The sequence below is a fragment of the Clinocottus analis genome, unplaced genomic scaffold, assembly GCF_023055335.1.
Source record: "Clinocottus analis isolate CAN_PGR_092001 unplaced genomic scaffold, fCliAna1.0.p SCAF_14, whole genome shotgun sequence".
Classification (NCBI taxonomy): Eukaryota; Metazoa; Chordata; class Actinopteri; order Perciformes; family Cottidae; genus Clinocottus; species Clinocottus analis.
The window spans coordinates 5,719,224-5,791,312 of record NW_027175865.1 but is presented as its reverse complement, the minus strand read 5'-3'; the positions used below and the strand labels follow the sequence as shown (position 1 = coordinate 5,791,312).

General features: G+C 45.4%; 1 protein-coding gene across 2 annotated transcripts; it reads left to right on the top strand.

Moving 5' to 3' along the window:
• Positions 1-12,271: 12,271 nt before the first annotated feature.
• On the top strand, positions 12,272-67,845 carry LOC137785165 (ephrin-A3-like). Of its 2 annotated transcripts, none has more exons than XM_068576246.1 (5): positions 12,272-12,951; positions 57,295-57,596; positions 57,849-57,914; positions 59,604-59,681; positions 65,506-67,845. In XM_068576246.1, the coding sequence occupies exons 1-5, from the start codon at positions 12,839-12,841 to the stop codon at positions 65,622-65,624; spliced, it is 678 nt and encodes a 225-aa protein (XP_068432347.1). In that variant the 5' UTR covers positions 12,272-12,838; the 3' UTR covers positions 65,625-67,845. The 2 variants fall into 2 exon arrangements, with proteins under 2 accessions (XP_068432347.1, XP_068432348.1); XM_068576247.1 differs by having other exon boundaries at positions 65,418-65,598.
• The last annotated feature ends 4,244 nt before the right edge of the window (positions 67,846-72,089 follow it).

Genomic DNA, 72,089 nt, shown 5'->3' with positions numbered 1-72,089 from the left:
TTCACATTAGTGTGTGGACCCCGTCATCCACAAGAAGACATCGCCAACAGCTGAGGCACCAGGTGGTGGCAGACAAAAGGTATTTGTCAATAAAAAGTGACTGGTTGGTGTCAGGAAGCAATAACACATGTGTTTGTTTGAATATGTAAACATACCCATATACATAATTATGTTCCAGAGACAATTCCCAGTACAAATGGATTTTTCTATAGATGCATATGGTGCAATCTGTGATGGAAATGTGAACAAAAGCCTAAATGTAAGCATTGCCCCACCAGAGAAATCCAAAAGCTGATCGGTTTCAAATAGTTTGGCAGGTATTTTAAAAGCTTATATAATCATTGGTGAAAAATGGACAATATTTTCATTGATGATCAGTTGACAAAAGCACGAAATGCACTTTTTACGTCATTCAGGAAGCCCATAGACGTCCAAAGAGTATGAAGTTTCCATCTCGTCACAACTTCCAGATCCAAAAATGGGCAAAAAGGAAGTGGTGGAGCTGAGGCGATGATGATGAGCAGAGCAGACTGCGAGTCAGCACTCCAAGCAGCCAAACTATGCTTAGTTTAAAGGCTTAATATAGTTAAAGCGGGTGAGTTATGCATAAAACGAGAGACCAAAACCATTTTTAGTTTCAGCCTGTAAACGTGTTTATTTCTGCTGAAAAGTTGGGCCTTTTAACAAGGGGGTCTTTGGGGATTGACTTCTTCTTTGGAGGAAACCTCAAATGGCCTTTTGATGGCTTCCTTTCTCCGGACAGCGGGTTGTCGCCTGGAACACCTGGTGCCAAATCTTTAGCATTTCTCTCGAACATGAAATATTCATGACTTGAAAAAACAACAAATGAAAGTTAAAGTTCAGAGAAAAACATGTTTTAATGGTTAACAGCTAATCTGCAAACGTGAAAATATCATTGTTTCGATTTTTTGCACACGCCAGTTGAGTGCCTGCACCATTTTCAAACAGATTTACCGGATAACAAACATGCAAAAGGTATACAAACGGTCTAACCGTTACATCTCTATAACAAGCAGATGGGCTGGCAGTGAGGGCAGGCATGCCAAGGTCAACCCCGGGGTACTCTGAGATATCGGCGTCTGTGAGGCAGCACTTTCATCCACAGCCAAGACTCACGCTGCTCCCTGGAGCGCTGCCTCTCCTCCCCATGCCACCCCTCTGTCCCCTCTGGATCTGCCGGCTTAGCCGACTCAACCGTGTAAGCACATCTCCCCCACCGCTGGAAAAAGCCTCCGTCGGGGGGCCCACGCTTGCTTTGCCGCACAGCAACGCAGCAAGCGCGCCGCCGCCAGTTTCACCGGAAGCCAAGACAGACGTTCACGGAGAATTCCCCCACAAGCCACCCTCCCGCGCTCTCAGCCCTTTCCCAACCCAGCACGCTGGTTTTCATCCCCAGAGGTTCAGTGCCAGTCATGTCACAGCCAAGCCCCAAACCGTCTAGGGGTCTTAGTTCTTGCTACCTCATTCCACTGAATCCTCTCTGCCGCTGTTCTGGTTCGGGGGGGGATTGTTCAGCCCAATCAGGATTTTCGGAGCTGTAGTGCTAAATGACCCTCTTAATGTCACTGGGGAGAAAAATGGGCAATCTCTCAATTTGGCATGAGCCGGTCCGTGGCAGCCAGGCAAGAACTTGATAGAGTGTGGAGGTTTTAAGCGGCAGGAAACCTGGTGACCTTTCCCTGTTTTCTGACGCGCTGACTCGATTGCCCTTTTGAAAATGCTAATACCAAATGGTTCTCTACAAGTCCTCCGAGAAGGCCCTCGGCGCGTCGAATGAAAGGGTGGAAGACGACCACAAGCGGTGTGTGTTTAGAGGGCACGGTGTCAGGTTCCGGGGTCAAAGCCCGGTGTGATGTGAAGCTGGCAGCATTCATTATAAAGTGTGTGTGTGTGTTTTTTTTTTTATAGCAGAAGAACTTCTTGGCAGCAACTAAACGTTCAAACGCTTAATTAAGTTCAAGCTTAAAACAGAACTGATCGCTCTCGCAAAATCTCAACGTCTGATGGGTCAATTCGGAAATATTATAAACCTAGTAAATGAAAAGTCTTGTGTCTCCACTGAGAAAGTATTTACTTATTTTCCTTGTTGCACTTGAGCACCCTGGCACATAGCACGTAGCTGCTGAGTTTGTTGAGCTCCGCAGAAAAACACATAAAGAGCAACTTAATTATTTGAGATTTTATTCATTCAACAGGCCACGGAGGTGTGCAAAAGGCAATAGAAAGCATAATTATCTTAATGGAAGACTGAGATGCATGCCCTTTGTAACACAAGCACCTCTTAACAGCCAAATCAATAGCACACTACGGCTGTGCCCTCAGCCCAGGAGTGGATCACCTCCTTCTCCACTATCGAGCGCTGATGATCATAATAAGCTGCTTTGATGTGATTCACATCACCACAAATAATGAGGCATCCTCAATCCGGAGAGCGCTATTATCTTTTCCATCTCTCTCTCTCTCTCTCTCTCTCTCTCTCTCTCTCTCTCTCTCACTCTCTCGTTCAGCATCGTTCAGCGTTAATGTTGCTAAGTAAGGTTCTCTTCGAACCTCTCCGGGGTTTAAATACCCCACTCAATCATTTACCTTCTCGCTATCTCATTTTCCATCTTTCGCAGTTTGAGTGGCATTTTTTCAAAAAAAATTGACATTTGGGAAAATCATGCTGTCGCGAGAAACTCGGTCCGGCAGCGCGATAGAGGGGGGAATAGAACAATGGAATCAGATGACCGCCTCACCTCGTCGACTATCAGCTCATCGGAGGGCGCAGACAAAAGATGGCCTCCGTGCATCTTCATTGGGCTTAACGAAACAGCTGTGGCTCTGCACACCCATGAGGCTTGTGTAACCACATGACTGTATGTGGCCACGTCAGCCGCGTGTCACCGGGCTACGAGTAAGTAACACTGATTGCTCGGTTCATTACTCCTCCTCACTGGACTGCTGACTAACAATACTCCTCTGAGGCGTCGCACTTGGCCTTCGTACAAGTGCTTACAGCAGAGCGGACTGTGCGGCTTGCTGAAATAGCTCTCCGAGCATCAGCTGATCCCCCCCCCCTCCATCCCCCTGTGACTCACACTGACGTTTACAAAAACAAAACAAAAAACAGGGTTTTCGTGGAGAAGCCAGAACAAGGGGATTTAACGATTTTTTTGCGTCGTGACTTTTGGGAAATAACTATCAGGAGCAGAACAAAAGGCGCAAGGCTGCTTGACGGGGACGATGTGTTGGTTGACCCGTAGAGCCGAGGCCCCGCGGGGCCGAATGCCTTCACACTGACGATCGAAGCAGAGGTATTTGGGTTGTTCGCCCCCTGCGATGGTCTCAAAGCACTACTTCATTAGTATATTGGTTATGAGACAGGCTTTGGGAAGAACTATAATGTTAACATACCACTTCTATCCAACATCCAGAGTGTGTTTATGTGAAAGTGCTGTGTGGAACAGCTGGCTAATTAAAGCCAGCAGGGATTACTCGCTACAGCTAATGAGTTAAATCATCAAAAAGCATGATTTCGATGCATCGTAATCCGAGGAAGATCCATGATTTCAGATGATAAAAATGGCATTTCGGGCCAGGCTAACAAAACATGGTATGCAGGGCGGCCCTGAGTTCGCACTTTGCTCGGTCTTTAGCGCTCCCTGGTTGGCTCTAAATGAGAAGGTTTAATAAAGAGAATTATACAAGTGGAGCAAAGGCTTGTGTTTTTTTTTTAAAATTTAGTGTGTTGTTGGAGCTGCTAATTACAATACAGAAGCGGAAAGGCGTCTCCTAAAAGTGGAATACATTTAGTGTGTTTTTTTATGGTGTTTGATGACAGTATTTTCAACATCTAACAGGTTCAACAGCATATCTTGGACGGATTTACTGGCAGATCCGCTCAAAAGGTGAAATTCTTTACTGGCACGTACTTTGCAGTGTTACATGTGTGTTCACAAGTTAGTGACGGCTGTAAAAGGCGGCTTGTCTGCCGTTGCCCTCAGCCTGGATTTAGCAATGAATAAAACACGTACACATCCAAATCAGTCACATGCCAGCCAGTACGGCAATTATTCAAACAGCTAATTAGGTCAGCCGGCTCCTTCGGCCCCGCAGGCGGAGGGTTGTGCAAGATGGTGCGGCCTGACATAGTGACCTCATGACGGCTTGCCTGGGCATCGCAAGCTGGGATTGGTCCACAGCCAAAAGGATGAGCGAACCGAGCGTCAGTTGGACTCATGATTGAAATCCCGAGCATCAAATACGGGCCTTCTGGGCATCCTGCCATGTGTCGCTGTGACGCTCTCCGGTTGTAAGACGACCAGGAGTGACGTCCCTTTGAACAGTTGGACGGGTTTTCTTTTTTTTACACAGTAGACAAACACTTGAATCAACGGTTGATCTGATTTCAGGAGATAAACAGACTTTTCACAGACTAAGTAAATTCCTCCGTGAAAAAAAATTCCATTTCCAATTAGGAGCATTGACTGAACGCTGCATGAAGGGCCTGATGGGGTTTGCAACCTGGCGCAATATGAAGATGACTAAGATGGTAATTCCCCCAAAAAACTGGGTTTTCTTTTAATCTTATACTCTAAGTACATTCAATTACAACCAAAAAAGGTTTCCATCATCCATTTTCTTTTAATCATTTTTCAACATTTTTTCCTTTTTTCTCATCTAATTATTGACCTGGAAACCTGCAGTTGAGTTGACGAACCAATCTCAGCTCAAGGTCCACTTCTTGTTTTGTTCAGCAGCTTGTTACTTTTTCGAGCACAGTTGCCGTGTTTCCCGTCCTGTAAAACTGTAAGGAAGTGCATGTTAGCTACAGAAGCTAACACAGGGGGCTAACTTACGCCTCTGATTACTGGTGAAAAGACAATGTAGGGCGGTGCAGTGTGACAGGATGCTGTTTTAATAATTGTATGAAAAATACGGCTGAGCTACAGTAACTTGTTGCATGCGTGGTGAATACAGCACGAGCATGCTAATGAGTGCCTACAACAGGCTTGTGGACTACAAATGACACGGCATTCTGCGCTCTGCCTGACAACATATAAATAATCAAAGCATTCGTTAAAAGCTTGATGAATATTGAACCCACTGTGTCATCATCCTCCATAATCAGCTCGTCTGCCTCCTCATCTGTGTTAACGGTCCCTAATATGAAGCCATAATCCAGCTGCTGATTTATTTATTTAATTGTCATTCTTTCCAGAAAGCACACACAAGTAATGGTTGATGTCCACGCCCGGCCTTGCTCCGGTAGTGATTGTGACATTTCTCCTTTTCCCCCCAGGGCACTGCTGCCACCCCCCCGATCCTCTCTACACGCCCTCTCATCCAAAAAAATGCTCCAATTCCTCCGGAGCAATATCTCTTGCTCGCGGAGAAAAAGGTCACATGCTCCATTATTTCAAAGTGAACTTTCGACCTAACATTTACAGAGGAGGCAAAAAATAGCTGTCGATGGGAAGACGCGGCGGGTTCAGTCCGCATGTATATCTTTGGATGAAGGACGGATGCGTGAGGTGAGTGGAGGCGGCGCATATGGATTATCGCCGTTTGACAACACAGAGCTAAGTGTCTCGTCCAAGATGCAACGGATACTGAGGCTGAGTGGTCACACATTGATCTCTGGTCCACGCCGCGCGTAATGCACGAGCTGTTATGGCATATTGCGAGTCGCTTCTTCTGCTAATAATATCTGCTCTCCTTGAGCACTGCTGAGCCTGTACATGCAGGATGCAGCCAGCCCCTGAGGCGGCGATGGCAACGACTAACACTGCCTTTTGACTCTGAGTCACTCTCTGCCAGGGCGGTTCCACCTCCATAGCTTCCCATGAGAGCGCTGGGCAAGCACAGTGATGGGATGCAAGAGCCTTTTACCATACAGGGTGTGACATTCCAAGTGTTTGCTGATGACGCCCACCTTCTAGACAATTACTGATTTAAGAGACGCCAATTTTACTTCCACACAGCAGTAAAGAGAGAAATAATCCTTTATGAATACATTCAGACGCACACTTGATTGCTTCCTGAATCGATGCCCGTCCGGTGGTCAGTCCTGGCTGCTGATTCGAGCTGGTTATTGACTCAGCTGCTGTTTGCTTTGTCGGACTAAACCAATACCCGGAGCCTCACTAAGAGCAGACCCAAGTGAGAGAAAAACAACAACTTTTAGCCCGAAAAATAGTGCCTGTTGGTGTAGTTATTGCATAAGGCTTATATAGGTATGTATGTATGCTTTGTGTCGTGAGGGCATCAACTCATTTACAAGACGCAGCCACAGTGAACAAAACACTTTGCTTTTACTCATATTGATTTGGTGTCAATCTCGGAGAAGCAGAGAGATTTTTCTGTCCGTCTCTCGTGTGCTTATACAGCAACAATATCAGTCAGATCGATGTACAGTTAATATATTTTATAGTTAATAACTCACAAGGACATATTAATTAGGCGGGCAGTTTTGTGTATTGAGCAGCCCATTACAGGGGATTTATTTATTACAGATCAATTCAGATTTGTACTGAATTGCACCCGTTTCAATTAAAAATGCATAGTTATGATTCAAATGCCAGCTACACGTTCACTGAGCTTCCTGATTTATTCTGTGAATGAAAGCTCCGCAGTTTAATTCTCCTTTTTGATCATTTGTCTTTCATTCAAGACTCTCTGTTTTGCATAATATTATATTAAATATTATTACATGAAATCAAACTATTTATTTACCGATAATTTAAAAAAAAAGAAGCTAAATGGCGCTTATGTTTTCGATGCGTTGCGTGAATCAATCGTGAACCTTTTTGGATTCTTGAGATTGTTCTCCCCCGTTCGGTTTCAGCCTCCTGACGGTTCTCGCCGATGGAAAACATTCCTCTTCATGTAATAGTCATGCTTATTTACTCCACTTTATGTTTGCTTATTAGACGCATGCTGCTCTGCTCTGGTTTTCTCTCTCCTCAATATTTCATGCCATTGAACATCTTTTGGCTTCCCGACTGATGCAAACAATATCTTATGTCCTTTTTAAAAAAAATAATGATCTGCTGGAAAACCAGAACTTTTGTCCAAAGAAACCATTTCACAATGGATATTCCAACAGCGAACTCCAGTTCTGTGAAAAGGGCACAACAGGGACAGGTGTCGTGTTAACTGGCGACTTTCAGCTAAATGTGTTTGTGGTTGCTCGTAGTAACTTGCATCAGTGGTTGGCGTACATAAGAAACACGGATGAGTATGTAATTATGACTGATTGGAGGCTTTTACAAGGACGCCTCTGTGTTCTGTTGGTGTTTTCAACAGCTGCCGCCTCTACGAGCAACCACGGACTCATTCGGCTGAGAGTCACCGGTTACCGTCGTTAAACCCCGAACGCTGGCCGCGTCTACGACATCGAGCGATTACGCGTGTTGACTTACGCTGGACTGTGAAAAAAAAGGCTGGTGTTTGTAAAGCCCATGTTATAGCTCAATAAACACAACGCTCTGAGTCTATGTCACGGTATTTGACGTTCTGAGCACAGATGGTGTAACGTTACACGCCAGGTGTCTGACTGCTGAATGCTGGGCCACACGCTCGCGTATTCCACTCACTCACCAACAGCAAATGGGTCTTTGTTTAGGTGGCGTTCGGGATATTTGGTTGGTTATTGCTCTTTCATAGCTCAGCCAGTTCTTGCAATCGGCTGTAAAACTGTGTGCTCACACTGACGTACGCCATCAGTTTGCAAACTGTAAAAGGATCGCTCGTTTTGTCAACTTCCTTTTTTTTTTGTACCACTCTGCATTAAATATTGTACAGTGCACTTGGTAATAGACACAAAACTAAGTGAACGGTGAGCCAAGGGGTCTGAGACAAGGTATTGCTTTTTGTTATGTTATAATATGTTGACTTTTTATCCAGTTTTCACAATCAAACATATTTCTTATCCAGCAGCAATTATTCCAGTTGAAATCCGTTCCATCCACACAGGGGCTCCTGGAAGAAAAAGCAGGGTTTATACTCTTATTTTTCTTCACACAATTCCTTCAATCTCCTTTTGTATGGGCAATGTATGCGAGATGGTATGGCTGTTGTGATGGTACATTTCCACAAAGACTTATTCAGACTTACGCTTGTGTGCCTCAATGTATAACAAGACCATGTTTGCTATTTCTGATTAACCTCCATAAGAGAAAAGTACCAGAACGTACAACAAAGACCATACGGGATGTCTGCTATAGCTCCCATAGAAGGAAGCGACTGCATGTACGTGCGGGTGGTTTATAAGCTGCACACACTCTCCTACGCTTTGTTCTTCCTCCTTCAGACTGCATTGCACTATGTGTGATGATTGAACCTTCTCTGCACAGAGAATATACACCCCAAAGACAACATTTCTTTTCTCAGCATTAGTTATTTCGGTATCATTGGTCTCTATTCTAGTCTACTATTAAATAGCTTTGCCGCCACACTGTTCACCTCGTCTCCGAGCGTTGCTGATACTAACCAGCCTAATGTGGCCGGACAACTTGCCTCATGAACAAGTTTGTTTTTTTTGCAAATCAAGTCTTTTAGACCAGTGAAGTTTTTATATAGCCCAATTATACTATAACACACACACGATGGCTTTAAAAGGCCCTGCCTAACAGTTTCAAAAGCAACTTGAGCACAACATCCTGCTGCATTGTGGTTATTATTCTGCTGGTTTTCCAAGCCCTCATTCGCTGACCATATGTGTTTTCTGGAGAAATAATGTGCCCTTAATCTGTGACAATTTACTCCAAACAACATTTTGCTATTTCTTTTCTATCTGTTCCTCTAAACAGATTGTCCTCAAAGTTCATCTCCTCGCTCTTCCGGCCCTCCGTCCTTTACGACCATTTCCCAACACATCGCTCTCTTCCCGGAGGGCTCAGCTCTTCATCCTATAGCATCCATTTCTGGGCGTTCCCTTTGCGCCACTGCCCGGCGCCGAGGAACATTGTTCTTGATGGCTTGGCAGATGCCATTATCCTGGGCTTATATCGTCACAATCACGTTAGCCGTTTGCACAGCTGCGTGCTTCCCGAAGCGAGGCAGGTTAAGCGCCGCACTCGAGGGGGCAAACCGATGGCCGCACACCTGGAGCTTGGGCCAGGACTGTCCTCAGCACCAGGCCATTACCAAAAACACTCTTGGCCTTTCTTCCATTTAGCTAATGCCTCCATGTGTCCCTCTCAAGCTCTCCTCCCTACAGTTTCTCATACACTTTAGTCTTCTTCAACCTTCTCCACCTCTCCCTTGATGCACTGTAATTTCTTCCTTCCTCCAGCCTCCATCTATTCGAGCCCCCAGGCTCTCTCTGTGTCTCTCACACTCTAAAACCTTTACTCTTTGCATCCATCTCTCACTTTGTCACCTGTATGGATGTAGTGGCGTTACGGGAATGCAAAATGCAGATTCACGCCAAATGAAGGAGGCACAGAAAGGAAGATGATGTGAAGCTGACAGGTTGCTAACGCGATGCTGAGCTCGGGCGGCGGGCTAGAGATGCGTCTTTTACACGCTCGTACTCTCACACCGACATGTTTATTTGTCTGGCTCTGCAAGTTGAAAGGGCTGTTGTTATTTTTGTCACAGCCACTTTATATTCACGTTTTGACATTTCACTAGATTAACTGATTAATCAAATAAATTGTTGTTTACTGACACCGCCACTGGACATAAAACTCAATCAAGACAACCCCATTTTAATCCATTAACATTAAAGCTGAGATTAGTCTGAAGTGAGACGTGGGGAGAAGGGGAACAGATGGGTTTAGGAAATTAGAGATCGCACAGATAGAAGCCAGGAGGAAGAATAAAGAAATCCCACTGTGGAAGAAAAAGCAGTAGATTTTCTCCTGGAATATTGCTTACGCCGGGAATGAAGTCAGTTAGGAAATCAATATGAAGTCAACAAGGATATATGAAAGAGTTGTGGCTGATTGATGATAACAAATTATCTGAATAATCAATATGCCCATCGCTGCTATTCATGAATTAATCACAAACAGAGCCAGAGTCGAGGTAACGAGCCACGCTTACTGTTAGTGTCGCGTCGCGAGGTACAAACCGTGCTGCGGCAGGAGCAGCGGGAGGCAATATGCATAAACACTGCATCCCATGGTACAAAGAACAACTGCGTTCAATAACTTATGACACTGGGAAGCCTCATTCAGTCGCATGTTCAAATGCACACAAAGCAAGTCATAAATATGCATGTGTGCCTCTGCTGCTGGAGACGAGGTGCAGAAAACATATTAAATGTCACTCTCTATATTTTCGGCACACTCTCCTTGCCACTGCGTGGTCGGTGCGCGCAACAGGAAGCGAGAGATCATCCGATCATGAAGGAATGGAAGAATACGCTGCTCGTATGCAGCACTTCCCTCCTGAGTGTGAGGTGACAAAAGGATGACAAATGTTAGAGTGGATGGAGGCGAGTGATCCACTGGAGCCTCACAGATAGGTGGTGGGACAGAGAGAGGGAGAGTTTGGGAGGAAGATGGGGAGGGGGAAAAAAAGTGATGGTACTTGCTCTTTCATCCGCGCCTTTACTCCAGTCGCCACGGCAACATGCCTGGAGGGCACTCAAGAGAGGCGTCATCACTGACAAAAACAACAGAGAGGCAAGGAGTGAGTGAGAGCAAATGAGAGAGACTGTGTGTGGTGTGTGTGTGTGGTGTGTGTGTGGGTGTGTGTGTGTGTGAGTGAATGAGAGCCGAGAGAGGAGAAAGTACGGCAGGAGATCCACAGCTGACTCCGGCTGCCTCTCCTCCCTCATGGACGCGTGCGTATGACCTTCAGGGACTCGGCTGAGAAGTGTAATGAACACTCATTCATCACTGGAGGTCATTCAGATTAATGTTGGGATCGCTCGGCTAAAGTTTCACCAACAGAGTCTACGGACACGTTTATGGGTGTGAATATCACTGATATCCCCTCTAAAAAAGGACACTATTATGAGATATGAAATTGGCAGAGTTAATCAAACCGAGGCTAATGCTTAATATTTGGAATTAACTGAGCCATTAATACTGCGGGCTGCCGTTAGGCTAGATAGAGTGGTTAAACCACCACAGGCGAAATTAAACAGGTTAATTAAAGTCTCCAAATGTTCATGCTCTCCCTCGGTCTGTATGTCCCCGTGAGACACACACATATACGTGCGCGCACACAATCACTCACACACATGCGTGTTGTTACTATACTCGTAATGACTTTCCGCTGACTGTATTCATTTTCTAATAGGTTAATCTGTATCCCAGCTCTAACTTTAACCCTTAACCCTCCGCTGAATAGTGAATCAGAAATAATCATTTCTCCAAAATTTCAACAACCTGAAGAATAAACGTTTTCTTAAAAAAACAAAAAAAACATTGCCATGCCAGTGCATTAAACACATGTTGTGGTTTTGCTGGTGGGATTTTACATTGTAAAATGGCGCCAAATTGCTGACATTGTGCTAGCGCTGGCTAACGTCCCTCTCTGCACTAGCATCTGCCCGATCAGCACTGAGCATGTGCAACTCTCCACCTAGAGAAAGAAGCAAGAAGGCTCACTCTTTAGCTACTGCCGTCATAAATTTCTAATGCTGCGTGCACAAGCGTTGCAAATATTCGCAACGCCAACAACCAACCTTAGCTTGTCGTCTTTTACGATTTTAAAGTTGAACCATTATCGGGTTATCGTGTAATCTCATCCCAGAGCTTTCCACCACCATGGGAGTTGGTTTTTCCTTTTATTTGTCAAACCTTTCTACATCAAACAGCTTCCTTTTCCTTCTAGTTGTTGACAAAGATGTGAACAGGGTGCTTGTAATTAACTATGGTAGTGATTAAACACATGATAGTGAGCCAGTTCACAGCTGGTGGGGATTTGAGCCTCTTTAGTTTGTTCCCAGTTTAATCCCAAAGTAAACCCTGAACTTTAGAGATAAAAAAAAAACTTTCTAAATGTTAAATATGCTGTATTATTATAATAACAACATACTTTTAAATCTCACATCAAACAAAACATGACACTACTGTTTCTAATTATTATGTTAATCTTACGACTAAACCCTCACTTTATGAGTCACGATTTATTCAAATGAAGAGGATGCATTTTCTCCGCACAGTTACTGAACTACAAACAAAGGCACGCACATAAACACGCGCACACGCGCACTCTCACGCGGGCTGCATGCGCTGAGGGGGCGGGGCCGCAGCATCGACTGACATGTGAGCGCATCTCGGCCATCAGAGGGCGGTTGTGTAGCGTTGTGAGTGCAGCGTGTGGCTTCTGCTGCTGCTGGTGCTGCTGGTGCTGGTGAGGATGATGGTGATGGTGATGATGATGAGAGGAGAGCGTGGTACACAATCCTTTCAGCGGAGATCCAGCGGCTTTAAAGCTGCGCAAAGAACACTAAAGCCCGAGCTCAGGTGCCAGCTGTGAATGCGTTGTACAGCGTCGCCCGTGTCGCTCCTCTCGGATGAAAAGCAGGAGCGCCAAACAAAAACCAGGAGAGACTTGAAAGTGCGCAGCGGGCTCGAGAAACAAGTCCAGACAAGATTCAAGCGCATTCAAGTGAAGATGCCCAAATGGCCTCTCGTCGCAATGGGATTTGAGTTGAAGAAGTCCTCCCGATTCAACTCGTTCAGGTAACCGGGAACTTTCCAACAAAAAAAAAGGAGAGAAAAAAGCAGCTTTTTCTTCTTTTTTTTTCCTTTCTTTTTCTGGCTTTCTCTCGACCGCTGGGATGTTGTGAGCGACGCGTCGCCGGGGGACAAGAAGGAGCCGGGACGAGAGGGGATCCAGGGCGGCGGACGGAGCACCGGAGGGGATTATGGCTCTCGCAGCGTTTTCTCTCGGCCTCGTCACGCTGCTGGCGCTTACTAACTTACACCCGACGAGCGCCAACGACCGGCACGCGGTGTACTGGAACAGCTCCAACCTCCTGTAAGTGTGTCTCTCTGCGGAGAACGAACTTGTGTCCGCTCTTTGTTCACGCGCACCTGCCGACGACTTGTTTACAGGACGTATACCCCTCTCACGGAAAGGCAATAAGTTATTTCCCTAGCTTTAAAGATGAGACACAACGTCAACCTGGTGGCCGTCATCTGTCTCATTCAATATGTTTCATCTCTATAAATAATTTCGAGCCCTCACATTTCTCTCCTCCGTATAATCAGACGACAGTAAAGCATCTCCAGAGGGGAAGTGTTTTATCTCTGCATCCTGCATGCAGAGTGAATACTGAGTGTGTGTGCGTGTGCGTGCGTGTGTGTGTGTGTGTGTGTGTGTGTGTAGTTTTTTCATCTCACTTCTGCTTCACACCAACACATGTGTCATTGGAGCAGCAGTCACCTTTCCATCTTGCCCTGCTCTCCCTCCAGTGCTGTCCGTCACCTTTCCTGCAGCACAAATACATAATTCACAGGCGCGTGTGTGCCGCTCAAACTTCCACACATCTGTATGTGTGTGTTCACTGTGAACGAGGGCGCCTGCCTGCCTGCCACACACACACACACACACACACACACGGACACACTTCCATGACACAAACACTGCGCCTATATCCTCTCACTCGTACTCCTCCCACAGCAGAGAGGTGGCTCACCTCAGGTAAGCTTCCCCAGGCTCTCCTATATCTCCCTCTACCTGCCTCGCTGTAAAGCCAGCTCGCTGTGGGGGCAGAGAGATCGATGTGGATTCGACTGCCTTTGTCTTCTCATTAGCCACCAGTGAATCCATCTTTCTCACATTCTTTTATCTCCTCTCCTCCTCGGCCCCCCCTCCCTCCCTCCCTCCCTCCCATCTCTATCTGTGTTCCTCCGCTGTCCATTTGTATGCACATCATACACAGGTCTCTCCTATCGCCTCGCTGTATCTCATACTTGCTTATTTTCATCCCTCTCCTATTTTTCTGCTGCGTCTCACCAGCCGGCCTGTCCCCCTCAATCCCCCCCCCCCCCCTCCTGCCTCTCATTACCGCACCCCGCACATCTGCTCCTGGTCCCTCATTCACCTGCCAGGCTCTCCGCTGAAAACACACATATAACGTAGGATCAGAAATTGTATTAGTAATTTGAATGCGCGCGGACGTGGAGGTGATTAACATATTCACAGGTTTCCTCAAGTCAAACAGTCAGAAAATTGCCATTAAAGCTCACGGCGACGGTCAAGGTGCTGCTCCCGGCACGGCCAGTGCCTCATTAACGTTGATGTGCGAATGCCACAGTCACATTCGCTCAACTATTCTCGATTTATAACGGCAACTCATCCCGTTAGTGTGACACGAAAATAGAGGAGTGGCGTATTCCCCGCTACTTGCATTTAAGCTGCGTTAAAGTGGCCAGGTTTTTGAGTGTCACAATCAGTATTAGTCCTATCTATCAATTTTAATTAGTCCTTCGCTGTGTGCTCAGTCTCAAATGAATTTGAACGGCGCCGGATAAGGTGGCTCCGTGTAGTCGTTCATCACAGTGTTAGCACATTCTGTGGCTCTGAATTGACATTTATGTGTTAAAGTGACTAATATGTGCTCATCTTAATGCATTCAGAATGTACTCTGTGTGTGTGTGAGAGAGAGAGAGAGAGAGAGGGAGAGAGAGAGAGAGAAAGAGAGAGAGCAAGAGCGAGAGAGAGGCATTGGGGGATGGGGAACGGAGAAAGAGACAAAGTGCAGGTGTGGGTCGACGTGCCTGCGTGTGCAAAACCTCCCCTTTCTCCACAGCCAGATACACAACTCTAAAATAATAATGCAAAAATTGACCCAGTTTGCCGGCAGCAGACAAATCCTCAGCGGCCGTGGCGAGAATACTGACGGCCGTCAAGATAGAAGGGGCCGCAGGCTCGGGGGGCCCCCGCTTCTCCGGCACTCTGTCCGCACGCGTGGACAACTTCGTCCAGCTCCGGTTCGAGAGACAAACTCAGGAGGGAGCTGTAAGAAATGAAGGCGGCGACAGAGAGCCAGACACTCGAGGCCCTTTAGGGCCAAACTCTGGTCTGGGGCCTTAATGTTTTTCCCTTGAGCGCAGACTTCAGCGCAGATGGTTACGGCACAGCTGCGAGAGATGGCATCGCTTGGAAGCCAAGCTGTTTGTGCCAAGCGCCATGAAAATGGCTTTTTATGTTAATGCGCCGCTAGAAATGTCTTGCTCTGGCGTATTGGGAGTCTAAAGGGGATCGTCACGTCGCCGATACCCAACAACACTGCTGTTTGATTATTTGCGGCTTGTCTGAAGTAAACAACACCCGAGGCTTATTCAAGCTTTTTTTCTCCTCCGCCTCGGACAATTTAAGGCGCGATGTCTCGATTATCATAATGCAAAGTAATAGCTCAGAGTGCTTTAGATTACCTCCCCAGTCCGTCACGACGCCCCACCCTTAGAAAGTGTTGCTCTCAGCCTCCGCTCCCCGCAGTGTGCCCGGCCAACTCGTTACAGATGTCCCCGCTAATGGCTGACTGAGGCAGGGAGAAAAAAAAAAAAAAAACCCCGCACACACGCAGCCCATTAAATCATCTCGCATCTGAGGCCATCTGCCAATTAGAGGGGGGAGATGTGGAACATCTTGAGAGCACGCAGGAGCAGCGGTGCACTGCGGTAGCCTCGCCTACCCACCGGCAGCGCCCTGTGCTCCCGCCACCTCATCCCACCAGGTGTTTGGCCTCGGCGGTTGGACCGGCCGGCATCTCCATAATTGGGAACCCCGTGTCAGCATGATCAAAACAACAGCGCCGCTTCTTCCACGAGTCACCCGGTGCGTCCGCTGGCGCTTACAACTTAGCAGGACACCGGAGTAATAAGCCTCTGCGCGGGCGTGGGAAGGGAGACGGGGCACCGAGTTTGAAAACGTGCCGCACACGGCTTTGCTAAATTGCCGTCGCCTTCCGTGCCCAGCAGGATGAAAGTCTTCTTTCACTGTTTGAGTTACAGATCGGCGTGCTTCGAGCGACACATCACAGCCCCTGATTTAGAGCCGACACGGAGTCTGCCGGGGCCCCGAGACCGCACGAAGGTGAAGAAACAATCCAATCCTCCGCACCTCCCATCGGGTGCGAGAAAATATATCCTCACCTTGACAAATGGCCTCCCTGAGACTTTGAGGTGCGGGGACCAATGATCAATGTTGAGTCAAGGCGCCTTGTTACTCAACAGGCTCATTAACCGGCAGGTCGGTCTGCGTGGGCGTGTGCAGACTCAGCTCGAGTTGGGGGCGGTTCCCTGCAGGCCGGACCAGAACCCTGTGGGGTGTCTACACGGAAGGCTTGTAGATATTTAGTTGCAGTTGAGGGAATTGTTATTGAGAAATGAAGACGAGAGCGAGATGAGCGATGGAGAGGGAGAAGTGAGAAAATAGATGGAGGGAACGAGAAGGATGCGAAGTGTGAAGAATGTTACTGCCGGGGAAGACGTGGGCGTAATGGAGAGACTGGAAGGAGAGCACGCCGGAGAGGTGGAAAGCGGAGCAGTCTTTCAGAGAAAGAACGAGAGGGGAAAAGATTGATTGAGTTGGCCTAAAGTCAGGAGGGGTGACAAGAGAGCGCGGGTTTCACCGGATGTGGAAGTTAAGGTTATTTGGCCGAATGTGTTGCAGCTGCTGTTTTCTGACGAGATAATACCTGCGGGAGTTGATCCGTGCTAATGCGGACACGGGCCGGGTCATTCATGTGGACCGATGCTCTGAGACAATAGCGCCTGCGCGGCGTTCACCTGCCCCGCTGGCCGGCGCCACGCCGCGCGGGCGCGGCGGCACACACAGGCTCCCAAGAGGGACGAGACGGTTTCATACCTGATTACATGCACGTCCAGCCGCTCCGTCTCCGGGCCATTTTTGCATACAAATGCGTTTTAGTCACCGCCATTCAATTAATTCTCTCACATTCATTGTAGAGCATTAGGTAGTGTGTATTATTTATGTATTCTATCTTCTGTGGCTGCATTTGTGTTAAATGAGAATGTGTGAACGCCACTGATGGAAAAGTGAAAATGTATCTTTTTTTTTTTTTTATATGTACGTTTGTTTAATTAGCCACGTCTCTCCATCTGTGATGAAGTATCCCCCCCCCTCTTGAATTATTCAAGTTGTTTGTGGACATTTGAACGCTTTATATTCTTGATCGGCCTCAGACATCCGGGAGATTAGTTTGATGAACAGCGCTTTTAAACGGATAGTTAACTTGACATTATCACCTGGCTTCATTATGCCGAGGTGGCGTCTCGAAGCTGATTGGTCTGCTCAGCGGCGCGCTGGACATTTTTAGCTCACATATAAAAGAGTCTGCTGTGAGTCACGTAAATGGATGGAGAAACACTGAAAGGATTGTTAATGGTTTGTATGGATCCAAGGGTGGGTGAGCGGATCAATACATTTATATGGTATGGAGAGGTGAGTGGACCCCGGCCAAACAAAAACACTACACAGTGGCTTTTTGAGCAGCGATCAATACGAGTGCATCAGGTGATCAATGTCCAAATGTATTTTTAATTGGATTTCGCGGTGTGACAGTAAATTTCCATGAAGTATTCTCATGGAGCTCAGGAAGCCGAGATGAAGTATCGCCTTGGAACAGCATGCTGGAGAATTGATTATCTCGGGCTTGTCAGTCAGTGCTCCGGGGCCTCACGCTCCATGGAGGCCCCGACTGCGTCTACGCTAAGCGAGGTCTCGGTCGTGGAGCGGGTCACCGCTTCAGAGGAGACGACGTTCCAAAAAAAAAAAAAAAAAAAAAAGGATTCGCGAGGCTGAGCGCAGATTAAAGAAAAAGATGTTTTCTTTCATACGTCTCTTAGATTTAAACAAATTGTACGTTATTGCTCCACGAGATAAAAATGGAAGGCTTCCTTTCATCATGACGTACGTTTAGAATCCGCATGCTTCACAGATTCAAAGGAGAGGTGAGAACATCGGTACACAATACATATAAATATAAACACAGCTCACAGCTCACCTGCTTAACACTTTAAAACAAGCCAAGTGAACAGCGCATCAACGCAGACGTGTTGTTCATATTCGAGGTGCATTGTTAAAATATGTCGACGCTTGCAGTCAGACTCAAAGGGCTTTATTTTTATTTGACTCTACAGTGAGCATGGGTTAAATAGGGAACACTTAATCAATCTGGAGTTTAATAGATGTGAACCGGGGAAATAGGGAAAACTTCTGTCACAATAGAATCCTCCATCTTGGGGCTTTCTTGATCTTCTCTTGTCCCAGTGGATCTCAGCCAGGGTTCAGGGAGCCACAGGGGCCCTTGAGGAGGTCCCCAGAAATATGTGGAATCGTATATTTTCACTTTAATTCACCATAGAAGCGACTCCAGTGTGAGTAAGAATCATAAGAGTGACGAATCTCATCTTAGGTTTTTACTTAACTGCCTCAACAGTCTAAATTATTGTCTGAATTTATATTTAATAACTGAAATCTTCAGACTCAGATGGCAGTTCTCGAAGGGAAATTTTATCAATTGAGGATTCGTGAGCGCACGTTAAATCGTGTTTGCCAAATGAATGAATGAATCGTTAGAAATTACACATCCTCTTCTGGAGTAGAGTAGTTTAACTGAGCTCGGCTCAGTTCAACGTAACAATTTGTAAACTGAGGTTTTCTCAGGTTACAAATAGTTGAAGACAGTTGAAGACTTCATTTTTTCCCTCGGATCTCGGATTTCATGGGATTGCATGTTATACAAATTGCGTGGATGTGCAGGGTTTCAGAATGTCGAACACTAACGTCACACTTCTTACTTTAGTTTATTTAAGTCACGCTTCCTAAAAAGTTCTGCTTTCGGAGTATCATATGTGTCTCAAGGGAACCCAGACCTGTTAGATTTAGCAATATGGGAACAGAGTCTGGACAGTAGCATCGCGCGGGACACCGTGGTCGGGTCACCGCAGGCTGATTCATTCCGTGAGCATTTTTGGGCAATCATTCGTTTAGAGAGCCAAACGTGGTGATTCTTCTGAACTTGTCTTACTTGTGTTACGCTCGATTGCGATAACTTTAATTCTAGTCTGTCAAGTTTCATTGACAGGAGTCTGACAGGTCGGTTTATGACATCTGCCTTGTGGGATGGGGGGGGCGTTCACGCCGCAGCGTTTTAGGGCAATACTGCGAAGCTATCGGTGTGATTGTTCAAATGCAATTGGTTATACCGGCTGGCTTGAATGTACCAGCTAGCAGTGGCCGCATAGTGGAAAAGACTCCATCCAGAGCTACTCCAGGTGAAGCAGGTGCCACTTTATTTTGAGGAGTCCAAAAGAAAACATAGTCAAGCCCTTCATACGCCATCAAAAGCGATTAGCATTCCTCGCGCTCCAAGGTTATAAAAACTGCACTTAACTGGCACTGGGAACCCACAGGAGATAGTCCCGATGCCAGCCAGGTAGAACCAATTTCAGACTCAATGATTTGAATGCAAATGCTTTCCACCAAAAAAAGCTTTCCAACTTAGAATGGGAGCTCCACAGTACATTACACTGGGAGTCTTCACTGCAGAGCCCGTTACCCACTGGGAAATTACACTGCCGCTATGATGGAAATGGCTGCCATGTAGGAAAAAGATCAAAGCTGTTGATGGGTGGATGGTCACTGGCTGGAGTTTGATTATTTGGGAAATTGGCCTTGTTATGCTACATGGCCTGGAAAATGATATGGCAGCCACAGCAGTCGGTCAAAATAATTTGTTTTGTTATTGGAGCAGAAGGCCTCTTCTGAGGTGCGGCAATTGAAGTGATATTTTGCACCGACCAGCGCCCTCCGAGTTATCAGTGTCCCTTCATAAAAACGGCGGCGAGTGAGGACACAGGTTTGTGCTCTGTCATATCTTGTTCTCTGTTCATTCCCTTCAGGTCCTGAGCCGTGACAGGTCTTCCCTCTAATGCTCTTGGGTGCTTAACAACAGCGGTGTTACGAGAAGTGGAATCTGTCCTCACAGCTTAGTGGATGATACGGCTCCAGTTTTCCTTTCATGCGAGGGCAATTTGGAATATGGGCAGCGTAATAATTAGGTATTCTGTTATAATTGAGATTTTTCTTTTTGAGGATATAATTATATGAAGGTCTGAGACCCCTTGGCAGGCGTCGTCCCTGTAATGAGAATATTTGAAGAAAATTGAAATCGCTCTCTAGTCCTCTGTGCATCTAGAATGACTACAGGTAATTTGACCCTTCCGCAGCAGCCGCCACCTCCAGTGACTTAATATATCCCTCTTATATTGTTAGAGGGACCATTTAAATCAGTACATCTTCAAGCGAAACTGTTCTATTACAAATATGAGAGCAAAGTCTTTGGAGCTTGAAAGTGTGATGTAAGTCGATTGGGTTGGACGGCGGGCCTGAGCTCTGGCAGCCAAATGAGACTTGTTTTCTTGTGATGAAGCTGGAGGGCTGATCAATTTTTACATTTGCAGATATTTAAAGACTCCTTTCTGGTGCTGTCGCCGCACAAAGCAGAGAGAGCATTTCTGTGGTTGTAAACTATACAGTACGGACTGTCCACACTAGCCATTATGCAGGGTTTGACACTTTTTGACATCTAGCTAGCTGTCGGGCTAACTTTTTAAATATGACAACACTACAGTGCATAGTGGCATTTCACTGAAGCATGTAGTCAACAGGTTCATTTCACAGTTTGCTTTGGCTCTGCCCGTGATTTCATGACGGCCATTTGGGTGCAGGACAGTCGTAGCGTCGGTTCATTTTGTGTTTTAAAGGGAGGCGTTGTGGCAATGACGCGCTCAAACTCTGAATATTAAATACAAAGTCAGAGGATCAGAGTACAGCTCTGTCCGTGGCGCCACACTTCTTTCTTTCCGTCCCTATCTTTACCTCATCATTTAATCAGATCTCGTGTTGGCCTGCATCAAAAATCTATTTGGAATTCATTTGCCGCCTTGATGTGTAAATTCAGTTATGGTTAATACATGAGCTACGGCACATGCATAATCATGTCTCTCTACTCACACACGTGCATTTTTCCTTTTTTTTTCTTTCCCTTCCTGGTGTTCTCACCCATTGATTTAAATGGACAATACGTGACTCATCTCGCACTACTGCCATGCTCCATCAATGGGGAGGTTTCCTCTCCCCTGCCTCCTCTCTCTCTGGAGCGGTGCGTAGTGTTGGAAAGAGAAACAGCCCACCAGGCAGTCTGTTATTTGCATTTCTTACAGCAGAAGGGGCGTATTTGAGGAGCGGTGGGGAGGGTTGGAGGGGGGGGGGGGCGCCCTGCTCGTTATCCCCACATTCTGAATGCTTCACTATTAATGACCAGATGATAGAGGACGTGTATAGCAGAGGCCAGTCGTCCTGTTCACCATACTCCCTTGTGCAACTTCTCCTCTGGCTGTGTACCAATCTGCCGTGTTTGTTAAGGAATTTGTTTGGTTCGCTGTGGGCGACGTACATCTGCGTGAGCTGCTCCCATGGACTTGGTAGCACATTTACAACAGAACATCTCTTTGTGTCGACTTGCGGTGTGTGTCGGAAATCTGCTAACATGGTGGTTTTTATTTTTCCTCCGATGGTAGCAACGTGTGTAATGCTTCGTGGGGACTGTGTCTAGACCGGCGTATAGTTTGTAAAACTAGCAGACACACAGAGACCATCCAGATCCTCACCATGCTGTGTGTGGGTGTATAGAATATCAATGTCCTGCGGAGCGCTCTCACTCTCTCTGTGTGTGTGTGTGTGTGTGTGTGTGGCTGCTATTAAGTGGCACTTACGGTCTGTCTGGGTTATTTGCGTGTGCATGCACACTGTACATGATTGTCTGATTGATTGTTGGTGAAAGCGGAGTGATGCGTCTCGTTGTTTCGGCCCTCCCTCTCATCTCCGTCAGTCGGTCCCTTTCACGCCTGCGTTCCCTCTCCGGTCGCGGCGGTCGCTTGAAGTGTTCCTGCTCAGCCTCCCGTTCCCGCCCGGCTCGCATCTTGCGTGGTGGAGCCGATGGGAAGTCCCCAAAGGCCGCTTCGCTCAACCGCATTGCCGTGCGTGGGAGGAGAGTGGGCACCACCGCCCATTTACCTCCCTTTAATTTATTGCTCTGCTGCCATTGTGCCATTGAGAGAGTGAATCACACACATTGTGTCATTATTTAGAAATCCCTTTTCACCGCGCATGCACTTGTCCTTCTAGTACAGTGGAGGTGCACACGAGAGCGGCTGCGTTTTCCTTTTCCTCTGTGTGTGTTTTTGTGTGTTCAGAGTGCCTTTCAGCCTGGATATATAAAGTGTACATACAGTAGGAGATTGATGGTTATGATAAATAGATTTGCTTTTGCAGCACTTAAAGGGATTCTGTGCCACTTCCCAGGAGGAAGAGAGAGTGATTGAAAAAGTTACGACAAAAAAAAAAAAAAAAATAACCAAAAGGAAGAGGAAGAAAGTAAGGTTGGGGGAGGGAAGTGTAAAAAAAAAAACAGAAGATGGAGGAGGGAGATATAAGGCAGTGCGGAGATGTAAAGGCAGAGAGTGGAGTGGAAGTAGGGATATGGGGGGAGGAGCAGGAAGGGGAGAGGAAGAGCCTGTATGGAGAATATTAATGGTGTGTCAAGTAGTGGAGTATCTTTAAAGACCTCAACCTTTTCTTCTGGTGCTCATGCGTATTGTATGGGAACAAGCAGCTTAGAGGCACTGCTGTAAAACCAGGAAAGAGCGCAGAATACGAAGCCGCATCAATGGCAGAATTTCCCCCTCTTGCACTCAACCGACAATATCACATTTGGCGCATTGTTTTTTTTGTTTTTTTACCCCTTTATTCCAGCATTAGGAGCATGTGTTTGGCTCAATAAAACATGTTCATTAGAGGTGACTTGTTTGTTCTTCCACGCTCGCTGATTTAGCAAACATTTGCTCTAATACATCTATCGACTGTATCTATCCATCCGCTCTCTTCTCTGTCTTCCTCATTCACACTGTATCTCTCCCTTTCTGTATTATATGCACATACTTGAACACACTCGGCAATTTTTTTTTTTCGAGTCGCAGCTGTGTCAGGACTCTGAAATCCCTCCCAACACCTGTCAACGGCGGATCTGTGCGAGAAAGAACCGCAGGTGTGTGTGTGTGTGTGTGTGTGTGTGTGTGTGTGTGTGTGCACATGAGAGGAAAGGAATCAAGAGTAAGGAGAGAGAGAGAGTGAAAGGGGGGCTCATTTGCCACATGATGCAAGAAAGAAACATGGCCGGCCTGCGTGGAAGCCAGTGTCGCAGTTGACAGCCGGTGACAGGGCCAGGAACGGGCCTCTCAGAGCGGCAGGCAGCAAGATGGTATTCCTTTTTAATGGAGAAATGACATCAATGCAAAAGACACACACACACACACACGGTATAGTGGCAGGGAGAGTAACAGCTGAGCACATTGTTAAGAGTTAAATGATGTAGTGGGGGAGAATAACATATACAGCCTGAGGTCGTTGTTTATGACGTGCAAAGCAAGTGTGACACATGGCGACGGGGAAAGATGGATTCCTCCCGTGGAAATTGGTTTAATACCAGGAGGTTTATTCCCTGAGAGCCCCGACTGATGTTCAAAACATTGTTGGTCGGGTCTGAAAAAAAAAGAGAGACTGCAGATAATCAAATTCACATCTCTGGCGGTTACTTTTTCATTTGATCCGGGGTAATGTAAATTGGAACATCAAAGCCCTCTAGTTCTCTTCTCTGTCAACATAAATCCTGTCGGCGGAAAGTTTACTCGGCGCATTGTCACGATTCCCTAATATCTGCAACAGCTTCTGACTTGGCATTTGCAATTCATAAACCAGGTTGTAATCCCTAATTAGCAGGCTTTAATTTCCCTAACGGGAATGAACTTTCGGTCAAATTAGAGGTTCCATTAAGTTTTGATTCTAACCTCCAGCGCCTGCCTTACAGGGCTAAATTAGTGCCAGGGAAACCATATCTCCAGCTAATGTGCATTGCCAGGAAGATAACAGCAGTTTCAAAAATGCCAGCGACATTAGCATTCCTGCACCGTGCTGTGTGTGTGTGTGTGTGCGCGTGTGTGTGTGTGTGTGTGTGTGTGTGCGAGGTCTCACTTTTTAAATCTATAAAAAAAAAAAAAAAATGCTGTTCGTCAGCAAAAAGCCGACTCCCCCTCCTCCTCCGTCCCCCCATCGCCTCCTCTTCATTAGACAGTTCATCAGCAATCTATCATGCTATGTATTATTTATGAGCGCTTCCTTCTAAACACGCAGCACTGGTTTCTTTAGTTTTTGAGTTATATTTTCAAACTCGTGCCAGCCCTATTGTGTGTATACGAGGAGAGGGAGAGAGAGAGAGAGAGAGAGCACTCTTAGCTCCAGAAAATGATGCTCCTCGGCTTAATGAGGACTCGTTCCCTGGCAGCGTCGCCACCCCCACCCAACTCACCCGCGTCAGCTGCTCTGCCAGCCCCTGCTCACTGCCTTGTATGCAAATACCCCTTTTTTTCAATCAACCTTGCGGTTCAGTCTGAGGCGTTCGATATCGGTCCGGCCTTCTTGCGAGGTAATTTACCCAGAATTCTTTTGACCCGCGAGGTCACCCGGTGGAATGACACCGTTAATCACTAACCTCAAGACGGTGTTCACAGCCTCCGAAGAGACGGGCGAGGTCACCGAAAGTAAACGGGCCGTGAGGTTGTTTTTAGAGACGGTGCTGATGGGGGGGTGTGATCGCTCTGACTGGGTGTCAGCCCCACTGAATGCTGGGTAATAATGATACATCATGTGCCAGAGTTCGGGGCTTGCCGAATAGGTTATTCTGCATTGTAATAACGTAAGCCCCGACCTGAAGTTGTTGTTGATTGACTCGCCAGCTTCTCTCCAGAGGCGGCAGAAACTCACCCGGGCGCCATGTCGCCGACAAATAAGTAAGAGCACATATTGTATGATTGGAAACGAGATACTGCCCAGATTGCAGCAGCTCTAATGAGGCAATTACAATCGAACATCATTTAAAGTAAATAATGTAACAACTTTGTATTCTCAACATTAACTTTAACGTTGTCTTGACTCTTGTTTTGCATTATTGTTATTTAGTTATTGCATCATTACATTCACACCATCAGGTCTCTGGTGTGAGATGAGGAACTCAAGGGAAAATCCTTTTATTCAGAAGAGCCAGTGAAGCAACGTGAAGCACTTTAAACATCAGCTGCTTATTTTGCTCTTGAAAAAATATAAAACTGAACTAAAATCTTTGTTTTATTCTGACTATTGCGCTCTTCTCAGCTGGATTTTTGTACAGCTCCTTCTCAAACTTGACAGCATAAACGTTCTAAATGAACACCTTTGTATTTCCTGTCACAAAGTTGGTCAATGCAGAAGTTGCCAGAAAGTGAACTTGGACCAACTCTGTTGCCAATAGCAACACAAATGGCAGGGAAATCCTTTTTAACCTCGAAACATTAATGAATTTTTATAAAGAAAAAAAAAAAGAACCGTTAAAAATAAAACGACCTTATAAGAAAAACTTAATGACTTCAAGTTAATAATTGGTACTCGTGCAAGAAATCCTAAAAATGATTCCCTTTTATTTGAACATGCACACAGGCATGTCTAAATAAATTTGAAGATGTGTGTGTGTGTGTGTGTGTGTGTGTGTGTGTGTGTGTGTGTGTGTGTATAAATATGTAATTATTTGCCTTAATTCAAGTCCATATTTGACCATTCCCCATCTCATGATTCATGCCTAATACCTGCTTTCAGTGCCAAAACAGGAAGTAATGTCCCGTCACAACAGACATGCAATGAATGGTAACGGTATTAATAATTTTATTGCTGGGTAAATTGTGGTATAATTCTAACAATATCGTAACTATAGTTTAGTTGCCATGAGCATAATCTTTACCATCGTCTATCATGTACTTGCCATTTGCAGATGTTGCAGAAGTGACGCCGCGGGGTTAAAATATCTGGTTTTACACTCCACCCTGTTTCAACACTTGCTGTCAAGTTGCCCCTGAGCAAGGCAATAAACATTTCATTCTTCAAGTAATGCTGTCTAACGGCCAGTGGTACAGGACTGATTTTACTCTGTGTGTGTGTGTGTGTGTGTGTGTGTGTGTGTGTAACCCCTCCACCTCTGTGACATTAAATGGCGGTCTGCGTAAACAAACGTGGTGTGAGTCAGCAGGGTGTGCGCGGCCCACACATGCAAGACATGATATGACTCAGAGGTTGGAGATCGGTTGCACAAAGACTGACGCTGAATCTCACCTCCAGCCACCTCACACTTTCTCTCACAAACTCAAATGCCAGATCTCCCGCTTTCCTGCCCTAAACCCTGCGATATGTACCAAGATGTGCCGTAAATCCACCGGGACATTCTTTACATCCTCCGTGCCAGCCAACAGACGCGGTGCGGATGGACTCGCCAGAAGACTCCTAATCGAGGAGTAATTGTGAAATTGTATTGAGTATTGAGAAATTATGCAAATGGTCTTGTTCCACCCTTTTCCGCAAGATGCATGTCGCGTAATCATGACAAACTGATTAAAGTTTTGATTGGGGAAGAGTTTGTCGCTGAGTTATTAGTGATGTGCTTTTATAAAACAGCTAATCAACTGAAAAAGTCATTGTACGACCTGAATAATATAATGTCTCCCTAATCAAGGAAGATGAGGCGACGCGCACACACCGGCTCAGGCGCCAAAGCCGGTAACTCTGATTCCTCGCCGTAAAGCCCTGCAGGTGTGGTCCACTCCTCCTGCGCTGGCTATTAGCACAGCCTATCATTGGTATTCATTTCCCGCTCCTAATTCCCCCACAGTATTTTTTCCCGATCTCACTTGACAGAGGACCGTGGGTTAAACGCCGGGGGGAGCGCTCCATCACGACTAGATCTGATCCAATTAAATACAGATTTAATCAGCCCCGCAGTCGGCGAGTGAATACGCAATGTGATCAGGCCGGCGGTAACTGGAGGCCCAGCAGCGTGGGAGCTGGCTTCCATCCACGGGATGGAGGATTGGCTTAGCGGCGGGGGGGGCGGGAGGGCGGGAGGAGACACCTCGATCCAATCTGCCCTGTCGATTGAGCACACCCACGTATATCCGCGGACAGGCGTGTGTGGAAACGCTGCTCCTGCAGTGGCCGCGAGCCTTTCGCTCCGCTGACCCCTTGACCCGCTGATTTAGAGTTGTGAGACGCTGAGCAGGCGGGGCGACAGAGGCCCCCCCCCCCCCCGTGGAAGATCTGCAAGATGTACTGTTGATGCAAACACACAATTAATGCATGATTTAGGGACTGGATTGTATCTGTGTCAGGTGGGAGCAACCTGGAGGAGGTTCATCTTTGGCTGACTATACCAGAGGCTGCGGAGAGAGCAAGAAGAAAGCCCCCCCCCCCCCCCCCCCCCCCAACCTGCCAGAAAAAGGAAGATTTTCCCTCCTTCCTCCCAAATGGCTGCAGGTGCTGATGGTTGAAACCTTTTACTCTGCAGAGGAAGCAGTCCTGTGATATGAAGTACAGCTCCCCAGTGCCCCATCAAAGTCCACTGTAACTGCTGTGTCACCTTCAGAGTTCCAAGGGAGGATTGTACATGTGGAGCTGCTGCAGCGCCTGCTAATGAGAAGTCATTGGGAAATGGGTTGCTTTTTAACATAACCCGATGTCCGGGGTCGTTTCCGTTACGACCCGAGACTTAATTACACGTCCTGCTGTTTGGTGGATGGTGGCGCTTGCCAAGTCTGCGACGAGATATTGAGGAAAAGAAGGAGTCTGGCTGTCATTCAACTGTGTCGCTGTAAATAAGTAATGCCTGCCTCAGTTAAGCTGGTCCAACACAATGCAAACACAACGCAGCACTGCATTAAGCGCCCTGTTTAGTGTCTGAACCCAATCCAACCTGGCGAGTAGATCACTGTGCCCGGTGAATCTAACAAGCACGCCAGTCATTTATGTTAATGCGAACAAGCTCCTCTCGTTCGCTGTCTCTTTAATGTTTACAGCGATGAATTATGTGCTATCAGATCGTAGCCTCGCATCCCGAGCGCTATTGGCATTCAAAGCACTCCTGCAACCTTTATTGAAAAACCCACAGAAGACAGGTGCCTTGAATTTCAGAAAAGCTTATCTCAGTCCATTGTGTGAAGGGAAAAAAACCCGCAATTAATACAGCATTGACTTGAGGAGATCTCATAGTGCTTCCCAATGAAAGGTCTAAAGAGGTGTATTTGTTAATTACACCGTGAAATTATTCAAATTCTTAGTGGAAGCATTTCAGCCACACTCGGCCCCTGGGACGAGCGTCTCTCGCTCCTCTGCCGCCTCAGATCAGCAGGCTTTAATTGCCTCTTGTGTTTGGAGGAAGACCCGCCTCACTTGTTATTTGCAGGTGTAAATGAGTTAAGGAGAGAAAGGTTACTCTCAGCCCCACAAGACCGCGCAGTCCTTCAGGGTGGTCCTTTCTCACCCCTGGCGTAGTCTGATATCTCAAACAGAGCTGTGTTTGAAGTGCTTGGTTGGGTGCCTCCGCTTTCTGCACCGCGAGAGCCACCGCGCTGCTTGTTCAACTCCGGCAGCCCCTCTGTAAGTTCCCTTCCTTTGTATTTGCATACCGAACAAACAGGAAATTGTGTTCATTTGTATGCAAATGTGTTTGTCCCCAAGGCCGGGATTTTGAATTAAAAGTTTTACCGTCCCATTAATTCCAAATTACACACAGGCACCGACATGGGCTCCTCTGCCCCGACAGGGGGGCATCCGACTTGCCATCCAAACGCATCTCTGTCAGTTTGGGCTGTTTAGTTTGCCATCTGCGATAAGGAGTCGGGAATTTGGGTTTAATCTGGTCCGCTGATTTGCAGATTGATCGTTTGCGCCACGTTGCAATCTCCTCTTAATTATCCCACGGAAATATGCAGAGATTTTGGATGTGATTGATATTCGAGGATACTACGAGAGACAGACGCGAGGAGGCCTTGGAGTGGTTGACTGACGGGTTGCGAGCAACATGGTGAATGAGGGGGAGTGGTGAAGGCCGTCCACTGTGCCGATGCAGCACACCTCATCAGCCCTGCTCATTAAAATACATGTACAACCTTATGAAAAATGCATGACCCCATCAATGACGTGTGGCATGTATGGCCTGATGCTGACAGTCAAGGTAATATGAAAAATCAGCAGCTACACACGGGGCTTCTGGAAAGAGACTTTGCATAAAGGCTCTTGTCACAGTTTTGCAGATCAAGCACTGACATTGTTTTAATTCTGCTGTAAATCCTGGTTGTCATATTGAGTCTATGATAGATAGAACTCTACCTCTATGTTTGTTTGAAACAATAAAATAAAAGGTTGCAGTTGACTTTGCAGCCCGTGCAGCTCGGGACACTCTAAATGATGAATGAAAAGAAAAGGGCCAAAAAAACATAACCAAGAAGCGATATTGGGCCGTTCTTAAATGGTAGTGTTTTCTTTTCTTCTTATGTTCTTTAGTTTTACTGCAGTGGTCGTCAATTATTCATTATGATTTTCCCACATAATTCAATATTTGTACTTTTAAGCGTGTGCTTCTTCACTAGTACAAGTTTGGATAAAAAAAAAATTAAAAAAAAGGTTTTTCACACAGGTGTGGCAGCTGCTGGATGAAATTCACCATCTTTGAATGTGTAAAAACACACACACACACACACACACAGCACTGTTCACCTATTAATAATGCATTGAGCACATCTTGTACACATGCAGAGTTTTGGCAGACATCTGATGTCTCCGTGTGATGAGCCAAGGGGGACACATCATTTCTGACTCTCCAGTCAGAGAGCGATGGTGGCAACGTGTGGATGCCAGGTTTGCTAATGAAAGGGGGATTTTTTTTGGCTGTGTTGTTCCAATGACTTTAAAATGGCTTATGTTTTTTTGGAGGTGGTACAGAACGTAAGCTGGAAGGAGCCGCCGCGAGAACAATGAGTCTGACAAAGAGCCAGACTTACATTCAGTAATGTCAGCTCAAAGGGGAATTAAACTGTTTGCTACAAACACTTCAACAAATCAAATGTTATGGCTTAGACGAGTGGTCTTAAGAAACATCCCGAGATTGGAAAAAATGTCATTAGTTATTTTTAGCGGCCTTAATCTATCCCTTAAATTTGGTTTATTGCTTTTGTTGTGTTGAAGGTAGCAGAACGGAGACAATGTGAGAACCTTTCATTCTGTCAGAATAAACATATTTCAGTAAAAAGTAAAGAGAAAAGGAAGAATATACCTTTTCAAAAAAGATACAGTATATAATAATGTATCGCATATTGAATGAAACACAATTGACTTTCAGCTTTCATTCTGTGTCTAACAATCTCTAATCTTGAGTGCTGCTATTTCAAAATATAATTATTGTGGCAATACTTTATCTCAATCATGAAACAATATTCAGAACATCTATTCAAAGGAATTGGTTTGCACACTGATGCAGTTGTTTTGTTTGATTTATTACCAGGAAAATCAATGTGAGATTTATCAACAGATGGAATCACGCTTGTTTTTGCACCTGAACGAAAATCATTTTTCAACACTCGGAGAAAACGCCAGGCAGCTTTCGCTTTTCATTAGCAGAACTGGCAACCGCCCTCTCCCACCGCTCAGCTCGCCTCACATCACTCTGATTGCAAAAAGGATGTAAAATCCCTTGCCGTTGGTTGTTGTCATGTCAGACACCCTCCGAAAAGCTGCGTGTGTAAAATAAAAAAGTCAATTTAAATATGAACTGCTTTTAGTTGCTGCTTTTTCTTTGCGAACAAAAAAGTGTTCATCATTTTCACACGTGACTGAAAACGCACTTTGGGTTTCATACCCAACAAAAGTCGCAGAACAAAAGGTCCTAAAACTTTCCTGGTTGCGGTTCATTTTGTAACAGCTGCTGGTCTGGAATAGATATGCAGCGGATTTGCATTCAGGTAATTGGAGCAAATATTGAACGTAGATGTGATTGCTTAGTCATGTTTCACCCTGCGCCATCCTTTTTGGACTTTTTCAGAGGGCCCGCAGCCTTTGTACCGTGTGTGATGGAACATATTCCTTTGTAATGAGAGCCGTCTGTATGTTTCTGCAGCAATGCCACAAAGACATATTAGTGTGTGTGTACTATTTCTAATATATAATACATGTTCTGAGTATCACTGATGTTGGCACACATTCAAGCAAATGCATCCATGAAATAAAAAGACAGAGCAAGTGACAGCTGATTCATACTCAACTGCGCCTCAAAAGTCAACGCAGTATTAATAGCAAACTTCATTGGCAGCCATTGAGTCCGTTGACTACTCATGTGCCTCCCCGCTGTTTTACTACCCTCCCGATTGTTCTGTTCCCAAATGAGCTGCCACCGAGAACAATGCAGTCAGCAGCAATGTACATTTCGTGAGACGGAGACGGTAGTCGCAATGGCCACGCGTCATTACGAGTCATCCTCGCGTGAGAGTTGGAAAGAAAAGCGGTGACTTGGACTGGAGGAGATCTGCAGGAGGAGTCTGAAGGAAAATAGTTGGTGAACGAGGGACTCAAGGTTAAAGAAGGTGGCAGAAGAACGTGGCACGAAGTGTTCGAGCTCCATTATGGAGGCCTCCAACTTGGACACCCTATCCACCGGTTATTAGCGCGGAATTGGGGGAATTGAATTAGACTGACTTGTCTTTAAAGGCTCCTAGAATCCAGCTGCCAAACCCCTTTCTGCCTTTTTGCCCGAGAGCCAGCGCGAGCCAGCGAGGGTCAGCGGGGGCGCCTGATTGGGCAACGACCGCCAGTCACAGCCACTCAGAGACGCCCTGGGGGCGCGGGGAGGGAGGAGGAGAGAGCCGACCACAGCTTGGCAGCTCCACTGGAGTCTGATAAGCTTTAATGGCACCGCCACAATGATTCACACCATGTGAGACACACGCACACTCACACACACACACACAGAAATACAGAACCACACGCTAACACCTCTAGCAGGCTTGTGGGGAATGATTTCTGGACCCTGGATGAATTTGCAGTAGCAGGGAGTCTCTATTTACCAGTAATTGCATTTCTCTGCCCTCTTTCAGCCCTGTCTTCAAAATGTTCTGTGCCTCAGGAAGTTGAATGTGTCGGCGTGGGGGGAGGGGGAGAGAGGTGGGCGCAACAGAACATGTTGTCGGCCTCACGCGCGCCCTGCCTCAAGTTGACAGCTTATAGGCCAATCTGCACCTACATGAATACAAGCCGTGTACGGTACACAGCCTGTCAGACAGGCCGGTCGCATCATCTGCATTTCCCCCGAATAGCCCGCTCAACCGAAACCGAATGCATTTAAACCGCAGCGCACGCGAGTCTTTTCGCCATACAATGACTTAATTGATTCATTTACTCTCCATCAGCAGAGCTTCGTCCCAGCAAACGGAGATGTTCAAACACAACATCTGTATTCAACGCTGCTGTCTGTTGGTGTAAATTATGATTAACGGTTTTGGGTGTTTGGTTAATTTTTCATGATGGGAGGGGTTCAAGTCAGACAGTGAGGCTGATATAATAAAGCAGCCCGGTGTCCCAGGGAGTTGTGCTTGTATTGGACTATTCTGCCGCACAATGTATATCTGATGCCAACGTTCAGTGCCAGTGCAGGACGGATGGATAAGAGACGGACGTAAGGGGGTGTGTGTAGTGCTTCTAACTTTCATACTTTACGTCCTGTCACAGACCAACAATCGATACCCACAATCGGTCTCTAACCTTGAAAGGGTATTCCAGTGATATAGTGGTTGAGGAACATAAATAATAAACGCCGCAGAAGTAAAAACACTCCATCCTACATGTCGGGCCCCACCTTTTTTTTTTTTTTAGCTATGACAATTTTATATAAAGCAAGTTTTGAGAAGTGCTGCTAAATTGCGTCATGCATACATGAATGTAGCTTCATGAGAGCAATCTCAATTTACTGAGGTAATAAATCAAGTGAGAAGAAGGGTCTTTTTCATAGACTTCTGTACAATCAGACTTTGTACTGCAACCGGAAGAGTCGCCTCCTGATTGGCCCTTAGAAGCAATTTCACGGCGCTTCCTCGTTCACTTTTTTAGACCTGGAGGTTACCGCTTGTACAAAACATGGGCGTGAATGCGCTTTGAGTGGGCGTAACACGAGAAAAACGCTACGCAACCACAAGTCCATTTATCATTTACCATTTTCATCCCCAGCTCCTCCTGTTTATATGTTGGATTGCCTCCAATGTGTGTATCGAGAAAAAACTAAATCTTTTTTTAAAAGCATCCAATTGGAGTGTAAAATAAATCGATAATTTAATTATTTGACAGTGAATGCAATCTGGCATTTTGCAGAGTCGTCTTATTATTAATGTTCTGTCAGGCAATACACTTGAATTAACAACGACGGGGATAGCAATGCACCAGCACGCACACACATATCTGTGTCTCTTGGCTGATCAAAAGGATTAGGGTGGGAACTGGAGGATGTGTGTGTGTGTGTGTGTGTGTGTGGATGTTTGGGTACGAAGATGTCTGCTCCTGCTGCAGATGAGTGATGCAGTGGACTACCAGCCCAAAGTAGTGCCTCCACTTAATCTACACCCGGCTAAGTTGGAGACACGCAGGGAAACACCACATGGACAAAAACAGAATCAATACTCTGAAACAGTTCCTTAAAAATCCCAGACTCTGCCCCGCTTACCGCAGTTTCTGAAGCTTCGGCCTCCTTCAGATGAAGAAAATGATCTGCTCCTTATTAGTAGGAAGTCACTACAATGCAATAATGTATTTGGCAGCTTTGGCTGCAGAGAGTGATTGTCGGGCAGACTGCTACCAAATGGAACAGATTGCAGCATTGCATTTGACTCAAAATGTCCCATCTGCCCCCATTAAGTGTGCAGTGTCTCTTTTTTTTGTGCTGCTTTCAGCATTATGCTGTAAGTGTGCTCACACACACACGTCTCTGCCTCTGGGAGTTCAGTTGATTTATTTATTCATTCTTTTTAACATGCAGGGGGAGGTACTTAAACACACACACTCGCGGACCGCCTCGGTACAACAGGTAATTATTTGAAAAGAATGGAGCGAGTGCGTGGGGGGCAAATTGCGTTGTGGGATGGCTCCGCGGGACTGAAAGATGTCAATTGTAGAGGCCGCCATTTTTCTGCACACCTCGTACATTGTTCCCGGTGTTGAATTGCGGGGGGCAGCGGCACTGTATTCACATGCGCCGCTAAGAGCGTGGGTGTATTTGTTTGTCTCTGTCAGAGAGGATGATTTGCCCCTCGCTGGAGAACACTAGCTGTGCACAAACAGCCGGTAAATGGAAACATGAGTTTAGCGATAATTTCGAACCCCTCTCGAGAGCGCCGCCGAGGTGTGCGGCAAGCCTGTCGCCACCTGTCATAACCCTCAAAACAGCAGGTCGGGCAGAAGAAAACCACCTGCCTGTCAGAACTCTCTCCTCTCTAATTGTTCCATGCACATTCATAGGATTGCTGGTTCAATTCAGCTTCTTTTTTGTTTTTTATAATCACTGCTCATTGTTCCCGCCTATTGTTTCCTTGCTCAATTTGTTTGTTTGTGTTCACACTTTGGCAACACAAATGTTCTTTTGTCATGCCAACCAAGCGATTGGCGTGCAAGGCAATTGAATGTGATTTAAGTTAAGTGGAGAGGAGGAGCAGGAGAAAGGGATGGGGAAATGAAGGAACACCTGCAGGTGTAAACGGGTTCAGCAAAGAAAACAATTGTTTCAGTAATTATTTTAAGATACATGGACACTGTTTTAACTGACATACCTTACAGCAAATGAGGGATTATTCGTTAAGTGGTGGGTCGGTTTGTAACTCATGAATCAGGCTGCTGTACGGGGTGCCCGTTTGTCTGGAGGCGCAATACTGTAAGAACAAAGCAGCCCTAACACCTGTGGCTGCCCAGGCTTCTGCGTCTAGAGATGTGTTTGATAATTGCAGGTCGATGCGACGCTCTTATCCGTTGAGATCAGGCTTCAGGATCCAGTAATCCTTGATAGGATCTCCAATTCATTACAGCTGCTATACGCCGAAGATGATGTTACAGTATTTTCCAGTTGCAAACAGAAGATACATGACTTATTCTTTTCTGCCAAAAACATTTAATTACTTCATATACTACAGTGAGGAAAAGAAATTGCATTTTCAACTGCATTATTTATAAAATATATAACTTAGGGATGAAAGGATAAGACTGCTGCTTTTAAAGAATATCACTACTATGAGAGCTATTTCTGCTGCGGTAAGCGTACACGATGCAGGTTGATAAAACACTTCTACTTTAATTTTCAGTAATAGTCCAGTTTTACAGTTCAGGTCATGGCCCGCTGTTTGACCGGTTTAGCTGAGATCGGTCAGGGTTTTCTGAAGTGTGACGCTCCACCGACTGGAACATGTCCAGCTTGCTCTCGGCTGTGGAGCTGGGTGGTTCAAAGCCCTTCGCCCAGCACGTAGTTGCACCCAGGGACAGCAAGAGAGGAGACTGATCGAATTGGTTTTACACTGGGGTTGTCAGAGGTCTCCTAACTTCCTCACAAATCAATACGGGTCTTAAACTGCAGCCAACCGGCTGAAACCGGCTGCCGTTCCTTCCCAACTCGAGATGTGTCCACGTTTCTCATCAGTAATGACTGAGTAGTTTGAATTGAGCCCCTGTGGGCCAAAAGACAGTGACTCATGTTGTTCGCACACATTAATAATGCATTATTGCATGTAACACAGGATAATTAACTCAGCCGCTAATTACGAGCTCAGGCCAAAGTGCCATTCTTCCAGGAAGCAGTTTGCCCAGAGAGAGAAAGTGTAGGAGGACGATGACGAGCCTTCCATCTTTGTTGTGAATGATTATTGGCGTTAACAAAAGAATTCAGGGGGGTGGGCGGGCTTCATTCATGTTTCATCATTTTGCCAACAAGAAGTGCTACAATTATATGGATATTAATCAATTGCAGGGTTACAATGCGTGTGCATTATATTACAGCTCCTCCTCTATAAGGGTTGGCTAGCATTGACATTGTTTGGCTATAGGTGCTTTAGTAACAAAATGATGATCTTTCAACGTGAAAGAATTGTTGAAAGAATTGCATCATTAGTAAATTGACAGTAGTCATCTGAAAATATGTGTTCTATATTTGATGAGTAATAATTATCGAATCAAAAAATCTAGGTAATCTTTGGTTCGAGCTCCTAAACTGCAGATTTTCTGAGCTGAGAGTAAACAGAATATGTTTTGGTTTTTTGGTTGGTTGGACAAAACAAGCCATGTGTGGATGTCACCTTGGGTTTGCGGCATTAGTTTGATAAGAAGCATCTGCATCTTACAGTCTTTCCAAAAACACATCTTCTGAGGAAGACTGTGAGATGTGGTTGAAAGCTTTGAAAAGCTAGTGCACCTTGAGTGGAGATTTGAATGTAGTTAGTAAACATGCTGTTTTCATCGTCTTAACTTAGTGTTTTTCCTGAAAAAAACACACACACACAAAGGTTTTAATACAAGAAACCATCCAAGAATTTAAGCTGGATGAAATACAAAGTTAACGAACGTCTGTTTAATCTATAAATAAGTAATACTGGGAGTGCTATCAACCTTTAAATGCTAGCTTTTATTACCTGACCTGTTTTTGATTCTACGGACACATCTCGGTCGACCCCTTAAAAGATTTGGGTTTGATGCACAGCACTATACCTCCAAACACGCAGTGTGCCTTTTCCCCAGCACACAGGATGACTCAGCTGTTTGTGCTTCTGTACTTCGCAGCTCGTTAAAGTGTAGTTTCCTTGTACTGAACGTGAAACTCCGTCTCTTTCATTATCTCCTGCTGCTTTAGTTAAGACAACTGCACCTTACATTGGCTGCACATTACAAATAGACTGATTCTGTCTATGATTTGCATTCTGCCAGCTCTAATCCAACCAATGTAACAATCTAGTTGATCACTTAAGTGTAATTGGAATCATTTGAAGCTTTATGCTCCAATCCATGTTAGCCATGCTTCAGTCCCCCTAACACTGGTTTTTTTTTTTCTCTCTTTCCCTTCTCGCTCCCTGTCTCCACCCCAGTGGTTCCGGTCCATCGCCCTCCCTCCATCTCCCTTGCTCTTTATTGACTGTAGAGCGTAAGGCGGTGTTAAACCAGCATCGACGTAATCGCACATTACCCCTTTGAACTGCCCTTAATTTGACTGTAATAAAGCCACATTTATTTCAGTGTCAAAGTTTCTCTCTTTTCCACACACGCACACATGCATATTTGTGGATCGGTATATCTAAAGCGTGCGAGGGAGAACGACACATGAACGGCCATTGCTATGGGGATAGCGTACCCAGTGCAAAGCCTGTCAAAAACCATTCTGGGGCGCCTCGCTACTCGCCTTTAATTGGAATGTAATTGGAGAAGCACCATTGATCATGAATCACTTGCAGCTCTGTCTCCCTTCTCCCTGAACTATAAGGCCTACTCCGTTTTCCACTGACTGACTCTGGTGCTCTCTCGCTCTCTCTCTCTCCCTCTCTTTCTCTCTCTACCTCTCCTCCTGTACACCACCTCCCTCCCGTAAGGACGTCAGTCATGTGCAGTGGAGCGACGCACAGGAACAAGGCCTCCTACTGGGTGCAGAGCGTGTGGGTCAATGTGTGTCTGGGGCACAAACGGCAAGAATCAGGAAAAGGCGAGGGGAGGGAGGGGATGCCGGAGAACAGAGAGGAGATTAAGAGAGAAACAGAGAGGGCGGGAGCGACGAGATGGAGCGCACGGGTGGAATCATTTGTAATAGCCTGCGCGCTCTGTTGCGCCATTTCATCCAGCATTTAGTTAAGCAAGATTTGTTTTGTTTTGCCTTTGTTGCGCGGAAGGCTCGGAGAAGTCAATTTGTTGGCTCATTTGTCAAACGCTGGACTGCGTCAGTGGCATCTCGGCGGTGTCGTGGAGCGAAGAAAAGCTCTCTCACTCAGTAGATGGGACTCCGGCCTGCGCAGATTGCCTGTGTACCATTTTAAATGTGGACCGAAAACAATGAAAACCAAGGCCACCGGCAGAGCACCTCTGCCCCGCATTGATTGTTAAGTGGAATAGGGCAGCATGAGCGAAGAGGTGGGAGGCAGGTAAAGAGAGAAAAAGATTGCAAGATACTGTAGTTAGGGAGCACAGCTGGGCCCCTAATAGTTCTTAAAGTGCAATTCTAGGCAGTGTTTTTAGATTCAAAATATAACCTCACATAAATAACGGTTTCTTAACAAGCTGGAGGCAGTGAAAGTCTCACTTGGCAGCCATTAACTCTCCAAACAATAACAAAAACAACAACTTATTCAGCTGCAGCTAATTGACGTCAATTGGCCGACCAGCCGCCATCTCAATGTTGTGCTCCATGAACACTCACGTCCAAAGGAAGAAACACCACTCTGTTTCAGTTTGATGTCGGGGGGGAAAAGTATAGAGTTGTCAACTTCCTTAAAGTAAACAATTTCACTGATCACCCCGTGTCATTTTCAGACAGGTAGCTATAGCAGTTAGTCATCGGGTGTAAGCGACGGACAGCTAGCGCACAGTTATGGAAACTCAAACGTTTTTGTCTTCTTTTTTTTAAACTCTAGACATTTTGACATGTCACTGAAGAAAATGCACAGGTGTGAATAGTGAAATGACTGATTCCATTGAGCTGACTGTCAGGGTTGTGTGCATGCTGGTTTACTGTTTGGCTCAATGGGACATTGAATGCAGCGGAGCCCTCGTTAATGTCATTAGCAACACCTGTGCTGTTCCTGCTATGACAGTCAACATCCGAGCTAATGAGCAGATCTAATGGGAGACAAAATACATCTTGTCCAGTCAGTTCAAAGATAATAAGGCATTCAAACTCAGATTTTACATTTTTGGTGCCAAGGTGAGACGTTTTTGTATTTATTTCTGAAATTTAGGAGGCATCCATGCAATATGTTGAATTCAATTATCCAATGCGATGTCTGGAGTTATTTTTAATCATCTCAGCAGTTATTGTCAGTGGTTCATTAAAAGCATATCATATTTTAAGCTGACCTCCAGAATTCAGGACCGTGAAACCATGGAGCTCATGCTGTCACATCTGAAGCCAACATTAAGTCAAGCAGCGACAGCAGAGCTGTCAAACCTACTATTATGGGATGTCAGTCAGACACGGTATCTAAACATGACTGGCCAACTTTGTATAAATAATGAATATGCTATATCTTTATAAATGTGGGCTAAATTGGTCATGTGACTTCTTTCTCAGTAATTGCTTTGAAATTAAGGGCGGACACGAGCAACAACAAACACACTATCATACGTTATTTATGTTTGATACAAACAAGATGCACTGACTATTCATGATACAAGTGCATCATCTTTATCATATTCATTCTACATGAATATGTGCAACGTAATCTGAATAAAAATTTAAATATAGCTCCTGTTTGCATTGAAGTTAGGTATTCTTCTTCAGCTCTGGTAAGGAGTGAGGAAGGCAAAGAGAGACAGGGACTGTGCTAGAAACTAGAGCAGGGTCAGAGATCCTTCTTCGGTATTTATGAGACATAAAGGGTGACATGAAAAAGTGATCAAACGGATGAGACCGAGTGAGAGATGAGTGTTTGATAGAGCAACGAACGATTACAGATGAGGGGCTGGGAACCGCAGCGAGAACAAGAGCAAACAACAAACCAACACAGAGCAATCAAACAGACAAACAGGAAAAGGCCGTGAATAAAGAGCTGCAAATGAAAATGAATGGGGAATGTGGAAATTAAGTGTGTGGGTGGGTGGGTGGGAGGGAGGGAGGGTGGGGCTTGAGATGTGAGGAGACGAGGAGAGGGGCCATGAGGGAGGTTGAGATGGAAGGAAGGAAGGAAGGACGGAGAGGGGAGCGTAAAAAGGAGAGCAAGCGAAAGGGGGGAGGTTGTTGTTTTAAGATCAGTACGGATGAGTGCGCTCCTCCTCTCTGGGGAGGGGGACCTTCGTCTCTCTATGCCTGTCACTCCACTCGTGTGTGACTCGCTGCGAGGGAAAGGTAAAGGGCGCTTAGGTGCGGTGTGTGTTCGTGTGTGTGCGCTTGAGGTGCCTTGTGTGAGAATGGGGGCAATTTGGAAAAAAGGACTGTAATGCTCTTTTCATCCCTGAATGAGTCATCCCTCCTTTCATTAGGTTGTTTTTCTTCCCTACACCACCACCCTTTTTTCTCCTCACCGTCTCTTCTGTCCTGTCTTGTTCTTCTCTTACAAATACAGGATGTGCTGCTCTTCCTACTTGTGTAGTTGCGAACTGTACGCTTAAAAACATGAAGTAGACAAAGGCTTTGAGGTTTGGATGACCACTGTTTTGTATCATTTTAATAATCTATTAGGCTGTTGATTTTAATTTATGTCTATAAACGCTTATAACTGTTTCCCAGAGTCTTTTAATTAACTTTTTTTAGGGCCAAAAACAATCTAAAACAAAATATTACATTTAAATAACATTTTTAAATACTATTTTTTTCATTTAAAACAGAAAAAAGAATCAAATTAACACATTTGAGGAGCTGGAGCCAGTAAAACGTTTACTGCTTTCTGCTTCAAGCCTTGTGCTTGATAAATGACGACTTTGATTATCACAATTGTTTTCAATTAATTTTTCGTAAACTAATCAATTAATCAACATTTGTTTCAGCACCATTTTGGTTGCCGTCTGAGGATTCTGCACAGAAAACTAAATGGCTCATGTGACACTTAATGATGTCAATGCCATTGCACTTTTAGTATTTTCAATCTAAAAGTAGATTTGAAGTGACTCATTTTAATTGAATCGGTTGATAGACAATATTTGTGCTGAAAGTTAGCTGTCTCATTCATTCATGTGCGATGCCATTTCAGTGACCTTAACCACCTAGTCTTCAACTCCACACTGAAGGTGGAAAGAGTCCAAAAAGCTTTTCCATAAGTGAAGGTACAATCATTGCTTTGTTTCACAAAGTGAATTTGCTGCAGTGATGATGGTAATTGCAATACTCAGTTTCCACCCCTGCTGCGTAAAACTTAAAATATCAGCTAATGAACATGATTTCGAACTGGCAGGACTCTGGATGTTCGTTCAGGAGCATGGAAAAGTCTGCGGTACATACTGCTTTTAAATAAAGAATGAATTCACAAAAAATATATTTAACAACCACAAGAAATGAATAAAAAGTGAAAATAAAATAAATGTCATTGCTGGTTTTACGATCGTTTTTTAGTATCCATGGAGGGACGAGGCCCCATTATTTAATTTTACAACACAGACTGGCTGACATCTGATTTTTAATTAAAGGCCAGTATCAGTCAAAATATATTAACCAGACGATTTCTCCGTCTAACGCGAGATATAGGTAATATCCACCCCGTCGTAAAATTAACACTAAAATGCGGCTCTGTTTCAACGTGATAACGCTCATTTGGCTGAAATTACAACGTGTCAAATGTTCCATTTTTGGTGCTAATAATTGTATCAGTATTGTAACGAGCTGGCAGCAGCCTCCAAAGCCCCCCAGACAAAGTTATCATTGTTTTTGCAGGTAGGCAGACCTGTCACCCTGAGTGTGTGTTTAGCCCAGTTGCCATGAAGGTTATCAGACCAGCGCACAAACTCGACGGGGAGGGGAGGCAGGCTCCCCACAGGTTAGGAGGCATAAGTATGCAGCGCCAGTTAGGTGCTCATTTTAACCTGTGTGTATGTATGTGTGTGTCTTTACAGAGCTGTCTGTCTATGTGTCTGTTTATCCGCCCGCCTATCGTGTGGCGTGTGTGTGTGTGTTGTGTGTTGTGTGTGTGCGCGCACGCAGAACCTCCCAGCAGGAGCAGCCAAAGTGCGTTCTTCTAATGTCATCCTGTGGCCGTCCTCCAGCTAAAAGCCAGCGGCTTGCTCCCCTCCACTCTCCTCCCCCAATGTCACCTTTCCTCCCTCCACTTTTTACTTTCTCCTCCTCAAACGCCTCCTCCTCCTCCTCTCCCTTCATCCCTGTGTGTCTCTCTCTCTCTCTCTCTCTCTCTCTCTCTCTCTCTCTCTCTCTCTCTGTCTCTCTCTCTGTTTGTCATTTTTCATCATCTGTCCGTGTTTGCTAATCTCCGTCCTTTCTCTGCTCTCCGTCTCAATTCATCATTTCTACTTGGGTTTTGTGCTGAAGGTTACCGAGTCGCTGATGGAGAGAAGACGCCGAATAGACGATCATAAAGACTGACAGGGAGAGCGGGAGGGAGAGGGGGTTATCCTCTTATCTCTCGCTCTTTTTCCCTCCATCTCTCTTTCTCTGGGTTTTCTTCCCCCCTCTGCATCCCTCTCTTTATTTACCTCTTCCCCTCTCTGTACCACCTTTCCTGATCTCTGCCTCCTCCATCTGCTCCGTCCTGTCATCTCTACCCCGACAACGCTCACCTCTGCCTCTCCTCCTCCCTCTGATCCCTGCCTCTTGACAGCTGTCAATTTCAGACAGACGGACACACTTCAGGGAAGCAGCATGTGAAGTGTGTGTCAGTTGTCTGTTTGCGCTTAATATGATGTGAAGCCTGTTAGTGTGACCCTTGCACCGGGGTCAACACTTAACCTGTGTGTTTGCTTTGCCTCTCGGAGCAGCACGTTTTTAGGGATGCGCGTGTTAAATATGGTCGGATGTCATGCTTCAGCGAAATACAAATGCAAAGCTATGCACACACATCTCAATACATTAGCCTGTTAATAGTATTCTATCTTTACACACATATGGTCACATTCAGAGCTCCTGTATGCCTCGCTTCACAGGCCGGCTGCATTCGGACCAGGAATCACGAGCGGCCTGCCGGTCTCTATCTGAAATTCTAATCGCCACGCGCAGACATTACTATTCAGTCTCCGCTCCCGCCGGCTGCCTGCACAGCGGCTTAGCTTTGCACAGAAGTTTTGGTTAAACCGTGAAGGCCAAAGCCCATTTCATAACACCCACATTTGTATTACATATTGATAAAACACAATCTGTGTGTTACTTCCTGCCCCCAATCTGCCGTCTCCCAGCCGGACTCCCCTCACCTTGGCTTTCACCGGTCCAACTTCAAGACAAGGTCTTTGTTCCCCCCCCCAACATTCACGGCTCATTCTGTGGCTCCATTCCCTTTGTCACAAGCTATTTATGCATTTCACATCTTTTCTTAATAATCTCTCCTCTCATCTTTCAATTTTCCCTCCTTTGCCGCCCTCCGTCTCTGCATCCTTTTCTTCTGCCTCGCTTAAAGCGTTTCACCTCTCCGCTATCTTTATGCCTGGGCTACACTACCCCCCTCCCTCCCCCAACCATTCGAATGAATTCTTATCTTCACCTCTATATTCCTTCATCTCTTCTTTTCCTATCCTTTTTCTCTATCTTTCTGCCCAGCCACCGCTCGCATCCCCACTTCCCTGTGCCCTCTCTCCCCTCCCTCTCCGTCCTCCTGGCCCGTCCATGTCTCCCACCGAGGCCCAGCCACACAGACCCAAGAAACAGACCTTGAAAAAAAAAGATAAAGTACATCAAAACTGCAATGGGTTCAGCGCTCCATGGGCAGTGTATATTTTTGGATACCATTTCACATTTTTGCACTCAACTCCCCGAACCTGCCCCATCCAGTCTGTCTGTTTCTCTTCCTCTATCTGTTTTCCTCCGTCTCTTCCTCCCTTCCCTTCCTTCTCAGACAGACATTGTCGCAGTCTTGACAGTGAGGCGAGTCTGCAGTGATTAACATTGATTAAAGTGGCTAACGAGTCTTCTTTTCATTCTGTCGGTGTGATGCTGCGTATGTGTCTGAGAGTATGCCTTTTAACGTGTGTATGTGTGTGTGTGTGTGTGTGTGTGTGTGTGTGTTTTTGCGTTCAGAGCGTGTCCATAAAGCTGTCAATCATCTGGGCTGGGTGTGTGAGGAAAGAGAAGTCCAGCTGTGACTGCTTAGCAGTTGAGGTGTCTGTGTGTTTAATGGGATTGTACACAGGCAAATATGTGTGTTCATCTCTGTGTATGCGTGTGTGTATACAGCGCACATGAAACACACTCACCGACTGAGCTGCCTGTTTAGCAGAGACTCTCATCCTTTGTTTTCCTGCATGGACCATTTTCCCCACAGATCCGCACGGCGAGAACCAAACGGCCGTCAGCTTAATTCAGCTTCCAATCAAGTGACCCATCGAATCTACTTTGAGAACCCACTAAGTGTGAATACGTGTGACTTTTTTTCATCTGCATGGATGTATTGTTCACTTTATGGTACTGTTTGGTTTAGACGGTTTGGTACAAACCTGTCTAAATGTATCCATTTGGTACAAAATAAAGACGGGGATTGTTTTTGGTTTTATGCATCGCAACTTTAATCTTTTGTTCAGTCTCACCAGTCTAATTAGCAATGTTTCCAGTGGCATCTGTTTTCTGGAAAAAAGACTGGGGATTGACACAACAATCTCCAGACTACACGGAAGACAACATTTGTAACACTGAGCATTTAGCAGCAAGTGAAGAAAGAGCCAGATATTTCTGTCAGGAGATGGTGGAGACACAACGAGAGTAAATATGCAACCGGCTAGATTGCCAGAAACTTCAAATGATTTGTATTTAATATAAAAGCCATTGTTGGCTAAGCCCTTCGCCATGAATATGTATATGGTGATAACAAATGTCTGTGTTTTTAAAGATATTTAAGTGGCCAAAAACTCAATGAATGTAGGTTTAATAAATATTTATCCCATTCTATATCACAATATGGTGATTTCACATAAATCCCATATAAAGTATGGTGAGGTTCAAGCATTCAGCTCTTAACATGTGATAAATACAAATTGCACTCATATTTTAAGGGATTTTTTAAATTACAACCTGTGCAATGAAAAACTCACACATTTGTAGACCAATGAGATGATACAATGAAAGGATTGTTTTTTTTTGCCCAGTCCGATTGTCAGCTGCATTTAAGCAAAGCAAATTCACTTTTTGCCAAAAAAAAAGATGGTCTATCTGGAGAGTTAAACAAAAGCAGAGCATTTGCATATGCTGTGTGCTATAAGACCCTGGCGTGATTGAGCGTGTTGATTTAGTGTTGTATGGTACCTGAGCACAGCTCGAGCTGTAACCCTCCCGGCTGAGGCGGCGTAGGCTGGGTGAGCCTTTGAGGCACACAGATTCACATCCGACATGGCTGCCTGAGCCATAAGAACAACTCCATGAATTATGAAAGGGCACAAGCCCATCGCTGGGCTGCTCTGAGAGGGGAAGAGATGGAGGGAGAGATAACTACACGTTGTAGATGGATAGAAAGATATCGTAGAGTGAAGCAAAGTGAGGGGGGGGGGGGGGAGGAAGGAGAGAAAGATGCACTGGCACACAAGAGAGGGAGATCAAGCGTGCATGTGTAGTGGAGTGAGAGGGTGTTTGTTTTGGAGGGAGGAAAGAAGTGTGTGTGCTCGTCTTTGTGTGAATTTTTGCCTTGTCTGTGTATGTCAGTAAGATTGACACTGCATTGTTCCTAAATCTAACCAGCTGCATAACTATGCCATTGGATTTAGGCTCATCACTGGGTCCACAAAGGCAACATTTTCACACAGACATAACATACACCACACAGGCTTTGTTCCAGCCCCTTCAAACAGTTTTCACTGTGGAGGTGTGACAGCACGCCAGGCGGGGATCTGCTGCCCACCAATTCCAAAATCTCGGCAGAAAACCTCGGAGAGACGGAGACGAGGGATTTATTCATCTTTTTCTTTTACACCAATTATCTAATGTGTGATCTGGGGGCCTCGCTGCCTGTCATGCGCAGCATCTGGTTTATTCTGTCTTTTAATCTTTCTAGTAATCTTTTCGCCACTGCTGAGCCGGTGTCACAGCAGTGAACTGCAAGACGAGGCAATTCCATTAGGAGGTGGCATGAGGCGGCATTCATTACCGGCCCCGGCCAAAGGCTGCGCCGCATAACGAACAGGGGCAGGTGGGGTTTTGAATTTAATCTGACTCCTCGGGATAATGTATTGTGCCATATCAAAAAGTTGTTCCAGAAAGGGGGTTTTCCATGTTCAGGAGGAGGCATTGTGGCTACAGAGAGAGGATTGTACCCATGTACCCATTGTGTGGTGAAATAACCTCCATCCCATCGATCTCTGTTCCAGGCCTTTCTCATCAGAGAAAGTGTCCAATGCCCTCAACTGTCCACTCACATCTTCTCTCAATCTATCGGAGGAGCCTAAACAGAAAACAGTAAAAACGTGAAGCCTTTGAGCATCCAGTTGTTCCTAAAACATAAACAACCTGAAAGATGCCTCGCCTCTGCAGGGATGTCTCTCATCGAACGCTTTCAGAACGCTCCCCCCTCTTTATCTCCTCGCTTACATAAGTGCCTATATGTACCGGCAACCTTCACAATTCAGAGCCTTGGGAGACGGAGAGTGATGGAAGGTTGAGGAAAGATAAAGCGGGAGACGAAGGAAGTATGAGAGAAAACACAAAAGACAGAGCGATGGGAAGTTAAGAGGGGGGGGGGGGGGGAGAACAAAAGAAGGAGAGAAACTTGGCCGGTTGACGCGGAGGATATAGACGGAAGCGAGCAAACGTGGGCTGCGGTCAGTCAATTATTCAGATAGAAAGGTTCGTCGTACCGAGGGAGCAGCTTTGAACATGTCGGCCTCGCATCACCTGCTAATGGGCCACAGATTGACATGCTACCTGAGCAGCCCCCCAGTAGCTCTTTCTCTCCCCGTGTACAGGCTCTTATCAGTGCTCTCTGGTGGAACGTGTAAATAATTACTCCGTGACCACTCCGCTGCGCGAGCTGGAGGGTTATTTGCACAAAGAAAAGAGGATATATTTTAAAAGGGCGATGGGTTATTTTAAGAAAGCGGGTGAATTATTTATGGCGACCTGCTCCGAAGTGTTTGCGCATTTGCGCTTCTGGATGTTCGGTGTGTTCGGGGAGAGCGCGAGCTGGGAAGTGACGTAGCGCGACAGTTGTTTATTTGTTAAACCCAGTGTGCAAGCTGATCGTTGTTTTGGCCTCGGCCAAAGGAGGAGTGCGTTCCTTTTGCTCTGACGTTTCTCAAAGCCAGTGTGTTTGGTGGTCTTTAAGGGGCTGCGTGCCTCCATGAAGCCCTGCAGTTGCCGTGGCTTGGAGATAAAAGAACAGATTATTCTACTTGGCGCTCCACATTAGGTTGGCGCTGCCTGAATGTCGTCCAGTCTAAATCTGACCCAGAACTACTTCCCTTCATCTTTCTCTCTTCCTTTCCACCTCTCCCCTTATCCTTCCCTCCTGTCTTTGTTCTCTTTCCTCTCTCCCTTCAGTCAGACTGAGAGAGGGGTATGTGTGCCAACCCTGGTCCAGGGGCTTACACACTGAGGGTTTTTTTTAAATTTTTTTAAAGTTAACACCCTACTGTGGTTGACTTCCTGTGAGAGCAGACTTTTTTTTTAAAAAAAACTTCAAAGCTTGCATACTTTAAGGAGATAATAGTGGCTGAGTTTTCACAAGCATCTCTGCGGAGTTATGTTTGTGTTATTTTCTGTTTGCTTGAGATACTGAATGTGGCCATTTATTCTTTAGCTCCATGAATATACTGGTCTGATGTGTGTTTGTGAACCTGTGAGCCCTCCTTGTGGCCAGACAGTAGGAGATGGCCGAGATAAGCACTTTGTTTTTGGACATGGCCACGGCGAGCCAGCGGGAGAGCCTGGCACCCTCGCCGAGGACGTGTGTTGTGGCAGATTCATCTCCACGAGAGCTTCTTTTGTGTGTCACAGCTCCCCTGCTATCTCGCTTTCTGTCTCGCTGCCTGTGTGTCTGACGCTGTCTCTCTCTGTGGCCGGCGCCTGCTATATTTAAGCAGCAGCGGCAGCACGATGCAGACAAAATAGAGCCTGCTGTGTTCTCACAGGTGATGTGTCCGGTCTGTGACAAAGAGGAGGCAGCATTTGGCTTTGATTGCCGCAATGTGTCCACACCTCCGGTCAGAATCAATTCTGAGTGAAAAGATATTGATTGGTAGTGTTGATTGTCCAGCTTCAGTGTCATTGCAGCCACTCTAAGAATGTATTGGAGCAGATTAATTAGATAACGTGTGAGCAGGCTGTGTCCTTGATTAAGGTTGTGAAGATGTTTTTAATTATTCACTTGTTGACACTTTTACACTATTATATATAGTCTAATTTGCACATGATTCATCACTTTCTGGAGTTATGCTTCTACTGTTTTCCACTCCTTGCTGCAGCAGGCACCATAAGGACATGAGGTCCACCAGGAGAAGGTATTTCTCAGATGTTTAGCAGAGTAGCAAACACTAATGTACGGAAAGAATAGAAGGGAAAAAAATCAATTCATGTGTTTGGATTCTTATCTTTTAAGATTCTGAATTCATCCCAACTACCAAGTCAAAGTTGCGCTATTGATCAATTTGTTGAAATTTACCACAAAAAAAATTATTTGTGTTATTTCGAGTGCAATTTATTTTTCTAAATTTTTGAGAAAAAAAGGCAGCTACCCAAAGCCTACACATTGTATATTTATGCAGCATTTCTATTTTGAAGAGAGGGATAAGAAAACATTAACACGTTCTGGTAAAAAATCATCTCCATCCTGTTTGATTTAAGGAAGCCCTCTTCAGTACACGCCAAATTCAATCTAATGTGGAGTATACTGGGTTGGTGCGGTCCATTATCCATGTCTGAATGCTGGACCTTTTTAAGGGAACAGGCCGTGTTGAATGAAGGAAAATGAGTTGTTTTATATGATCTCAGGAAGCTGGATAAATAGAGAGGAGGCTGCATGTGAGGCAGTAAATGAGCAGTGAGCTCACACATAAAGCAGATGTGGGCGATGGAGCCTTTAATAGCAAAGTACAATTAGAGCCTCACCTTGAGAGAGGTGGAACCTTGTCACAGGATATCGCCTAATCCAGTGTGTGTGTGTGTGTGTGTGTGTGTGTGTGTGTGTGTGTGTGTGTGTGTGTGTGTGTGTGTGCGATCCTGTTTTTTGTACCTCAGATTTCTACATAACTATATTTTTGAGCATTGTATATATATGTTTCAGCCACTCATAAACCCAGTTGCATTAAAGTGAACCGTAGCCATGTAAGTATGAAGTTTAATTGCTGGATTCGAGTGCTGAGTAAAGTGTGAGCCGTATTGCTGCCAGTCAGAGTAGCCACAGCAATGCAAAGCCCAGAGACCAGGGGCCAACTGCAACCAATAAAGTATTCCCGAGTGCTCCTTGGAAACGATTCACTGTAATAAAGGGAAGGGGGAAAAAAGCCACTATTACATTTATTTAATGCAGAGTCTAGTTGGAGGAAAGCCAGGATTTAATATTCACATTGTCATCCATATTTCTGTTTGATATTTAAACTTCCTCTGTGGATGTCTAGAAAGTAAAGAGCGGTTTAAGCCACATAGATTAATCAATGGAATTTATGCCAGATCATATTTCCCCTGAACGGCTTGGCAGCAACCCATAATGCTTTGCAAGTGATTTAATCAGAGGTTGGCGCTGTGGCGATGGTGTGATTATGGTGATCATGATCAGTTTTGTTTCCCTCACTGCAACAATTCAAATAAGGATGCCCATTGAGCCAATGAGCAAACACAAAGTGCTCTTTGCGTCGGGCCGATGTCTCCAGACTCCTTTAAACAGATCTACGTCTCTAAAACGTTGCATACGAGAGCGATTCGACCGCATATTGTTTTGTTTCAAGGGCTTGTCGCACACTCTCCAGTATTTCCACAAGAAAGATGAAGAAAGATGCATTTTAGCATACACGTGTAACATATATAACTTTGTATCACATAGTAGAGCAACAATTGTATCAATTCATGTGTTTTTAGGTTTCACTGCCGGTCAGACAAAGCAATTTGAAGGAGATATGTGAAACATTGTGATCAGGATTTCACAATTCTGGTGAATTCTAGAGACAAAAGGATGCGTTGACTAGCAGAACAAAAATAACGGCCACATGAAGCCCTTCTGTCAGGGTTTTGAGTTCTGAGTCGCTATCTTGTTCCTCGCCTTGTGACCCTTGTGGAGGGCTGTAAACCCAGCAGATTGGCGACGTTGTGTGTATTTGTGGCCAATGGAGATTTAACCACCAGCTGAGTGAGGAGTCCTGACTCATCTCTGCATCATCTCCCCCCACCAGCTTAGACTATAAATCCTGGGGTGCTGCCAGAAATGCTGTGTTCCTTAATATGTGACACAGCATGCCCCCTCTCATGCATTTGCCTCAGATAAGTTGGCTAATACTTTACATTTCTGAACGGGTTCCTCCAGCTCCTACCCACCCACTTCACTAAAGGCGCGCCCGGAGCGAGGCTGGGGGAGACGGAGACACCGAGCAACTGAACTGCAGTGTGGAATAGTGAGCAGGTAGTCCGTTCTTTAACCGAAAGATCCATTTTTCAGCAACTGCGTCGGCAGGAATCAGCCCCTGCTGCTGTTCTTTAGCTGAGGCTGCACTGTGACCTCCCACCGAGAGCGGAAAGTAAAGAGAATTCGCTTATAGGAGATCAATAAAATATCTCTTTTCAAGCGGAAATCCATAACTTTCTGCACGTCCACACAACAGGAACGATTGAGCCTTTTAAACGCCGCAACACACAAAGTGATTTCCCCGCGCTGTTGTTGGCGTGCAGCGTAAATGTCACGACATCAACACCAATGTGTTAGTGACTGAGGTGATTCATTCATTTGAAAACGTTGGCGTTTGAGCAGCGAGCATTTCTCAGAGCAGAGAGCCGTGGCACTGATCGCAAATGAGATTCACTTTTTAACAATCGTCCTTTTACACTCTCAGATTTTGTGCACTCGGCCCGCTGGAAAGGTGACCGCCTTGAAAAAGGTAATTGCCGTCAAGGTGTCCTTGAGCGAGACGTGTAATTTCTGCAGCGGAACTATATGCTGCAGGTGACGTAGATGTACGGGATAGCTCCCAAGGTGCGTGTGTCTGTAAATGTAGAAAAAACAAAAACCTTATGCGAAGCTTCCCTGAATTAAATAAAGGCCAGGAAAGGAATCTGGCAGAGCTTCTGGAACGAGGGCAGCAAAAAGGTGCGTGGCCGTGGAACGAGCCGTGGGGAGGTTTATACAGGAATGGGTAAATATAAAAAAGGTAATGTTCCTCAATTTCTCTGAGGTTAGAGTGGACAGAGGTTGCCGAGGGAACTGCTGGATGACTCCCAGCGGTCTAATAGTAAAAGAAAGAGTTGCAGCGTTGGCCTCTTCCCGCGGACTGGCTCAGCACTTGTTTCCCCTTCAATCCTCCATTTTGGATCGAAACACTGTAAAGCGGGCCGTTAATTGCGGCGTTAACTCAATCAGCGACGACTCACAGGAGATGTTGTGATTGGGTGTGTGCGCGCGTGTGCGTTCGCGTGCATGTCCGATGGTTGTCTGTGTCCTTTTGTGCGCATGGTGTGCGTGCGCAAGTAATGAGTTTAGGTGCTGAGGTACAGAGAAAAACAGCCGAGCCCAGCTCGTCCCTGCCGGGGAACTCCGTTGTAAACAGACGGTTGGTGAGTGGCGTTTGAGTCACACCATTTTGCGCATCGGTAGTTTATCCTCCTGACGAGGCCGGTGTTGATTACCCCGGAGAGCGTGTGTTTTAAGGTCATCAATGATGATGCTGCGCTGACCTCGTCTGTAGCGAGAGCAGCGTCCACATCTCTGGCAACATCACCATAGCGACGCTGTGGCGGTGCACAGCAGTCGCTTCATCTGACATGACTGCATTAATATAAAGTTTAATGAACACATTTTTCATGGCAGCCTTCTTGGAAAACGGTAATGGCGGACAATGCAGACTTCAAAAAACACCTTGTGCTGTTAATCAGACGCCGGTTGTGTTAGTTTGTGCAGCGACGAGATTGCCAAAGTCGATTCTTTAAATTGAACGGTGACTCCATGGGGTCTTTGGTACAGAAAAGTACATAAAGAAAGTTGGAGGACACGTCTTTTATATCTTTTGGAAGGAAATCTGGCCAAATAAAGGTTTTGAAAAGTGTGGGAGGTAATAAAACCGCTTTTCAACAGTTATCTGCCTTTCATTTCCCAGTAGGCTGCTATGATGTTGTTCGATAAAAGCGAGCCTCTAAAAGTCGCTGATCTGTGCATTTGCAAAAGAAACTGCTGGAGTCATTTTATTATGTACAGTAGATGTACAGCACCGATCGCTAAAACCTGACTATTTAAAACACTTTGGCGCAAACACACAGGACGAGTCAGGACGCCTGCTGCTTCTACACAGATGTTTTGGCGCTTTGCTGTTAAACGTGTTCCCACTTGCTTCAATTCATCCAGACTTATGGGAGGAAAACTAAATATTCTTCAACAATTCAATGTAACTGGAGGCGAGTTGTAGATCTACAGAATCCTCTTTTTTGGGGTGAAGTATTCCTTTTAATACCTGAAGAGTTGAAACCAGTGTTTGTTTTTTCTTCAGTCAGAAGTCATTACTGTCTTTTCTACCGCGAGGTTGGACGATGTTTGTCAAAAGCAACAACTTGTCTCTTCCAGCTGTTTTTAATGGATTTTTTGAAAACAGTTGGAGCCTCTGGCAGTAATGTAGGGCGAAGCTGCGGCAGAACAAACAGCACTACCTTCAGACTGTGAAGAATACCTTGGTGGGTTGAGACTTTTCATATCCATTCACGTGTGAGGAAAAAAAGAAAAAAAAAAACAATTCCACTGCTATTATATTCCTTGAAAGTCAGTGGGGCTTATTCTTCTGCTTTGATGCTATCTAGCAAAATTATTATTCAGGAAAATGACATGGTTTAGTTTTTGTATAAGCCCAGTGAAGCAAAACAAAAATAAATGAGGGAAATATTTCCTCATAATGCCTCACGTTTGTTATTTACAAAAGATTCTTTATGGTTGTGTTTTTTTTACAACAGGAATTATAGATTTCCTGTAGCTGTACCTCTGTTTCTGTCCACTGTATGTCTTTAAGTGTCTTTAGCTGTAGCGCTAACTCACCATTGTTATTTATTGATATTGCCGTTATTCTCCGAAGAGCTCTTTTTAGCGCAGATGTGAAAGGTGCAGTGGTGCTATCTTTGTCTCCTCCTCTCTCCTCCCCCCCACCCCTCTCCCCCTTCCTCTCCATCTATCTGCCTCCCCTGGCAGTCCTCACCAGCTTGTGCAGCCTTTACTAACTAGCTGTGCACTCCCACTCGTAGGAAAATGATGATGAGACAGCAAAACCGGCGCAGAGACAATGCACAGCGGAAAGAGAGTTGGAGGGAGGGGGAGCGGGGCTGCAGTAAACCGAGAGAATGAGAGCCATCGCTCTTTCTTTTTTCTTTTTTTTTTTTCATGCGCTTCTACCACATATATGTTTGTCCCCAGGGAGCACTGTGTCTCTGTCATGGCCTCTGCCTCCCTTGCTGCACCTCTCTCTTTGTTGTCGTCATCCAACGCATTTTCCTTCCTCCACCACCACCGTAAGTTATTAGATCTCCCCTCACCCTCTTCCACTGTTTCTGCTCTCCCTCCCTCTCTACCCCTCTGCCCTGCAACCTTTCTGTCTTGTGCCACTAAGTGGACTGCTTATATAACGGCGCCCACCTAGAGGGACTCCTCTCACCCCGCCAGCTCCTTCTTCTCGCTACACCCTTTTAGTCTCCTGCTTTCTCTCTCTGCCTCTCTCTCTCTCTCTTCTGCGCCACCTTACCTTCTTTTCTTCCTCCAGAGTCATTTTTTTCCTCGTCCTCCTCTCCCTTTTTACGCCTGCTTCTTCTATGGCTGTCTTTACGATTGGAAGGCATGCTCCTCCCGCTGTGTCTACTTCTGCTGAGGCGAAGTGATAACCAAAACAAGAAGGAACAGGGTGACATCTTTTATAGGGTAGAAACAATTGGTTTCAACAATATTGATGATCGATACTGGTTATTATTGAAGTAATTTAACAAGCAAAAAGTATTAAACAAATCCCAAGAGGGATGCTCAAATGTTTCGTCTTTACACTAAGAAATTAATATCTTTGGGTTTTGGATTGTAATTGGACACAACAAACAATTTCAAGAGGTCACTATTGGCTCTGTGAGATAGTGTTTGTCTTTTTTTTTTTAACTACTTCCTGACATTTTAAAGAGTGCAAAACGATCAATAGATTCATAAAAAAAAAGATATATTGATAAAGAAACTAATCATCATCCCCACCTCGGACACTCAAGCCACATGAATGCACCAAATAAATTGTCCATTTCAGTAGCCTCTCATGGACATCTAAAACACATCGCTGTGGATTAACAGCGTTTTCTGTCTCGGTAGCTCTCTGCAGCTCTTTACCCATAAATAGTATCGAGTGCTCAAACATCTCCTGCTCGTGCTTCCGTGCACGCGGCTCCTCTCGCTTGCCGACGTCCTCTCACCTATTTCTCAATGACTGCATCACTCTCCGACTTTTTACACGCCACTCGCAACCAGGCTTCTCCTCACGGCATGTTTTCATATTCAACACAGCTTCTTTCTCACACTTTCATCTTCGCTCTATCTGCTTACTATTCCCTCTATCCCGCACCCATTGTAGCGCTTTATCTCTGCCCCCCCATCCCCTCTTTCTCAAACTTCCTCCCCTCCTCCACCACCAACCCCCCTCTCTAAATATAGTCCCTTTGAAGCATAGCTGTGTTGTCTCTTCCCGCAACACTGCAAGACAAAAGTCTGTCATCTCACATCTGAGCAGCGGGGATAGAAAGCACAGATAAGATTGATGGCCCCAAAAAGAACAGTGGTTAAGAAAACTGATATCCATCTGCCTGTGTAAACGAAGGGAAGGGGTGAGGATGGGAGGAGGATGGGAGGAGGATGGGAGCGGAGGAGAGGATCCACGAAAACAAAGAAACGGTTGCAATGCCACAGCCAGAAAGATGGCGAGATGGAAAAAGAGAGCAAGAAAGAAAGAGAGCGGTGTTATGACATTTCTGATCCACATTTTGTAATTGAATGATAATCTCTCTGGAGGCCTGACCTATAAGGTGTGTGAGTGTGTGTGTGTGTGTGTGTGTGTGTGCACACATGTGTGTGTGTGACAGAAAATGTGTAAGGAAGGAGACAAATACGGGAGGAAGAAAGTGTAGCGACGGTTTGCTTTTCAAACACGAGACAGCACGATACCTCCACCTAGTGGCGAGCATGAGTCATTACAGCGGCAGTTGACACGTTACACATCACTGCAGCCAAGGACAATTCCCATCTCATCAGCTCACCTGCAGGAGCCCTTCTAATGACTTCTACTTTGTCTAATTACAGATTGTGTAATTTACATAATAAGTGTATACTTAGTATTACAAACAGTGAAGATCACAGCGTGGCAGACGGCTGCGAAATCCTATCGCATCATCATCTCAGTTGTTCAGTGTGGAGTCTTGAATCAGGGTTACTGTACTGTAGTGTACATCACACACACACACACACACACACAATCCCACACTCAACCTCAGCGTGGCCTTCCTCACCATCGTACTCGTCCATCAGCGACGCTTGAGCCATCGTACGTACCGCGCGCAGGCCGGTTCCCCTGCGGCCCGAGCATACATCGCCACTGACAGGATCTGCTTCCGCCTCATTGACCCGGCTAGTGGCCGGCTCAGGGGGAGAGACAGGAGTGCAGATTATCATCTCAGCACCGGACTCGGCACTCGCCACGAGGCGTTTAGTGAGGAAAAGCCGGTTGTGTTGCAGAGGAGGAGGGGCTGTTGCTCTCTGGCCTCTTTGTGTTGCTTCGATGCTGGTAATCAGCTGCTTTTCTCTTTTTATTGATCACATTTCTGGGTTTTGGACTGACATCATCGTGGGCTCTAGAAACAGGGTTTTCACTATTTTCCGGCCTGAAGAAGTGTGTAGGATGTGAGGGGATTCATTGGCCACCATTGAATGTATTATTCATAATGTTATTCATAGCGTTAGTGTATAATCACCTGAAACTAAGAATTGTTGTGTTTTTGTAACCAGAATGAGCCGTTTATCTCCCAAAGGCATTGAAAGGGAGGGGTTGGCGTGGGATATTCAGTTGGATGCAATCTGAAACCAAAATGATTTGATGCCTCTATAAATCTTAAAATCCCTAATCCTGCTCCTCTTTTAATTGTACAGATCAATGATTAATAATTAAAAGAATAGTTTCACATTTTGGGAAATTATCTTATATGCTTTTGCTGAGTTATATGCGAGGATCAACATCCTTATCTGCCCGCTTGATATGAAGCTACAGCCCGATTCTGTTTTATTTTACTGGGAGACAAAGGGTCTTTATGGAGACATAGCAGGTCAGCAATGTGATGTATAGAAGTGGTGTGCGTCACCTGAAAGCTGAGAACTGAAAGGTTTTGTTTGAAATGCAGCTCAGCAGTGAGTCAAGTTGTTCTAGTTATGAATCAAAAATTAACAATAAACAATTAAAAGTGTGCAGGTTCTTAGACCATTATGATAGTGTATAGTGACCAACCATGTGTTATTATATCTTAAAGGTTGTTGCAACAATCTTTTGGTTAATATTTGTGACAGATTTAGTGGGATTTGGGGTTTTAAATACTCAAGTTGATAAAAAAAAATCCTCTAAAATCTCTTTTGGAGACATTTGTAAGAATTGCCTTTTGCAGCGATTGGCTGGTGAGCACTTCTGTTTTGTAATCTGCTCAGAAACCCTCATATTGTCAATATAACTATATCCGATCTGCCAAAGTCTGTAGTTTGTGGTGGTAATGTTTCACAAGGCTGCGATTATCCTGGAGGTCACAACAGGTTATTTTATGCAGTGACGTGACTTTTTAAAAAATGGCCTCACGATGTGAAATGGCTACTATGGTGACTAACATCATCATGCATGAATACAAATGGGCTCATTGGAGCCACACAGGTCTCAGCTCTCCAGTCAACTCTGATTTATGCAATTCCAAGACTGTTTAGGGACCCCAGTATGCAGAAATATTCAAATATCCTATTCCTAGAAAAGGTGTAAATAATACATTTATAGACTTTGAAAATCACCTGCATTTTGCCTCGGTTTGGAGCCCCTTCTCGACAAGCAAGCATGACCTATTTGGTATCAATGGATTCATCAGGTTGTCTAGTTTCCGATGATAACAGGATGTTCACTCCATCTCTGAGGCAGCTACAACGTGCGATACCTTGCAGGTCCACAACAAGTTGCAGTTTTACGAGGTGTTCTGTGTGGGACTATTTCTTGGTTGGGTGGAGCCATTTTCTAGTCTCTGCTTGCCGGCCAGCCTCAGGCTGGTGATAAAGCTGCAAACTTGTTTTTGTTTTACCAGATCCTGAAAACAGTTTATTATTTGAGGGCCATAGTTACTTCTCACCATGTCTGTCTTTCCCTCCTCCTTCTCTCCTTCTCGTCATTCAGACTACGGAGGGAAGGATACACGGTGCAGGTCAGCGTCAACGACTACCTGGACATCTACTGCCCGCACTACAACACCAGCCAGCGGGGGACGTTGGAGCGCACCGTGGCCGAGCAGTACATCCTCTACATGGTCAGCTACCGCGGCTACCGCACCTGCGACCCCCAGCTGGGCTTCAAGCGCTGGGAATGCAACCGGCCCCACGCGCCTCACGCCCCCATCAAGTTCTCTGAGAAGTTCCAGCGGTACAGCGCCTTCTCGCTGGGCTACGAGTTCAACGTGGGCCAGGAGTACTACTACATCTGTGAGTCGGGCCAGGAGACGGAAATGTCTGAGAGTGCAGAGCACCAGGATTATAATATCGTCTCCTCAGCTGCTGTCACCCACTTGTATTGATGGCATGTGGGTGTTGCTAATAGATTCTGGGCAGTTCAGCTGAGGACAGGCGGGTTGCTCAGCTGCAGAGCTTCAGTTTGCACAGCTGATTGTCGAGGGCGGCGTTGCCTGCAGAGGGCACAAGGTTGACATGTGTGTGTTTGCTCTCTCTCTGTTTTAGCCACGCCCACTCACCACCACGGCCACAGCTGCCTGAGACTGAGGGTCTACGTCTGCTGCTCCACCGGTGAGACGAAACCGCCCGGTCTTACCTTGTGTCAAACCACTTCCTCTCTCCCTGCAACACTTCATCTCCGCTTTCTTTTCCCGCTCGTATCTCTCTGTATCGCCCAAGCACACAGAGAGACAGAAGAACTAAGATCTGACAGTCTGGTCTGGAAAGGCTTTTACTGCCGCGCGCTGTCTTGCCGTGGTTTTGATGATGGCGTCTTTTCCCTCGGAGCGGCGCTCGGAGAGTGATGGCTTAATGTTATTCTCTGTCTCAGTGCTATTACAATAATGCTCTATCTCTCTCTGTGAACGACATGCTCTCATGAAGCCGTACAAAGGATGGAAAGGAGGGAAACAGATTTGGCTGCTAGATTCAGCTCTCTATACTCTCCTTCTCTCTCTCTCTCTCTCTCTCTCTCTCTCTCTCTCTCTCTCTCTCTCTCTCTCTCTCTCTCTCTCTCTCTCTCTCTCTCTCTCTCTCTCACTGACCACCCCTCTCTCCTCTTGCTCTCTTGACCACTCCCCTCCTCTCCTTCCTCCTCTCCCCCCACTGTCTTTCTCCTCTTCTCTCTTTCTGGCTCTCTGATGCCTGCTGCCCTGTGTAGTGTGTGTGTGTGTGTGTGTGTGTGTGTGTGTGTGTGTTATTTTTACCCTGGTAGCCTGCTCTCTCCCCTGCAGGCCTTTGATCAGGAAGCCCGGTGCCGAAAGCCTCCCCCTCTCCTCTAACCTTGTCAGCACTAATACATCCCACACTCCGGCCAGTGTCAGCCCTGTGTACACATCACCTTAACACCCACCCTCCCCATCCCGGTGTCACGGCTAATCTATTGATGTGTCCACCACGCCTCCGTTTGCTTCTGTGCGCGTTTGTGTGCATCGCCGCCAGTTTGAGCGAGTGTGTGTGTGTGTGTGTGTGTGTGTCTGCATATGGTAGTTTGCCAGCCGTAAATCTTTTTATTGTGTGTGTGTGTGCATGAATGGCGATGTGTGCATTGGTGCATTTAGTCAGTTTACAATCCACAACCTTTACTCAGCAAGGTCATTTTAACAGCTTGCTATCAAGAAGCTGTTGGTTTCAGCCGCCTCCAGACCGTTTTCATGTATTCTCTGCGTGTCTCCCACCTTAACCCTTCCAACACTTTCAGATAAGAAAGAGATGTGAGAATTCATGACATATGCTCCACATCTGCAACTTGATTGCCACCAGCTTTCTATGTAAATTCTCTGCGAATGCTTTTTCATCCTCCTAACTGTACATCCGAATCACTGACTTACAAAAACGCACATATTTAGTAGAATAAAAATAGAAAAACAAAATGCGTACACATCGACAAACCCACACATCTTTCATTCATGGGTAATTTGGCAATGCGGTCTGAATATAATTCTATGTCTAGACGAACGGCGAATGTGAAAATGTTTTCTGCCCATTGGTTCCAAATGCTTTTAATCTTCAGATGGAAGTCTGGATCCTCAGTCCAGGATTTCTTCATGCTTTCTCCGTGACAGGGGCACAACTGCTCCACGTCCTGATGTATCCGTATACAATTTAGTGGCGTCTGAAAATGCACATTTCACCCGGTCTTGTCATTTTAATGACGTGTTTTCTCTCCCTGTCTCTTCCCTCCTCTCCATCCTCCGCTTTGTGTTTCTCCCTTTGCTGTCTTTTCTGTCTTTGTGTGTGTATGTGGTGTGTGCGTCTCAGTTTCCCAGGCAGATGATGACTCCAGTCAGACCTCTACCGACTACACAGTCAGGCCGAACATCAAAATACACAACATCGGTGAGTGACTGAGTTGCTGAAAATGCAACAGCAGCCAATTGCCAGATTGGGATCAATATTTGTCTGTGGCTGCAACGCTTGATTTGTGTCCCAATTATTGTGGAAAGGGACCAACCATTTCTTTAGTTTTTTAAACGTATTTTACTTTTAGCAAAATAATATCCTCTGGCCGTATAGCTGGTTGATGAGTTAACCCTTTATTTTCTGTGTAAGAACACACACATGGAAACAAATGAAGGCATTTAACCCGACAGCAGACCCATGATCTACTATCCAAGATTACAGGGTGACTCCAGTTTGTTACAAATTGGGTTTTATTTTCATACTCTATTGGTTATGATAAGATAATAATCACCAAAGTAAAACGGACGCACCAAACCAGTATGTTGAACCGGCACTAACCTTATTATGCAGTTCATTTGTCACTGTTGTTTTACAATCTGCATTTCCGATGTTACATAAATGTAGTCATGACAGGACGATTACTCAGTTCTTAGTCCCAAAACAACTAACAGCTTCACTTTGCCTCACATGACAAATATGTTCATGAGTTGCACTTTGGGGAGAACGAGAAAAGCGTCAGTATAGGAGTGATTTAATACTCTGCATAGCATTTACACAAAGTTAAGTTATCTTCCATATATCTTACAATTCACCACTCTCTCACACACACACAAACACACACACACACACAGCAAAACCTCCACAAGGTCAGAAGATGTCTCGTGAGGAACAAAGGGTCCATGTTCACCTAAAGAGAAAGCATGTCAGCGAGCAAGTCAATTGTGCAGCTGAGTGGTTACATAAACCCTCCATTTGTCTTTCCCACAAAGGCCTCTTGCCGGGGATCATTTAGTGCGCTTGTTTCTGGGAGCTGTGTGCAGTCTGTGACGAGGGCTAAGAGAGTGTGACCTGCTTGAGATGGAAACTGAGACCAGCGGAGACGGAGCGAACGGCGCTCTTGAGCCACCGGCCTCGAGTTCCTCCAGAGAGAGAGACAGAGAGAGAGTGAGAGGGCAGGAAAGTTAGACAGGCGGAGGGAGAGACGGTGAGACAGAGAAAGTCAGTGGGATGAAAGACAGGAAGGAGACAGAGAAATGCGGCAGGAGAAAGCCTGACAGAAAGAGGGACAGATAAAGCAGTGGGGGGGGAGAGAGAAACAGGCAGAAAAAGAGATAAAAAGCAGAGTGGGGGCAGAGAACGGGGTGAGGAAGAAAGAAGAGCTCAGTGGTGGGCGAATTGCTCAGCAGTAACTCAGGCTCAAGCTTACGTAGAATTTAATATGAAAAAGAAACACACACACACACACACACAGGCAGGGAATCATAAAAAATCATCGCCTCTAGCATTATGATGCATTTTAGCTGAATACATTTGGAGGAATAACAAAAATCAGGACACATAGATTTATGCACACGCACACACACTCAGAAAGAAGCCGTACCCCTGATGGCCCCGCTGACCGCTGGACACCCACTCTCTGACTCACCCTCAGGACCAGACCAGCCCACAGACTGGCTTAGTTAGCATCAACAGATCTCTCTCTCTCTGTCTCTCTCTCTCTCTGTCTCTCTCTCTCTCTGTCTCTCTCTCTCTCTCTCTCTCTCTCTCTCTCTCTCTCTCTCTCTCTCTCTCTCTCTCTCTCTCTCTCTCTCTCTCTCTCTCTCTCTCTCTCCACATATGTTTGGACTTGCTGTCAGCCTCCTTACTTTATTATTAGCTTTGCTTCTACGTCACATGTTCCTTATTTAACAGGGTGTTTTGAGGATAATCCTTGTCTATTACAACTTCGGTCTTTGTTTTTTGTAGTTTTGGCCATTGTTACTATGGGCTGTTGAAGCTACTGTCGGGAACTTTTACCTGGTAATGAAACTCTCAGTTTTATGATGATGCCTCTATATGACCTACATAAGTAAATAAGACCACTGGAAAGAAGATTTGCTACTTTGATGATGTCGTTCTTAATGCTTGTATTCGATGCCACCGGGTCTGCTTCTCAAGAAATAACAGTAATTGTCCACAGGGACCGCCAAAATCAACACAACATTAAAGTTCCTCTTAATAGCCTTAAGTTTGTTGCTGAGATCTGGGAGCACGGTGACATTGCTAATGTCCGACAGAGCAGGAAACATTAACGGTAAGATGGTTTACTTAGAAGTAAAGTCGAGGCCAACAATATAAATATTGCTGCTGTAATCATCATAGTTTATCATTTGTGAAACGAGACGCTGCCACCATTGGCAATCTGTGTGCCAGCAGTGCTTGTGAATCACTTTTGTGAAATGAGACGCTGTCGGCTTGTTTACAACCTGCCCGATCGTCTGACTGGCTCGTCTTTGTTGTCCCATTAGAAAGTGTTTCCATATCTCAGCAATTACTTTGGTGAGCCCACCCTGTAACATAAACTACAAAAACAAGACCCAGGTTGTAATAAACCAGAATCCTCTTTTTAAATGTGGATTGAGTTGATTTATCTCCTTTTATGATTTTAATTCTCTGAAGCCTTTGAAACACACATCTGTTCTATATCGCAGAGTAGCAGAGATGTGCTATAGTCGAGCGTCTCATAACGAACGGCGTGTGACCACAAATGTGCTACAAGAGTTCAGCATCAGCCTGGCTGCTTGCTGCTTGAATTAATCATAACCTTATAGTTTCCTGCAGCAAAGCCTAATATACTCTGTGCATTCTTCCAACTGTGACGTGCCCTTAAACACTGTCCTCATATATATAAAGTGTCTGCAGCAGCAGAAGGGCTAAAGCCTGCAATATAAATAAGCTAGTGGACCGGAAAATGCAACAACAACAAAGATCATCTTAAGATGCATCAATGTGTACCGGCACCCAAGACTCATCTGTTCTGAGTGGCTTGCTATGTGCAGACTTTCTGAAAACCAGTCATAAGATATACTTGAGATGCACGATGCAAAGCAAAACATTTCCTCCGACATATGCGTATGTACACCGTGGCGAATTCACAGAGAATGGATTGTGCCCGCTGATAGCACCATGGATTGCACATCACCAAATTGCACAATATTCCTGTGCAATTTTCTCTTTTTCTGCATTTGATAGCAATTGCCTTTGCACCAAGAACACAGTTGGCAGAAGAATGGCAGAGACAAAAACAAAAATGAAATATTCAGACGACGAGTTGCAGAGGCATCCCTCAAACCTTCAGGCAAACAATTACAACGTGACTGAGAGAAATCATTTGTCAATTTGTCAGTGCTGCAATATAATAATTAGAATGATTCTTATTCACAGAGCACCTTTCATGCCATAAGCACAATGCTTTCCAAGGTGAGGAAATTCAAAACCACAAGTAGGGACCATTGCAAGAGGTAAATTAACTATTAAAAGAACACTGTTTATAAATGTGCTTCACATTGTTAGCAGCAGCTCTCTGAAGAAGCTAATCATTTCACGTTAGCTGCATGTGTCTATTAGCTCTGATCCCTGTTGATGACAACTGTTTTTTTTCATTGTGGAAGTATGCATATGACCTCATTTTCATGCGCGGAAATAGCACAGGAGCCCCGAGACGTTATTTGCTTGCCGGGTGCTCTTTGAGAATTAATTTTCTATTTGTCTCATTTGTGCAAGGCTAGCAGCTGTGAAAGCCGCTCAAAATCACTGCTTCAAAATACATGCTGGAACACCTTTTGGTGCAGCGTCCAAGCCATTTTGGTTTCGGGGTGGGAGGTTTTTTCATGGGGCTTTTGTTGCAAACAATCGGTGAGGAGTGATGTTGGTATTGTGACGTTGATCTTGGTATTTCAGTTGACAAGAAAGCTATCGTAGCAGCTGACAGGTGCGATTCAGTTTTGTGTTTTCACTCAAATACATTTTCATAGTAAAGAGTTGTTAACTCCGTTTTTATGGGAGTAGCTCCAGGCAGCTGTGAGGGGAAGATGGCATGAAGGCATGTGTTAGCCAGTTGCACAATATCACACCTCCACACTGACCTGTAGAGCTGTAACCAAACATGATGGCTCCATCGCCTCATGCAGTTCACGCATCACCGTCGTGGAGAAGTTGGCGCGAGGACTTATCAGACCAGACAGCCTTCCTCCACTCATCGAGCGTCTCGAGCCGATGTTTCTTATCTCACTGTAAATGCCTTGGGCGCTTCACCGTGGACGGGAGAGCTGCTGTTGTACCCCATACAGACGAGACTGCACAAGATTGCGCGCTCGGAAATTGATTGCTGTATCCCACAATTGTGCTGTGATGTTAGGACCTTTGATAACTTGTTATGGCTCGAGGCGCCCGACGTCCCCCACATTCATCTTCCAAGGGCAGCCTCCTTAAATAGCGAGGATGCTGAAGAGGTGCAGCTTCCTGATTGTCAAAGCTCAAATGCAGACTGCGCCAACACACGAATTGAATTCGCTCACAACGGACTCGACGCAGCTGTGGAAAGGGAGCTGTACTCGTTTATGTGAAAATAAGTGAGAGTAAATTCATTTTGCATCTCTTCTTCTGGTCATTTAGTTTACATTTCAATCTCTCTGGTGAAATGCGTTTGGAGAGACAGACCGGGTGCCGTGCACGCCGCACACTGACCTGCCGCTCCACCTGAGGCGAGGCGGCGTTATACTTCCCTCTTTCCTTCACTGGCTGCGTTCCGTTTGAGTTCACCCCGGTGCGCCGCGGTGTGAATGTCAGTGTTGTGTGTCACCGCCACAGACGGATGCCTCGTGTTCCTTAAGAACACCTCTGACGCGGGTGCAGTGTCGCACACGTCCAGGACAAACCAGAGCGGTCGGATGGTTTCCTCTCAGACGACAGACAGCAACAACAACATTCCGTACATTCATCAAACATCGAGCTGTCATGTGATCGTTGTCTCCATCGGTTATCTCCTATCGCATCCCGTGTTTTCCACTTGTAGCCAATTACTGTCTCCATTATATTTCACAAACCCCAGGCAAGGCTTTAACGTCACAGCGAAACAGCTTTTTGAAGACGCCGTGCCTCCTCAATTTGATGTATTTCCTGTTGAAAGCCAGCTTGATTGGTTGGAAAACGATCTGCCGGCTGCAACTTGTACACACCGGGACATTATGATGACAACATAATAAAGTAAAAGTAATGCGGTTTTGATAGACAAACACAAGATCGTTTGCAGTGTTTGGGCACAATTTGTCAAAGTGCAGCTTTCTTCTGCACTTACTTGGATTACTTTATTGGAAAAAAAACATGCAGCCAGCACTGGTTGTTCCTAGAGTTGTGTTAGCAGCAGCGCTCTATTTGGTTCCCTTTGCTATATTTTGGCATGTAATAACCCTTTGGATATAATGGGAAACATTATATTGAGACAGAGCATAATGACTCCGTTTAATCCACTTTTTACCGAATATTACAAAATGTGTTCTCCCAGCTCTTTCTCCGTTTTCCCCCTCCAGCTAATGTTCTGTTGTGTCTAATCAATGGCAAGGCCATAGTAATTTGGTTTGATTGAAATCCCACGAGGATAAAAACATCATTAGTGTGAAAGGAAGAGTACGTGACGAAAAAAAGCCAGATCAGAAATAAAAGTGTTTTTAATTTCTCATCCCACGGGGGAAATGGCCACATGTAGCAGCGCTGATGGTAATTGGTGGTTTGTTAATTGCATCATGTCTTTTTCTCTGCATATGTTAAAGCACAATTAGCATGCATCACACATTGCCTTTAGATTGATGAATTAATAATGTAGTAATGGTTCGTTTCCCTCTGTCTGGCTCACAGGATCTCTCTCGCTCTTTCACACTCACGTTCCTCTCTTTTCTCACTTTCTCGTTTTCTCTTTCTGTGACTTTCTTTTCTTTCTCTGCAGACGAATTTAACCCCGAAGTTCCCAAACTGGAGAAAAGCGTCAGTGGCAGCAGCCCCTCACGGGACCGCCTTCTTCTCACCGTGGCCATGCTGCTCGTGTCGTCCGTCCTTTTGTCCTAGCGACTTGTCACCCCGAGTGACACTTCATGCAAAGCTGGGACCGCCTTGTCCAAAGGGCTTTGTGTCCACCACGTTGTTGTTGTGAGAGTTTGAAGAAACACAGACGGAGATAAAGTAGAGGCGCAAACTGAACCACAATCAAAAGGACACAGAACGAAGAAAAAAAACCTTGAACTTCACTTCACAAGACTTTTAAAAAGGAGAGGCCTTTTTGCTGTCATATTTACACCAGTGCATTTTTGACACTCCATGCGTTGTTGGACGTCATCGTCACATGAATACCACGGCATTTCATGCAAGGTGCGTTTGCTGCGACATGGAGCCCACAACCAATCATCAGAAATCAGACTTCTGTGCTGCTGTCACGCCTGTCAGCCAACAGGCGGTTGAGAAAGTGGACTTAAATGAGTTGGATGTAGACTACACACTCTTATTGTAGCATGGATGTAAAACACACTTGAGGAACATAAGCCGCACTGTCTTTTGACCATACGCATCGAAGAAATGTGGACTCTGCAGTGGATTTTTAGGCCTCGGACCATGGAAGTATGCTGATGGATAGAACTCAATGTAGATGTAGTGAAGAGCAAGCTGGTCTCTGGAACTGTGCTGATCCTACCTGTGCTGTACAGGATATGTATGAAATCAGTGAGTGATGAGAACTGCTGCCATTATCCTGGACATTGAAGAATGTTTTCACGCCGTCTCGTTGGAGCTGCAGCTTGTAAGAGCCCAATGTGTTCCTCAAGAAAAAGGAAAGACTTTGTGAGGATATCCACGGGCCTTTCAAGAATCCATTTTCAGCAGACATCAAAAACATCCCTGGCTTTTGTGAGCCACCGATGCAAAGCCTGCGTTTCTTAGAGGACAGCGAGTGCCCTCTTAGAACTAGTCCTTTGTCTGCATTTCCTGCCTTCACACTGTAACAACCTAGAAAAATACAGACCTCGGACTAGTAATTTGACGGCACTTAGACGTGGTAGATGTGTGGGGTTTTTTTCCAATGCGTTTACCTTCAGCTCTTGCTGGAGAGAATATCCGGATGTCAAACCTTTCTCCTCGCAGCAATCAGCAGTCATTCAGAATACCATTAATTTACAATTCTTAAAAACCTTTCTCCAGCAAGTTCCCATTTATTCCCAGAGAACGCCATCAATTCCTTTTCCACTTCAGCGGTTCCCAGCCAATCAGTGCTGATGGCCATTACAGCAGTCCCGGTCACCATGGAAACGACCCTAAACAAGCCGCCAGAGTGCGGCAGGTGCCTGAGGAGAAATTGTGCTTTGAGTCTCAAAGTAACGCTGCCGCCATTTTGTTTAAAAGAGAAAAAAATAAATAAAAACACGTGTGAATGTGCAAATAAAGAGAAGTTCACTTTTTTATATTGTAATACAGGACAACGTAGGATGGCATTAATCAGATTACAATGTTGTGCTTTTTGAATTGATTTACTTTTCAAATGTATTTATTTTAACATTAAAGTATATTATTTATCTATCTAATTTATTAATGTGCATTTGTAGGCCTTTGCTCAATAAGCTATTGTGCCATTTTTGTATTCTTTTTTTTAAACAGTGGAATTTTTACTGCAGCATTTTGCTTGTATAGATAGATAGGCAGATGTAACTCAGCCTGACTAAAAGAGAGGGTTATTGGTTATGACTGATCAGTAGGGACATACACTCAGTAACCCTACTCCAATGTAACAGACACTGCTAACCAGATTATGTTGCTGAAGCGCTCGTCATGAACAGACTGCACAGACGGAGTTGATGGAAGGGCAGCATTCCTCCCTTGTGAAAACAAAGGAGTCTGCATTGTAATGTATATTTATAATACATGCCGGTTATTGAATGTGTGTGTGTCTGTGTGAGCATGTGTGTGTGTGTGTGTGTGTGTGTGTGTGTGGGCAAGAGGAGAAAAAAAAAAAACGTGTGCACATTTGTGTGCGTATGTATGTAGAATGTGTTTGTCCGCGCTTCTCGAGTATGTTGCATTTAGAAATTCCGTACCCGTTAAGGAGTCGTTTGTAGGATCTGAATATGCAAGTGTGTATGAGAGAATGTGCTCTTCTGTAATGTTGGTTTACGTTACGGGGTTTGGGAAGCGGGGAGAAAAGCATTTACCGGTGTTAAAGACAACCACAAGTAATGTGTTTACCTTTGACAAGAATGAATTTAAAAAAAAACAACCTGTAAATTGATCCAAGAATGATTAAAACAATGCCTATTAAAATCTTTTTGCAAATTTACCGGTGCGTATTCATTTCGAACTGTTTTCCTGCACAGAGATAACATGCAGCCTTCTCCTTCGCCTCTGCCCTTTCCTTATCTCAACAGTGACTCCTTCACCTTCACTCTTGCTGCACTCACCACTGTTTGTTTTTCTCGAGCGCCGCTTCAGAGCAGAGCCCTCCCTCTCTCCTTCCCTCCATCCCTCCCTCCCTCAGTCTCCGCTTGTAGAAATGTCGGTATGTGAGCAGACACGCAGTCTTGGTGTAGAATTATCACCCTTTCTCACATGGCTCATCCGTGCAGCACCTCGCTTCGGTTCTGCAAACACTTCTTCTGCCATAAAACATAATGACAGCGTGAGGACGGGGGGAGTCACGACTCCACATCTCCCACTCTATCCATCTTTCTCTCTCCCTTTCTCTCTCTCTCTCTCTCTCTCTCTCTCTCTCAGGAAAAAAAGAGAAAAAGAAACACCTGCAAGCCATTCACGTCTCCACAAATCTGTCTCCCGCCGTCTCTCCACGTCGCTCTCCTTTCCCTCCGCTCCTGTCACCTTCTTTCTACTCTTTGTCCACAGAGCAGAAAGAAGCTGACAATGGGGAGGGACACTTCTCCCAAATGCAGTAATGTCCATGTCAAAAGGGACAAAGAATTGTTGTCTTTGATGTTACACATCAGGCCTAAAATCACATGAGAGAGCAAGAAGTAGAGCACGTCCGGCTCTCGGCTGTCAACTTATCACCTCCAGTCCCGGGTCAAAGATTATATGCAAGAGTGAGTGTGTATGTGCATAGGGCTCCTGCCAGCAAACTATCTGCATTCATTTGATACTCTTTATGTGATGGACAATTTACTTGACAAAATGTGAATTACACTTAACCAAGCAGGTTACCACGAAGTGATGGCACGTATTAATAAGTGTTTCACAGCTGCTTGACTCTCCTGTGACGAAGCAGCTTCTGATTGGGCCTGACGTTTGTGCGTTTGGCTGACAGACTGATAATTGTTGAATATTACTGTGGGATTTGGCTTACAGTCCCTCGCCTACTTATAGGTTTGGACTTGCACATAAGTGTTTCAGTGTTTAGACACTGGAAGATGAGGCGAAGGGTTTTTAGCTCATGCTCCAGGCCCCAAGTTGACAACTTAAACTATCATTTTTTTTGCAGGAAATCGACCTGCTTAGTTTTTTGGCAGCAAGGCTGTCTCTGGTTAGCTATGTAAGGGAATTATTGCTGTCATATTTACACCTTAAATTCCTGCCTGGAAGGGCTTATGTTTTGCTTGTCCCTGAATTAAACATTAATTGATGCGCTTACTATTTAAATGAGAGAATCAGGCGAGTGAATAAAAAATGTCCACCTTTCCCGGAGCATCTTGACAGAAATAGAGATTTAAAAAGTGTCCTGTCCAGACTGTAACCGCGGAAGACGTTCCATTAGCAAAAGGACACGACCTCGTCTCCGTTTGGAGGCATGTTATCGTTTTCTGAATCATTTGCTGTGAGATAAGCCATCTGTAGTACGGGCAGGCCCGTCGACAAGAATTCCCCCGACAAGCTGCACCGTCTGGCTATGGGTGCCTCCTCCTCAGAGAACCTGTTACAGCTCAGGACATCAATTGGACAATCACTGGGACCGGTGCTGCCTTCAAGTGCTTTTTGGAACCGTCTGTTTTGAAAGTTGGGAGTCGTAAAAAAAAAAAATAAAGAGTTGTGTTTCGTTCAGATGCCTTTGGCCCAAAAAATGATGTCACTGACATAATGAAGGTTTTATTTTTGGAATCAAGCAGCACAAGAAAGAAATTTGGCAAATGCTTTTGCCCAACACATTTTCCTCATCCAACGCACATGTAAGGGCGTTGCTAAAGGAGGCAGGAATCAAACACCAACTCTACAACGTATGACCAGTCTGAGCAACCAGCAGTGAATGTATGCGATGCATAACGCTCGTAGGCATAATAATCAATTTAACATGGTTTGCAGCTATACACTAATCAGAGTGCACATGGAAACGTGTCATTGCCAGCTATTTACTCACTTCAGAGTCAAGTTTCTTTGGTGCTCGGCTTGTATATGAATGATACTCACATCTCAGAAAGAGGCAAAACATTTCCAGTTAAAGTAAATATCATTCAGTACATTCACTCACTGGCACATTTGAGAAGCCTTTTTTTTTCTTCTTCCCCCTGTTCGTTTGTGGAGTCCTGATTCTTGACAGCACTGTGAGTTGGCACAGGCAAAGTATACTGCATGTGCACCCATGCGTTTATTGTATATAACAAGTCAGGTTCAGTTTCATGTGCTCGCTTGTGTCAGTCGCACAGGTTTTACAGCTACACTTTCAAGACAAACAGTATGATGACAAGACAAACATCTCAAACAGGTATCTTGTTGCCAGACTGCAGACTCCATGAGAAACCTCGACTTGATGTAACCGCCTCATCTACTTTCCACCTACAGGTGTCGCTAAAGCTTTCTTTTAGTCTGTGTCTCTGCTGGAGAGATGGACATCTGCAACAGATTTACAGTAAGTATGTTTGCTTATGCGATGAAATATTAGTTCAGACGAACACTGATGAGTTGGTTTATGTGGAAGGTGGCCTGTGTACCCTGAACAGATTGTTCTATCTTTATTCATCTAAATTGCTCTGAATATGTTAAACTGCTGAAATCCTGTGGGACCAAAAGAATAACATCTCCTCAAACTCATTCAGGGAGTTTCGTGTGTCAGCGTTCAAGGCTGAGACATCCAGTGTGGAGGAACGATGAACCAAAGGCAACATTTGGGAATCCTTTATGTAACTATTAAAAGAATTATCTGACCTATACTGTGCCGACCATTTCTTTCACCCTTCAGGATTATATTCACCAGGGGTGTCATCACAGTTGGAGACAAGAATAAACTTCCTTTCCATGTAAAAAGAGTGAAGTTAATGACTTAATCTGTGCATCCTGAGGGCAGGTTCATTGGTGGTTGTCTGGCACATAACCCGCTGTGAAACCGAAGTTTGACGTCTTTACACTTTATTTTGTGCACCGATTAAAGAAACACAATTTATCGTAGAAACTGCAACTGAGCTTTAGAGAGGCTAGATTATTTTAGAAAGACTGAGGGTTATTTTTTTACCTGTTTCCAGAGTTATTACTCGGCAAAGTAAGTTTGCCTGGCTTTAAACTTAACTAAAACATTAAACTGTACTAAACTTACATTTTATTACGTTGTCATATTACATACATTTTTACATACATGAAATTTGCTCTCTGCATTCAACCCATCCATAGCAGGAGCAGTTGTCTGCTGAGAAGCGCCCGGGGACTATTACTTCACCGAGTGAACCCTAATAATGACGAGGATCTCTGTTCCATAGCAGCGGGATGTACCGGTTCACCCGCTCGCAGCTGGTATCTCAGATGCGTCTCTGCTGGTCTGAAAGTATCCTGATAATATCTCCTCGAATCTTCCCAAGATTCTGGATGTGACTTGACATGTCACTGCGAGTCAACTCTCCTCCTCTGGAGAAACCCAGGTGGGAGTTTGAGAAGAGGAGATATTTTGGGATCCAAAATGGCATCATCGAGTCTGGGAAATATGATGCCTGGCTCCTGCGACTAAGATAGTGACGTGACAGTCCACTGGTGACGTACAAGCAAGCTTTCAAGGCCGGCAGGACGTGTGACATGTCGGCCTTCATTGTTTATTCCACAACTACTGAACAAATAGAGAGGGATCTGCGGGGTCGGCATTCACTCTCGTTAATAGTCCCTTTTGAGCTAATAATTGGCCCTCGGCGGAATAAGGGTCACGTTGAAGTCAAAAATGGGAAATCGGGAAGCAGCTTGGCTTCCTTAAAATAAGCAAAACCTTATTGAAGTCGTAATGGGCCTACATTACACGAAAACCTCCAATTTTACAATAACCACACACTGATTCTGGGTTTTCTGAGGCAGAGCTTCTTGGACATGTTGTGAAGAGAGGCAGAAAAATGTGAATGTGCATCTTAATTAGAGCGGCGTTAAGCTTCCTAGAGGGCTTTGCTTTTGCGCACATTAATTTGGGCTCTTGCCAATCCTCTCCAGATCAGTTGACTAATGTGTTGACAAGTGGAGGAAAGTTATCGCAGAATATCAAACAGACCAAGTTTGCCGTCTGCAGCAGCCTCGAGTACGAGCTGCAGTCGCGCGTGTGAAAATGTGTTGAATATTAAACGGGGCAGGATTTAACTGTAACCC

What these genes read in the sequence shown, in the direction of transcription:
- LOC137785165 (XM_068576246.1), top strand. Translation starts at nt 12,839, where the DNA reads ATGGCTCTCGCAGCGTTTTCTCTCGGCCTCGTCACGCTGCTGGCGCTT. An exon ending in TGGAACAGCTCCAACCTCCT is followed by an intron (nt 12,952 to 57,294) that starts GTAAGTGTGTCT and finishes CTCGTCATTCAG; the next exon opens with ACTACGGAGGGAAGGATACA. An exon ending in CATCAAAATACACAACATCG is followed by an intron (nt 59,682 to 65,505) that starts GTGAGTGACTGA and finishes CTTTCTCTGCAG; the next exon opens with ACGAATTTAACCCCGAAGTT.